Source organism: Phodopus roborovskii, unplaced genomic scaffold, assembly GCF_943737965.1.
Source record: "Phodopus roborovskii unplaced genomic scaffold, PHOROB, whole genome shotgun sequence".
NCBI classification, from domain to species: domain Eukaryota; kingdom Metazoa; phylum Chordata; class Mammalia; order Rodentia; family Cricetidae; genus Phodopus; species Phodopus roborovskii.
The window spans coordinates 12,843,453-12,915,541 of NW_026126567.1; the positions used below are offsets into that span (position 1 = coordinate 12,843,453).

The 72,089-nt window shown below is 41.7% G+C and overlaps 2 protein-coding genes across 2 annotated transcripts in view; both read left to right on the forward strand.

Moving 5' to 3' along the window:
* The first annotated feature begins 495 nt into the window (after positions 1-495).
* Atad2 (ATPase family AAA domain containing 2) lies at positions 496-41,357 on the forward strand. The gene is made up of 28 exons (XM_051202563.1): positions 496-785; positions 6,352-6,500; positions 8,961-9,010; positions 10,242-10,407; positions 10,808-10,910; positions 11,148-11,235; positions 12,733-12,897; positions 14,250-14,370; positions 18,740-18,844; positions 20,619-20,727; positions 21,081-21,196; positions 21,719-21,893; positions 23,301-23,389; positions 25,942-26,101; positions 27,091-27,181; positions 28,470-28,784; positions 28,870-29,002; positions 29,933-30,119; positions 30,789-30,974; positions 32,687-32,822; positions 33,940-34,136; positions 34,809-34,968; positions 36,662-36,784; positions 36,895-37,038; positions 37,929-38,321; positions 39,025-39,158; positions 39,727-39,855; positions 40,789-41,357. Exons 1-28 carry the CDS (start codon positions 615-617, stop codon positions 40,831-40,833), a joined length of 4,140 nt encoding a protein of 1,379 aa, XP_051058520.1. The 5' UTR covers positions 496-614; the 3' UTR covers positions 40,834-41,357.
* A 23,144-nt stretch (positions 41,358-64,501) lies between these two features.
* Positions 64,502-72,089, forward strand: part of Zhx1 (zinc fingers and homeoboxes 1) — a 29,705-nt gene continuing 22,117 nt past the window's right edge. The window contains 1 exon segment of the mRNA XM_051202564.1: positions 64,502-64,844. The gene's annotated coding sequence lies outside the window, so the exon portion shown is untranslated.

Below are 72,089 nucleotides of genomic sequence, written 5' to 3' on the forward strand. Positions count from 1 at the left end.
TCTATTTAAGGACCATTAGGTTTCCTTTATTTCCGGTAGTTAATTTATTTTCGTTCGTTCGTTCCATCAACAAAAACCTCTTCCCTCCCTCTCAAAGGCAAAGTGCTTGCAGCGGTTTTAAGGACTTTTTTTTTTTTTTTGCCTAGATGGCGGGAAAGAACCGGCAGGTGGCCAAAGGGGGCCTTCGGCTAACGCGCGCCAAAATTCCAAACCAGACGCTGCACCGCTCGCTCCGTCTCCCTCCACTGAAGGCGGCGAGCCGGAACTATAGGAGGAAGAAAGGACTCGCAAGTTCCTGGTGGGCGGCGCTCCACTGTGTTTGCTGGCGTCCCGGCTCACGTGCGCACAGGCTCCCGCGCTCTGCAGACGGCGAGGAGAGCCTCGGGTTCGTCGGTCTGGGCCGGCGGCGGGGGCGGGGCCGGCGGCGGGGGCGGGGCCGGCGGCGGGGGCGGGGCCGGCGGCGGAGGGATTCGGCGCGCGCGCGCACGCTGAGGCCGCTGGGCGCGCAGTTTGTGGCGCCAGAATTCGGAGCGCGGCAGCGCCTGCGAGGTAAAGCCGCCGAGCACCGGCCTGCTCTCCGTCGCCACGGGTCCCGGCTCCTGCAGCGCGGCACGATGGTGGTCCTCCGCAGCAGCACGGAGCTGCACAGCCGCTCCACCACGTCCTCGGCCGCCGGCTCCCTGGACCTGTCCGGCGAGCTCCTCAGCCTGGAGGACCGCGGCCGGAGGCGGCCCGGCTCGACCCGAGCCGCGGAGAAATCCACCGTCCCCACCGCGGCGGCGGGCGTGAGTACCGGCCAGGGGCGGGGAACCCCTGGGCCCTGCCTGGGTGGAGCCGCGCGCCGCGCGGGGGTGGCGGGGATGGCGCGGACCGGCCGAGTGGACCGAGGTTCCGGAGAGGCAGAGCCGGCGGCGAGCGGGCTCAGCGGCTGTCGCCTCCTCTTTCTACGCAAGGGGACACCCAAGGCCCCGCCGGAGCAGAGGCTGCGTGGCCGAGGTGCTTAGGGCCGCTCCCCGCCCCCTCCCCCTCGTCCGGTGCCTTCCCCGGGTTCGCGTGGGTCGGGGGAGTGCGCCCCGAGGCTGCTGGCTGCTGCCTGCTGCAGCGCGTGCACGGGAGCATTTTAGGGGAGCGAGCACCCACGCTTAACTCCCGGGTGCGTTGACCTCCATTTACGGTCCAGGGAGGTTCCATAACAAGACCTCGGCGAGCTTGCAACAGTGTGAAGGGACCGAGACCAGCCTTCCGTGTACGCTTCCTTTCAGTCTCATGGCGAACCTTCAGGGTCTGTAGTGATTGTATCAGTGCGACAGATAAAGAAGTGGACTCCAGAAAGGTGCACACACGAGTGTAGAAAGTTCTGAAAGCGCAGCTTGGATAGTCCTGCCCCCCCCCGGGGGGGGTCTTTCCTGTTCTGGCACGTCATGCCGCATCAACAGAGAGTGCTTGCAAAGGATAGAGCCCTCGCGACAAATGCTTCTTGCCTGTCTCAAGGACCACGGCGGGTTTTGAGGGACAGAGTCCTGAGGGGAAGACATCTCCCCACTTTGGCAGTGATGGAAGAAGGGTCGGGACGGCGTTCACCCAAGAGGTTGAGGAAACAGCACTGCAGTTACTGACAGGGGTCGTGATGGTCTTGTTGCAGAGAGGGGCGGTATGGGGGCAGGGAACATAGGGCGGGCGAGCTCGGCAGGAGCCTGGAAGGATCGCTGGGGTGGGAGTGACCCCGCAGTGTCCACGTAGTTCAGACAGGCTTAGTCTTTCTTGTGTTATTAGGGTTGCTATATAAAGTGAGTCTGTGATTCCGTGGGGACTGGGGTGAAACTATAGTCTTTTTTGAGCTCTGAAATTGTTGCTACTACGTTGAAAATCCTGACTTCACGATTTGTTTCTCTGGTGCAGGAATGGGCAGAGATCTGGGTAGGGTAAACATTTCTTAGTCAAAATTACAAACCGAAAGAGGGAGCCATTATAGGTTTGAAGAGAAAACTGACTCTAGAGAAATGTCCAGAGATCTACAAGACTGACCCCAACTAACATTTGAACAACAGTGGAAAGGCTACCTTAAATGCCCTGATGAGATTGTTGACTAACCATCATAGAGCCCTCATCTAGTAGCTGATGGAAACAGAAGCAGACACCCACAGCTAAACACGGAGCCAAACTGGAATCCAGATGCAGAGAGGGAGGACAAGACCAGGCTACAGAAACCCACAGAGACAGCTGACCTGAACAAGGAGGAGCTCATGGACCCCAGACTGATAGTTGGGAAACCAGCATTGGACCTACTCAGACCCCCTGAACATGGGTCTCAGTTAGAAGGCCTGGGCAGTCTAAGGGACCTCTGACAGTGAAACCAGGATGTATCCCTGCTGCACAAAAGGACTTTGGGAGCACATTCCCCATGGAGGGATACTCCCTTAACCTAGAAGCAGGAGGGAGGGTCTAGTCCCTACTCCAAATGACTTCAAATGACAGATTTTGTTGATCCCTCCTAGAAAGCATCACCCTCCTTGTGGGGGGAGGTGGAGTGGGAAGGAGGGAGAGGGAACTGGGATCAATATGTAAAATAAGAAAAAAATAAAACTAAGATAAAAAAATAGATTTAAAAAATTACAAACCAGTCCTCTTTACATAATTTTTTTTCTGCCCTCTGTTCTAGGGATTACAACCTTCTAGTGTATCTATAATCTCCCAACTTATTTATATTTCTCCTTAAGTCAAATGTAGCTCTATAAGGGCATATATATATATATATATATATATATATTTCTGTTCGCACTGTATTCTAAAACAGAACATAGCACATATTAGATGAAGTATTTGTTTATTGTTGTCATTATATTTATTTTTGATGCAGAGTTTCACTGTGTAGCTCTAGCTGTCCTGGAATTCATTCTGTAGATCAGGCTGACTTTGAACTCACAGAGATCCACCTGCCTCTGCCTCCCAAGTGCTGGGTCCAAAGGCATGTGCTGACACCGCCCGGCTTGGTTGTTATTATTGACAAAGAAGTTAGGCATAATATATACATACCATATAGATGTTGAGCCCTTGAAGTACATGCAACAGGCTCTTGTAGGGGAAGAGGATTGTCTCTAGGCCAGAGTTTACAGTACACATTTTATCTTTTTTGGGTTTTTTTTTTTTTTTGGAGACAGGGCTTCTCTTTGTAGCTCTGGCTATCTTAGAGCTCACTATGTAAACCAGGCTGGTCTTGAACTCAGATCTGCCTGGGGAGTGCTGGGGTTAAAGGTCTTCCACCTGGTCACATTTTTGAAATAAAGGTATCTGTAGATCTTCTAATTAGAGGTTGGTTAGGAAGTGTCATATTGAACTTAAATGAGTAGTCCTCAAGGATAACAGATTCCTATTATAAAACCTCACCAATGAAATATAGCTTGGTATTTGAAGTTTTTTTTTTTTTTTTTTTTTTTTTTTTTTTTTATGGGAGCTTTATATTCAGCCCCTTCCTTTAAGTCAAATATGTTTCAAAGGCTTAACTCCTTATTACCCTGAAAATTTCCTAGTTCCCATTCTCATTTATCAACCGATGGTAGAGATGGTAATTCAAGTGGTTAAATTTTAATTCATTAACTTGATTTTTTTCTTGGTTTGATATTGGAGATTGACCTTTAAATTCAGAAGGTGCTGAGAGTGACCCATAACTGTATGGTTTTGTTTGGTTTTTTTTTTTTTTTTTTGTCTTGAGGCAGTCCTGACTTTCAGCAGGTTAGTTCTCATCTGCATTGACTGCATTGATCCTTTTAATGTGCTAATCTGTTACTTAAGTTACCAATGTGTAGAGTTTGTTTGGTGAGACCTCACCTTCGATACATTTTTCTGAACTAATGTGGATACAATGTGAAATGTTCCTGTTTTTGAACCTATTATCGGTGTGCGTATCTGGAGTCCCCACCTCCCTTGTGCCAAATTTCCCGATTTCTTTGGGTGCCTGCAGGGCATGTTTCTTGAAGCCTACTCCGTGGTTGTGCTTGTGAAGTTGATGGTGTATTCTTGGGTCACCACCTTGTCCTTCACAGCAGAACTTCTTTGTAGGAGCATTCTGCCCAGTCCAAGATACTTTTGACAGTTTGAATGTTATCTCTGTTAAGATTTGTGTTTTGTTCTTTCTTAGCTTGTATGAGTTCACTGAATAGTATGGTTTAATTGGCTTTTTTAAACCCCTGTTTTCATATGAGTTCATATAACCTTATGGGTTGAATGTCTTTTCTGTTTCCTCTTAAGAGTCAGAATAGCCATTATCTATTTCTGTACTTTGACAAGTCTGTAACTCTTTGCTTTCTGTAAATTTGGGGTTTTTTATTCTGAAGAGTGAGTTAAGGATAGATAGTAGATCATGTATGTGTGTGTGTGGGGGGGTGATTGTATATGAATTTTGAATTGTATTCGTCTACACTTTTGTGGGGTCTTGAGTAAGCTAGGCAGGCACTCCAGCACCAAACTCAATCTCTCAGTCCATGTTTGTTTTTGAGACAGGGTCTCACTATTTTGCCTTGTGTAGCCAGGAGTTCCCTATGTAGAGCAGGCTGGCTTGGAACTCTTAGAGGTTCACCTGCCTCTCCTTCCCAAGTGCTAGGATTAAAGGTATGTGCCATCCACACCCAGCTGCTGTTTTTTTTTTTTTTTTTTTTTTTTTTTTGAGATAGAGGTTTTATTGATACTGCAGTATGGAGAAGTATGTATATGTGCTTTTTAAAAATTTTTGTTTAAACACCTGGAAAAGCACTATATTCAATACTAATTTGTGCAACATACAGAAAATTTGTTTTGAATTCTGACAAGAGCCTAGTATAGTGGTATATACTTGTGCCTAACAGGTAGAGGCCAGCAGATCAGAAGTTCGAATTCATTCTCTGCTCCATATCAAGGCCAGCCTGGGCCACTTGCAACTTTTTTTCCTTTTTTGTAGTAAATAAAAGTAAAAAGTATACGGTTTAATGAGGTGCTAAGAGCCAGAGTAGGGAGATTTTGATGTGGAATGGTGAGTGGAGCTTTGTGAAGTTGGGTAACATAACTCAAGTATTCATGGAGTATGAGCCAGAAAGGGCTCTTAATGTTAGGTTAAGAACTTGCAAGCCGGGCATTGGTGGCACATGTAAGGAGTACAGTTTTTTCCTCCTGATGTGTGTTGAGAGAAGAGAGCATAAGAAGCTGGGAGCCACCATATGGATCTTGGGAATCAATCCAGATCCTCAGAGTGGGCAGTTGCTCTTAATTGTCAAACCATCTCTAAATTTTCATTCTTTTTAAAAGCATGATAATACTCTGTTGCATTTGTTAACAACCTAAAATGTTATGTTATGGGGGGGGGGAGTCAATTTTTGTCTTTTACTATGTAGGCCCTGAGGATTGAACTCATGTAATCAGGTTTCATGGCATGTGCCTTCCTGAGTCATCTTGACAGTCCCACACTACATTTGCCTCTACGCTTCTGCAAATGATGGTTGGGTAGATCCCGTTTCTTGGCTATTGTAATATTTTGCTGTGAATATGAATGTATTGTATCTGAGTCCCTGCTTTCATTTCCTTGAATGTATACCCAGAAGTAGTACCTTCTTTCTTTCTTCCTTCCTTCCTTCCTTTCTTCCTTTTTTGGTTTTTCAAGATAAGGTTTCTCTGTGTGTAACAGCCCTGGCTGTCAGTAACTCGCTCTATAGACCAGACTGGTCTTGAACTCACAGAGACTCTCCTGCTTCTGCCTCCTGAGGACTGGGATTAATAAATAGTGTGTACCACTACTTCCCAGCTCAATAAATTTTGAAAGAAGAAATACTAGTTGTTTGTGTGTGTGTGTGTGTGTGTGTGTGTATGTGTATATACATATGTATATATGTATATACACATACACACACTCTCCCATTCAGTGGGTTGCCTTTTCACCCTGTTGGTAATTCCTTTTGATATTTGCATATTCTTATTTAAATTTTTCATATGTGTGTGGCAGGGGAATCAAGACAGCATCCAAGAGTCTGTTCTTCCACCTTGTGGAGCCTAGGATTTTAATTCAGGTCTTCGGGCTAGGAAGCAAATTCCTTTAACGCTAAACCATCTATAGCTGACCTTATGTATTCTTTGCTATGAGTATCCCAGCTCAGCCTCGCATTCGCCACCCACATGCCTGGTAGTAAATGCTATATTTGCAGTATCATAGCTTTTACTGATTCTTGTAATGAAATATTGTTTATTTTGATTTATTGTTTCTTGGGGAGGTATAAAAAAATCAACCTGCACTCAGAACAACTGTTAATAACTTGTAATCAGAAAAAATTCTTAGGACTTAAAGTTGGCCTTAAGTAAAACTTATAACAGCATTCTTAATTTTTTTTAAAGGATGGATCTTCAGTTAAGGGAGTTGAAATCTACCACCATACACATTCTTTAAGATCTTTGAGGAAAAGAGCGCAGATTTCTTCAGATTCTAGTTTTGATAAAACTATGGAAAGGACAGAGAAACATACTAATGGCAGACATTTCACAAGGTAAGTTTGACCACTAATTCAAAATGACTTTAAAATGGAAAATTTTTTTTCATTTTACTTCTTAATGTATGTATTTACTACTTTACATGTGTTGTGCATGTATTTAGACAGGAGATTGATGTGGGGTCTTCCGTGGTTGTTCTCCATGGAAACTTGGCTGTGTACTTTTCGTGCTGTTGCCTTTTTCAATGTTGATCATGGTGTTCTTTACTAGGTTCCAGAGAGCACACCAATGATCTTCCGGGAGTACATGAGACTTATAAAATAATGTTTTAACTTGTATGTGCAGTTTTCTAGGTTAAAAAAAGATTAATGGCTTTATTCAGATTCATGGGAGTTGAAGTCTAGCCACCTGGTTTTACAAATTTCACTGGCACGCAACTATACACATCCTTATTATCTAAGTCTATTTTCATGCTACAGTGTCCAATAATTTTGACAGGCACAGAATTGGCTCTCTAGCAACTTCACAAAAGTTAGTAAGTCCTGTAAAATTAAAAGCCCATCTGGTTGAGTACAAAAACAACAAAATTACTACTTTTAATTGCTTCATTTGAAGTATTTTCAATGGTTTGATGGGCAAGGCTCCTTGAGAAGACAAATTTATGAACCTAAAAACAAGCTAGCTCTTCAGTGAATTGCTCAGACCTTTTTTCTTTCTTTATGCATATTGATTAGTTGTGTGTACAGGCAGAAGACAACTAACTGCCAGGAATTTTCCCTTCTGCTATGTTGATTCCAGGGATAAAACTGAGGTCAGCAGCCTCAGTGGCAGGTGCTTTTACCCACTGAGCCATCTTGCTGGCCCTGCTTTAAAGTAAAAAGCTTTATTTTCTCTTTGGTTCTTACCTGTGTCCCAAGAAAGGTAAGGAATTAATGCTATTTGCATTTCAAAGGACATATGGGTGAATTAGTCTAGAAAGTTTCCATTAATTGCTTTTAGCTTTTATGTTTGTGTGTATGAGTTCGTGTTTGGGTGTATGCATATATGTATGTGTAGGGGTGTGCATGCATTTTTGTAGGCTAGAGGTGTCTTCTTCCATTGACCTTGTTGTGAGGTAGGAATTCTCAGTGAACCTGGAGCTCATCGCTTCAGCCTGTCTTCAGTAGCCTCTGGAGATATGCCTGTTTCAGCCCACCCCCATGGCATCTCCTCTCTCCACTCCCAGCTTCTAGTTGGGTTCTGGGAGTCCAAATCCAGATCCTCATGCTTGTTCAGTGGGTACTGTGTCAATTTGTAAAAAATTTTTTAGAACTTTTTTTTTCTGATGCTGAAAATAGAACCCAAGACCTTACCCTAGGAAGTTTTTACCACTGAATCCTAGCCCTCGATTCATTTTAAAGAACAATATTTGTGTTTATGGAGAATAGGGTTAATACATTTACATCAATACTATATATAGATTTTGAAAGATGATGAAGTCCTGTTTTTTAGTCTCCGGGTTTTTTGTTTTGTTTTGTTTTTTAATTCAGTAGATTATACCATTTTGGGTCGTGGAGGGGGTGATTAGTTTCAGACAATTCTTTTTGTGAGTGTAGCCTTGGATTCACTATGCATTAAAAACTAACCTAGGACTCATGGTTACCCTTGTGTTTATTCCCTTGTTTGTTTGTTGAGATAAGGTCTCCCTGTAAAGCCCTGGCTGTCCTGCAACTTGTTAATGTAGACCATGCTGACCTTGAACCCAGAGATTTGTGTGTCCTTGGTTTCTTAGTTCGTGAGCACTCCATGGCTATCCTCTTGACCCAGTTTCTCAAGTGCTGGGATTAGCTTCGAGGAGTCAATTGTTCTTAGGAAACAAGTAACAACTCTGTAAGGGCCATTGATTCTCTTTAGAGTTCCAAATGACTCAATTATGAGATAGCTGTATCCTTGTATGAGACATGCTTTTATGCAATATTTGCTTCAACTAGACTTAAATACGTAGTCCAAAAACTTCAACTTGATTTTTCTGTTTGGCTAAGAGTTAATAGCCAGTGTGGTAGTTGACAGCTATATATAATCCATCCCTCAACTGCCCCCCCCCCAACACACACTCACACACACTTAGAACGCTCAGCAGCTGAGAATGCTTCCTGGTCTTCCAGTGAACCCAAATTCAGTTCACAGCAGCAGTGGTCAGCTCCAGAGTATCCAACGTCTTCTGGATTCCACGTGTACAAACACATAGTTAAAATGAAGGATAAGGCAGGAGTCTTGCCATTAGTTCATTATCTAGCCTGGGCTACAATGTGTGATCCTGTCTCAAAAAAAAAAAAAAAACCCAAAAATAAATGGATAGTCATTGAATTCAAAACAGACATTTGTGTAATCATAACATATAGATGTTTTCAATGGATTTTTAAGTGTCTGAGTTTCTTATTTCTATACTTAACTTTCCACCTTAATTTATCATATAGAATGTAGGATTTACACATGTCAATTTTATTTTTAATTTATTTAACCTATTTTTTATTTAGGCAATTGGCTCGACAGCAGGCTGATAAAAAAAAGGAAGAATGCAAAGAAGGTAAATAGTTCTAATAGCATTTCAGCTTTTTAAAACATGATTCATAATGTTGTATAGGTTTATTGAAGCACAATTAATAACCTGTACATAAAGTGTATGTACTGTTAGACTTGACAGTATGTAAAAGAAGCCATCATACACTAATATAGTAAAAATAACTTTTACCCCTAAAACTTTCTGCAAAATACTATGGTGATCTGAATAAGAATGGCCCCATAGACTCACATATTTAAATGCTAAATGGGGGTGGGGGGCTCTGATAGAATTAGAAGGATTAGGAGATGAGGCCTTGTTGAAGGATTTAAGGCCAATCAAGGCCTAGTGTCCTCCTCTCTCCACTTACTGAACAGGGTAATGCTTTTAGCTAAGGCTTCAGCAACTGCCTGATGCAATCATGCTCCAGGTCATAATGATACTGGACTAAGCTGAAGCTGAGCAAGCCCCTAGTTAAGTGCTTTCCTGGGGTGGCTCTCTTCACAGCAATAGGACAGTGACTAAGATACTCTTAAATAATCTATCTTGCCTCTTCCAGTTCCTGCCTTGCCCTTGGCAAATTCCATAGTAATCTAGCCTTTTTGAGGAACCCAAGACAGGGTTTCTCTGAGTAGCCATCCTATCCTGGCACACAATCTGTAGACCAGGCTGCCTCAAACTCACAGAGATCCACCTGCCTCTTCCTCTTAAGTGCTGGGATTAAAGATGTGTCCCTCCGCTGCCTGCTGTGTTTCTGTTGCTGTAGATTAGTTTGCATTAACCAGAGATTTATGTAAACAAAATCATGCAGGATGTTTTATAGCGTTTCTTTCACTTGGCAAGATAAATTTTAAGTATTGTTCATGTTGCTACTGTTGTAGTTGTACAGGATTCTGTGAATATACCATGATTTACTACCCAGGCTTGATCTTTTAAAAACACTCAGGATCTTCCTTGATGGTGGGGACTGCAGCCATGCTCTGTTACACCTGGCTATATCTCATCCTCTTTTAGTAGACTTGAGATGTTTTCAGTTTGGATCTATTATAAACTGTTTAAACTTTGTTATACAAATCTTTATATGACATATCTGAAGTGGGGTAGATTATACCATAGGTATATGTTGTAATTTAAAATTTTTTCCAGGAAAACAAGTTTAATATAAAATTTTGTTACATCAATGTAGCTATGCTGTGTGTTTTCAAGTTGTTTTGCTAATACTTATTTGAAATCTGTTTTTCTGTACATATCTGCGAAGACAAAGCTATTCCAATTACTCACTCGTTGAGGAATAGAAACATTGCTCAAAGTACAGAACACTTGCATGAACAGAATGGAGATGTTGAAGTTCGGAGAAGTTGTAGGATTAGAAGTCGTTACAGTACTGTGAACCAGTCTGTGCTATTTGACAAGCTTATAACAAAGTAAGTAGAAAGGATTATGATCAAAACTATATATCTGGAACAAACATTATTAGAGAGGGATTGGAAATTTTTACTATAACCCCCTATACAAACATACAAACTATGTAGCTGGCTGTCCTTGAACTCAGAGATCTGCCTCATAAGTACTAGGAATAAAGGTGTCTCCTCCCCTTTCCCTCTCTAGACTTTAGAGATTGAATATCTATTTTGTATATATGACAGCTATACCCAACCCTATCCTGAACATTGTAATCTATTTGGTTTATGTGAAGCATACAGGAGAACAGCTATTGGTAACCTTTATTCTATATATTGTTGGAGTTAATGGAAAGAAGTATTTGAATATTTACCAAGTAAGTCAGTGCTTCTTGCTGAAATATTTTTACTAATATTCCTAAAGCACCGCTGAAGCTGTGCTTCAAAAGATGGATGACATGAAAAAGATGCGTAGACAGCGAATGAAAAAACTTGAAGATTTGAGAGTGTTTAATGAATCAGGAGAGGTAAATATATTTATTTATTTATTTCATTGAGTGTGGTAACTTAATCTCCCATTTAATATGTAATCTATTCATGGGTAGTGATTAATCATTTTGTTCAGCCTTTGTTAGATTATTTACAAATTACTGCTAGAATTACAGTCTGATAGTTGTGCCTTCATTTTAAGACTAATTAGAGGGTTTTAATTTTCCTGTGAACATAACACCAAATGTTAATAGATTTTATTTAAACATTTGTAGAGCAACCTTAATATGTACACAAGAGGGAAACGAAAGGCTGTGCAACAAGCTGATGAAGAGACAACTGACAACCAAGATGGCAGTGTGGGTTAGTTTTGGTTTTGGTTTTTGTTTTTTTAATCTTGTTTTCTGGCTTCAAATTTAATTATTTTTAGTAAGAGATATCTTTCTTGTTCAGGCTCTGTGACATTTATTGTAGTATGCACTAGTTATAATTTAAAAGAAGTATAGACAAGGGAGCTCAAAACAGGGTAGTATGTTTTGTTGGAGACAGTAACTGAAATCAACAGTTTTAAGGTGATAATTGGTTTGCTTGTGTAATAAAACTACAGATAGCTTATCCATATATCTGTATTTTTCCTAAGTGATTGAAGGTATTAATATATATATATATTTTTTTCTCTCCTTTTAGCTTTTCAAGACAGGGTTTCCTCTGTGTATCCCTGGCTGCTCTGGAACTTACCCTATAGAGCAGGCCTTGAACACACAGAGATTTACTTGCCTCTGCCTCCCAATTGATGGAATTAAACTCACGCACCACCACCATCCAGCAGTTAAAGTTAATTTTGCTACCACATTTGAGATTTAACAACATACTCTTTTTTTTTTTTTTTTTTTTTTTTTTGAGTGAAAATAGTTTTTTGAAATATATTTTAAATATTGGAGGAGGCTGTCTTACCATTATCATAAATGTCTTTGTTAGACTTAATAATTCTCATAGCCAGAGAACAAGGTAGAATTAAATTTTAAAGGGCAAACTTTTGTTTCTTGGGTTATTAAAACCTGTTAGTATGCTACATAAACTTGAAAGTTTTAGGTAAGATTGGTTTATGTTGAAATTTCTAAGAGCATTGTAAACTTTTTATGTGGTATTTACTAGTGATAAAATTTTTCAAACTTTTTGGCTTCCTTTGTTTTCCCTTTTGTTTTTGAGAGAGTGTCTCTCTGTGAGCTTTGGCTGGCCTGGTACTTGCTATGTAGACAGGCTGGAGTACCTTAGACTTGTAGAGAAGTGCTTGCCTCTGCCTCCTGGGGACTGCAGTTAAAGGTGTATGCTTCTACCCTGGGCTTTTAAGGTTTTGTATGATTGGTTAGTTTTTGGTTTTTCAAGACAGTTTCTCTGTAGCTTTGGAGCCTGTCCTGGAACTCACATTGTACACCAAGCTGGTCTTGAACTTAAAGAGACCCGCCTGCCTTTGACTCCCAAGTGCTGGGATTAAAGGCGTGCGCTGTGTGCACCACCACCGCCAGGCTGCTTTGTAAGGTTTAATTCTATAATTTCTACTTCAATTTTGAAAAATTCTTAATGTTGCAAATTCTATAAATGATGGAAAAATGGGTAAAGTTTTAAAAGATTCCTTTCCCTGCTCCCTATGTTAAAATTTGGTAACCTTTTGGTGATCGTATTGGATGTGCTTGTTTTGTGTGGGGGTGGTGAGTTTATGTGGAGGTCAGAGGACAATTTTCAGGACTTGGTTCTCTTCCTTTGTGGGTCCTGGGCATGGAAATCAGTTTATCGGTTTGGCAGCAGCTACCCTTCCCTGCTGAGACATCTCATGGACCTTCTGTATATTTTGAATTGTAGAATCATCTGAAGAGGGTGAAGAGCAAGATGATGATGATGGTGAAGATGAAGAAGATGATGAAGATGAAGATGATGGAGATGATGAAGATGGAGAAGAGGATAATCAAAAGCGATACTACCTTAGGCAGAGAAAAGCAACTGTTTACTACCAAGCACCACTGGAAAGTAAGTACTGTGCATGATCTTCCAGGAGAAGACAGATTTGTAGTGCCTTATCTTTACTGTCCTTTGAACTCATGGGGATCCGTCTGCCTCTTCATCCTGAGTCCTGGGATTAAAGGTGTGTGCCTGGCTTCTATGGCTTGTGGCTGACTTTGCTTTCTGAATCATCAGGCAAGCTTTAATAAGTCATGAACATTATTATCACTACAATTCCAAGGCCACCTAATCTACACAAGAGTGAATCAGTCTAAAAGAGAATTATAGCTCACACCTTTAATCCCAACATTAGGGAAGTATATAAGACAGGAGCAAGGTCTCAGAGAGACATTCATTCTCCAGCCACACTGGGGAGAGGCAGCAGTCTGAGGCTCGGTGGAGCCCATGCAGACAGAAACAGCCCCTTCAGCCTGAGGTAGAGGTGAGAGCTGAAGGCCAGCTGCTTTGCTTTTGTGATAATTTAGCTTGAAGTTTGAATCCCAATATTTGTAACTGGGTCTTTTATTTGTCCTGTTACAGTCCTTCTGCTTTTCCTTTTTTAAACATTTTTTATCACACTCAGATACTGTGTGGTGTGTGCACATGCCATGGTGCACACAGGGTTGCAATCAGTTATCTTCTACTGTGGGTCTTGGTGAGCATACTCCATCATCAGGCAGTCTTTGTAGCAAGTGCCTCCTACTGATCTATCTCACCACCCGTGTGTTTGTTTGCTGTTGTTACTCTGTTTTAAATTAGATGTGAAAGGCTAGTTATCCCATTGTCATTTCTTGTAAAGAGAATTAAATGTTCCCTTGAGCAAAACAAGTAACTGAGGTATTTTGAGTTTATGTCTTTTGTCTTTATTTTTTTAGTCTTATGTTCATAAAAAAGATGCTTTTGATTTCTGTTAATATCATACCTAAATAGCTTGTGAGCTTTTACGTGCAGGGGAGATAAGACGCTAGCTGTTATACATGTATAATCACAATGATTGTGTGTGGCTAGTGTGTATTTTAGTTGGTTGTCCTATACATACATGTACTTGTATATGTCATTATGCATCTATGTGCAGCACCTGCACGCAGCTGCTCATGCAGGCCAAAAAAGGGAGTTGGCCCCTCTGTAACTGGAGTTACAGGAGGTTGTACTCAGTATGGGTCCTGGCAATGGACCCATGCTCTTTACTGCTCTTTACTGCTGAGCTGTCTGTCTCTCCGGCTCCCTACTATATATTTTTAATATCAACCTCATAGATAAATGACATTAATAAATATTCTGTAGCTACTTAACTAGCACTTTATGGAAGGCAGTACCTTTGTAACTATTTAAAGGCGATATATATATTATATTATATATGCTCATATTTCTTTTTCTAGAACCTCGTCACCAGAGAAAGCCCAACATATTTTATAGTGGTGGCCCAGCTTCTCCTGCAAGACCAAGATACCGAATATCTTCTGCAGGACCAAGAAGTCCCTATTGTAAACGAATGAACAGGTTAGGCCCTGAAATAGTGATTGATCTGTGATAGCATAATTGGCTGTGTTTTGGCAAGATTCTAGAGTCTTTGGGTTGAGTGTATTAGGACAGAATTCTAGAATTTCGTATGTGGGAGAGTTCTGCTCTGCACTTAGTGTGTGCTAATTCCCATTGCCAGTGACTGTTTTTGCTTTTGCTTTCATTATACAAAGTATTAGTAACTACTTGGTAAGATAGCTTATTCCATTGTACCACATTGAATAGTAGACCTACTTTGACTTAGTGTATATTGTAGTTTAGGCTCTTTGTTAAGTATTTACAAGGATGATTTCATTTAAATTTCACATTTAAACTGTAGCCTTTCTTTATATACTGCCACAAGCATAATCTCCCACCATGTTAAATACTGTAAGTTAGATAGCTTCTAGACTTGATCATGACACTGGCCACCTCTCTCTGGATTTGTTTTATGGCTTCTCTTATGTTTGGAGGGGGGGGGAGTTAACTTTTTTCACTAGAGGATTTCTTTTTCTTCTATATCCCAACAGTTTTTTGTTTTTTTGTTTTTTTTTTCCCCCCCCTTTCAGATTTAAGTTTACAGAGGTAACATACTTATTTCCCATCCTGAGTAGTATAAGGTTTTGTGATAAGTTAGCATAACCAAGGTTTGGGTAGCATTAACAAGACAAGAATGATGCTGGTATGAAATAATTTTAAAGTACTAATTTTCAGAAGTAAGACTGAAATCATAGTTTTCAGCTATTTAAACAATTCTCAGAATCATAAAGGATCTGGTCAGGCATTGGTCATGGAAAGCAGAAACTTTGTGTTGAAGAATCATTTCTTAGGAAAAATATGTATAATTATGTCCTTAGGCCTTCTAATTTTGTCAGAATCACAAGTAGACATTCTGAGGTTTTTTGTTTGGTTTGGTTTGGTTTGTTGTTGTTGTTGTTTTTATTTTGGGGTTTTGGGTTTTTTGTGTGTTTTGTTTTGAGACAGGGTTTCCCTATGTAGCTCTAGAGCCAGTCCTGGAACTCATTCTATAGACCAGTCTGGCCTCAAACTCAAAGAGAGCTAGGATTAAAGGCATGCACCACCACCACCACCCATTGAAATGAATGAAGTTTGTTTTGTTTTGTTTGTCAACTCTTTTCACTCAACCCTGAAGGATGGAGGATCAGGAAAGCAAATTGCACTTGTCGGCTTCTCAAGATCAATTATACTCAAAAGGATTCTGCACTTTGAGTTTTCTCATTAATGCTTTTAGAGTGCTGTTAAAAGCTAGGCCTGGTGGTTTGTGCTCTAATCCCAGCTGGATACTGAGGCCTGCCTGAGCTACAGAGCAAGTTCAAGGCTAGCTTAGCAAGACCATGCTTCAAAATAAATACATCCTTCAAAGACACATCCCCTGTGACCTATTTCTTCAGTCGAGGCTCTACCTTCTAATGAACTCAAATGGAGTAATTAGTTGATGAGGGCAGCTTTCTTATGGTTTCATTACCTCTCAGTAGTGCCACCATCTGGTGACAAACTTTTGTTTTAAAAGACCTGGTTTCTCTGTGTGTAGCCTTGGCTGTCCTGGAACTCACTTTGTAGACCAGATTGACCTCAAACTCAGAGCCTCTCAGAGTGCTGGGATTAAAGGTGTGGACCATCATTGCGTGCGTGTGTGTGTGTGTGTGTGTGTGTGTGTGTGTGACAAACTTTTAATAGGTAAATAGTAAGTAAGCCTTTGGGGTCAGAGTGTTTTTTTTTTTTTTATTTACAAAATATAATACCTTATGTTGGCTCACAAGGTTTTGTTGTTTGCTCATAACTTTTATTGGTTTGTGAAATAAATGAGAAACCACAGTACAGTGGTATTTGGTTTTTTGGAATAGATGTAGGTTTGAATTCAAACAACATCATTGACTTATTCCGATAGTTTTAGCCAGTTGAACCTCACTGACCCTGACTGTAAAATGAGCCTACTAATAATGCATGTTGTCCAGAAGACTAAATAAGAAGACTGGTTGGTATATCTCAGTGGTAGAGCATTTGCTTAACATGCAGGGCCCTGGGTTCAGTACTCACTGGTTGGGGCAGTAGGTAGTGGGAAATAAATAATATGCCAAATGGGTATACTGAGAATAGTCAGTAAATGTGTCATAATTCTTCAAATTATGAAATGTGTCTTGATTGTGTGAATACATAGTAAGTTTACATATAGTGAGAATATTTTAGAGTGTTGATGATAATGTTAAATATTCAGGTTTGTACAAGATAATTTGTCTACAGGATGATCACAGAAATGTTCTTGGGTATATAGATCAGTAGAGAGTTATTTTCTCGTTTATTCTGGCTTTACAAACCCTTACTCAAAACCCTAGAGACCATTTGTGTTAGAAGTTTCAGATGTTTATTTTAAATGTTTGCAAGGGTTATCATGTAAACAGTAATAGATAACATCATCTCCAAATACCTGAGCCAATACTGCATAGTCAGAAATGTTAGCATTTCTGTTATGAAATCTATGAACAATCACAGTGAGTGGTGAGAGATCGTAAATTGCTTTGTGCTATTTCAGGTCATGTTTTCTTTGCTGAGAAATTATAACTGGTTCATAGGGGTTTGTTTATTTATTTTATGTTTATGGGTGTTTTGCCTATATACCATTTGTGCAATGCCTGTGGAGTTACACAGTTGTGAGCCACTGTGTTAGTACTGAGAATTGAACCCAGGTCCTCTGGAAGAGCAACAAGTGTTGTTAAGCTCGAAGGCTTTTCTCCAGGCAAGTTTGTTTTTGTTTTTTGAGACAGGGTTTCTCTGGAGCAGTCCTTGCTGTCCTGGAACTCAATGTGTAGATCAGGCTGTCTCAAACTCTCAGAGATCTCCCTGCCTCTGGGAGTGCTGGGATTAAAGGTGTGCGCTACTTACTACTGTCTGTCCAACCCAAGGTTTTTTTTGTTTTTTTTTTTTTTTTTTAACTTGTCGATCCCAGTTCCCTCTCCCTCCCTCCCCAGCCCAAGTTTTTAAAGGTAGATTCTAGACCTGGAATGTATAGCTACTTATAAAAAAAGAGTGTGAACTTTTTGTTTCTTTGAACATACTTGCTAATTGATTATATTCTAACTCAGAAAATTGTAACTCCTAAGCCAATAGAATGAAAGTTTTCTCAGCCAGATTTTCTTTGTTATTTTTCTTTCTGTGACTCTTTGCAATTGTCCAAAGGCATTTTCCTGTGTGTTTGTAGTACTTGGCATGTTATTTATTACTAACTAATCTAAGAACTTAGTGACATTATTATTTTGTAGGAAAATTCACCAATTGTGGTGGCACATGTGGGTAGGATGTGCTGAAAGAGGCAGAGGCAGGAGGATCACAAATTAGAAGCCAGCCTGGGCTACACATTTTTAGCTAGGGGCTGTGCCTTTAATCCCAGCACCTGGGAGGCAAAAAGCAGGTGCATCTCTGTGAGTTCAAGGACAGCCACCAAAGCTATAGTAGAGAAAAGGAAGGAAGGAAAAAAAAAAAAGGTCAGCTTAATTCTTTTTGCTTTGTGTTTTAAAGACAGAGTCTCAGTGTGTGGCTCTGGCTATCTTGGAACTCACTATGTAGAACAGGCTGGACTTAAACTCACAGAGAGCACTCTCTCTCTCCCCCAAGTGCTAAGATTAAAGGCATGTTCCACTGTGACTAGCATCATTTTATGCTTTACTGTTTCCCAGGGATTCATGTGAGAAAAGTAAACATTGTGCAACTAAGGTATACTCTTAGACCTCACAGCATTTTAAAAATATTTAGTACATTTACCTAGTGTGTCGGTGTATGTTTATGCACATATGAAGGCCAGGACAATTGGAGGGAATTAGTGGTCTCATTTTATGGGCCCCAGGAATTAAAACTCAGGTAGTCAGCCTTGGTTGACTCAGCTTACCCTTCTTGATAGTTTTTTTTCTTTCACTAAAAATTATGTAAAAAAAAATTACTTGTCATTTCAAAAATACTTAATTTTTAATGTGAAACTTGATATAATATTGAATATGTGTGTTCAGCCAGGTGTGATGTCACATGCCTTTACTCCCAGCACTTGGGCAGCATGGGCAGGTTGATCTCTGAGTTTAAGGCCCACCTGGTCTACATGGTGAATTTCATTTCAGTCAGGACTACACAGGGACCCTGTGTCAAGACTAAGAAGTCATTTCCTACATTATCTTTAATCTTGATGAACATTTAATGATCTTGTTTTTCTTCCTTTTCTCTTGGCTGTGCCTTTTACCCTCATTGTTTTAGAGACTATGATAAGTTACTTATATAAGTCTTTTTAGATCATTAGATATTTCTGATAATTAGTGCTCTCTCCTTTTCCTGTTTCCCTCATCATGATTTCAATTTCCCTGTTTAGGCGAAGGCATGCAATCCACAGTAGTGACTCTACTTCCTCTTCCTCTTCTGAAGATGAGCACTTTGAGAGGAGAAGAAAAAGGAACCGAAATAGAACTGTTAACAGGTGAGCTCTGACCCTGGTTTGGTGGTTTGCACCTTTAATTAGAAGCTTTAAGAGCTTAAGAGTTTTAGGGCTAGCCTGGGCTATGTGATAAGCCTGATTTCAACAAAAACAAACAAAAAATCGGAGGTGGAATGCATGAGTTTTTAAACTACCAAATATATTTTAAAAGTAATTTTCCTTACAAGTATCTATTTATCATGAAGCAGGACATGTGTATGCCATTATGTACCTGTAGAGGTCAGAGGACTTATTTAGTTGGTTTCTCCTTCCACTTGTATGGATTCCAGAAATTAAACTCAAGTTGTCAGGCTTAACATTACTCCTGAGCCATGTGGCTGGTCCTCAGATACCTTTTTATGGGTGATAAGAATGTAGAATAATTTAGAAATAAGTGTATTTATCGGGTGGTGGTGCATGCCTTTAACCCCAGCATTCAAGAGGTAGAGGCAGGCAGATCTCTGAGTTTGAGGCCAGCCTGGTCTACAGAGAAAGTTCCAGGACACCTCCAAAGTTACACAATGAAACCCTGTCTAAAAAACAACAGGGGGAGAGAAAAGAGATGTATAATTTAGCTGATTAAAAGATTGCACCAGAGGTTAAAACAAAGCAAACTTCTACCTTACTAGAAATATCTATAGTTAAAACAAATGGTAGGATAGAACGTATGGTTAGTTTTTTTTCTGGACCAGTATATTAGTTAGTTTTCTGTTTGTTTTGTTTCCCCAAAAGCACAAATCCACATTCATATACTTTTCATTAGTTTAATATGTGAAGGTGCAACATCACACAGATGTTGTGTCCACTGGCTTTTACAAGAAGGCTGCTTCATAATTTTGGCAGAAATCATGCCACTGTGCTTATATAAGCCCAAGTTATCTTACCCAAGATTTTTGTTCATTTTGATTACAGCAGTCACTATATTGCTTTTTGGTTCATACACATTAGCACATATGTTCCCTAAGTAGGATTCAGTTTCATCTCAGACATAAACACCTTCAGTTTTTAAAAGAAACCATGTGTTCTTTTTGGTTCTGGAGCCCTTGCTTATTGCTGACAAAAATGCCTTTTAGAAGTCCTCTTCCCAGCAGGCCTCTACAGACACCAAGATGGTAAAAGGGTTTTACATATTTTAATAAAGTTTTCAGAGCAGAAACTAATGTTTAAAACAGGGTTGGGTTGGTTTTGATTGGTTGGTTGGTTGGTCGGTCGGTCGGTCGGTCACTGTTCTTGAGACAAGGTCTGAGATATAACCTAGTATTTGCTTTATGTAGTTTAGGATCTTGAACTCCTGATTTTCCAAGTGCCAGGATTGCAGGCACCTATCAACATGCCTTGTAGCAACCACATAATGGCTCATAAATGGTCTCCAACTCAAGTTCCATGTGTTCGTGTAGAATCAAAGGTTGATACTGGTTGTGTTCCATAGTAACTCTCCACTTTGCATTTTGAAGCAGGGTCTCTCACTGTATTGGAACTCGGTCTTGGGGCTAGTGTGGCTAATAAACTTGCTCTGGGGATTCCTTATCTCTGCTTCTGGGCCCCTGTGATTATGTTGGACCAGCCACCCAGATTTTAATATATTTGGGAGATTGCTAAACTTCTGTCCTCCATTTTGGCAGCAAGCACTTTACCCACTGAGCCATGTTCTGCAACCCCAAACATTTTTTAATAAGAAAAATAATGTTATAATGTGGAATTTAGGGAGGAGGGTGATTTGATGTGATTTTTATATGTGTGTGTGTGTGTGTGTGTATGTGTGTGTGTGTTTTAATAGGTGCCTTCCACTAAATTTTCGGAAAGATGAAATAAGAGGGATTTATAAAGATCGGATGAAAATTGGAGCAAACCTTGCTGATGTTGACCCAATGCAACTAGATTCTTCAGTGAGTATTTTAAAATTTGTGCTTGACTTCAAGTGTAATTTTATTCACTTTTGTTTTAATTTAAGAAAACTGGTTGTATTTTTCCTTATCAGGAACTTAAATTTTTATATACATTTTAAAAACAAAAATCTTTGGGGAGTTGGAGAGATGGCTCAGCCTTTAGAGCATTTATTGCTCTTGCAGAGGACTTGAGTTTGATTCCCAGCATCCATATGGTGATTCATATAAAGTAAACATTTCAAATAAATCTTGTAATACTACTGTTAATCAGTTGATGTGGGATGGATGACGACATGAAGATATAGGGCAGTGTATTTAATTTTAACCCCGATCTATGTCTTGTCTCATTCTAGGTACGATTTGATAGTGTTGGTGGCCTGTCCAGTCATATTGCAGCACTAAAAGAGATGGTAGTATTTCCCTTACTTTACCCAGAAGTCTTTGAAAAGTTTAAAATTCAGCCCCCGAGGTAACTTAAATATGTTTTTGCTTGTAGCCATAATATGTGCTATGCTACTGTTGCTTCTCTGACATAGTTTTTACTTAAATTTTGTATATGTGAGAGATTGATGTGAGCGAGTGTATGTGTGTGTGGGGGGTGCTAATAATTTTTACACCAGTACACCTAAATTTCTGTGTATTTATCCTTGAAATACTATTCCCCCTCCACATAAAAATCAAGAGAAAATAATGATTGTGCTATATGACTATATATGCAAGGTAATATATGTATGATGTGCATGATCCAGTTGTAAAGGCAATGTTTCAAATAAAGGGATTTAGTATTTTATTAATTATTTATTAATACTGTATTAATTTTATTGTATTGGTATTAACTCCCAGAGTTTTAGCCTATACTTTTGTATAATGAAACCATTTCAGTTGTTATAGTTTTAATTAGTTAAAGTGGTTATAAGATTGGTTCTTAATTTTTGTTTCAGGAGTCTCTACCTTTGAGTTTAATACTAAAAGTGTTTAATGTGTTTTACAGAGGTTGTTTGTTTTATGGTCCACCTGGAACTGGGAAAACACTGGTTGCTAGAGCACTTGCCAATGAGTGCAGTCAAGGGGATAAAAGAGTGGCCTTTTTCATGAGGAAAGGGGCTGATTGTCTGAGTAAATGGGTCGGAGAATCGGAAAGACAACTACGATTGCTTTTTGATCAGGTATGATAGTAGAATCTGCCTATATAGATTTTAGTCTGCAGACTCGAGTGTATACGGATTGGTTTCATTTTACGGAAGGAGGTTTATTGGGCGTACCATCCCAGCGGGGTGAGAGTCCATTATGGTGAGCAGACACAGCAGCAAGTGCAGGCAGGAAGAGGATGTGGGAGCTCACACCTAGATTCTCTCTGGACTGGTCCCTCTCCTCGTGTGCAGCTCCCCTTGTCAGATGTCACAGCTCTTGTCATCTCTTACCATCTTGAGGTGTCTATTGCAACCCAGGCTCTTGCCCTCCAAGGGCCTTCATGCAGGAACTCCCCTGCCTCGGCAGCTCTCTGGCACTGAGGAAGACTCCATGGCCTCTCCCTCTAGTCTTGCACCCTTGCCACTAAACCTAGCACCGCATGGACAAAACTGCCAGGTTTGGCTACCAGTGTGGGGTGGGCCTAGCCACCTGGAGTCATATTCACAGCAATGCTTTTTTCCTTTTAATGCTAACCTAGAGTAAATAAGAATAATCGAAGGAGTTCTTAGAAATATTAGCGCTAATACCTAGTAAAGGAGGTGGAGTTGTCACCTCCTGAGCAGTTTAGTAGCAGTAAATTATTTTACAATATGGAAATTGAATGTAATTCTTCCCTAAAATAGCTTTCAGATTCGTATGCCAGATTGTATTAACAGTACATTGTGAAATAACACCTTCTACTCTACCAGGACATGCTGCTGAAGGCTTTTTTTCTTTGTTTTACGTCTTTATTTTATTTCACTAAAACTGTGTGTGTGTTTGGTTTGGTTTGGTTTGGTTTGGTTTGGTTTTCCAAGACACGGTTTCTCTGTTGCTTTGGAGCCTGTCCTGGAACTTGCTCTGTAGACCAGGCTGGCCTGGAAGTCACAGAGGTTCTCCAGCCCTGCCTCCTGAGTGCTGGCACTAATCGTACACCAGTGATTTTTGTTTTGTTTTGTTTTTAACTTTGGCATTTTGTTGAATAATGGTTTTTCTATCTAACATGGAGGGAGAGTGCCACAGTCCTTCATTTATTTGTTTTCATAGTCAGTAATGAAATTTTTCTGTGTGTCCAGTAACTATAACTGTATGAAATCCAAGATACATAACGACTGGAATCTTTTGGATGTTTCCAATTGAAAATACAAAAAAAAAAAAAAAAAAAAAAATTAATATAATATATAAAGTTCTAAAAACCGTTTTTGGAATTTATATTAGTCTTATAGTTATAAATGACAAATTCTGGTAAGCAAAATTGAATGAAAATAGATTGAAAGAATATGTATTCCAGCATATAAATTGTATAGTCATAATAAACTTGAATGAAAATAGATTAGAAGGCTTTGTATTAAGTCTATTTGAGGCTTTTTATGATAATACAGGACTGTTGAACCCTCTTGTAGGCCTATCAGATGCGCCCAGCAATTATTTTCTTTGATGAAATTGATGGTCTGGCTCCAGTGCGATCTAGCAGGCAAGATCAGATTCACAGGTAAGACTTGGTTGAGTTGTGTTGGTGCTATATGAAAGATAAGTCTTAAATGGTGAAAGAAACCCAGATACGTCCATAGGTTCCTGTGAGCCTGAGGCCAGCCTCAGGTACAAAGCAAGATGCGCCTCAACCTTTTAATCTGAGCACCCCCACTTTTAACTTGAATTTCTTTTACTAAGGAAAAAGAAAAACTGTATACCAAGATGTCTTGAGAGCAGCTGCCACATCATTGCAAGTTAGAGCAGATTGTAGCATTGAGAGAAAACTGGGGATCCAGGCTTGTAGGGATTCCAGTAAGTTAAGTTGATCACCTCCAGAGTTGCCTCTCCATCGATTGCTACCCTGAAAATTGAATCAAACCTTTCTTGTCTTATACATACAACAATTTAGGGTAATTCAATAGTTGAGACAATATTAGCTAATAAATTTAAAGGGAGCCAGAGATAGTGGCACAGCCCTGTAATCCCAGTGCTTGGGAGACAGAAGCAGGAGGAAGGTCAGTTTAAACCCAGACTTGGCTAGATCAAGCACTTAGTCTGTCAGTACCACTTGCCATGCTCCTATCCAGAGTATAAAAACCAGGGAAATAGATGTTGTGTGGGACAGTGTCATAAAGCTGTTCTTATATTTTTGGTTGTGAGCCTAGCCTTTAATGGCTAAGCCATCTCTCCAGCCCATAAAGCTGGTCTTAAATGAGAAACTAATAGCATGCACCTCCAACAGTGGTTGAGTATAAACCACAGCATATGAGACATTTAACCCACATCAAATATGCTTCTGGGGTCTCGGTATTGGTTTACAAGAGAATATGAAAGGTAGAAGAGGAAGTTGATATGATCTCCTCAGCAAGCAGTCAGCCCAATCCAGAAGCAAATTTTAGGTCACAAATGACCTCGTTTTTCAACAAATAAATGGTGTGGGGGAGAATGTGCAAATTGGGAACTGTTACAGATTTGAGGTACAAATAACCACACACAATATGTGGATCTTAGAGATCTTTAGACTGATTTCAAGCATGAAAGATGTTTTTGTGGGTTTGGGGTATAGCTCAGTTTACAAGGCAAGAGGCTTGGTCCTCTTTACTTCACAAGATGGGAGAACTGAAAAAGTTGGGTATGAGATGGTACCAGAGTATTGTCACTCACTTTGGGGTACAGTCGAAGTTACTTTCATCACGTATTTACATGGAACGATGTCAGAGGCTACACTTACTCTCGTGGTGCCTGTGCTTATTACTTCTTTTCTAGAACCACGCCATTATCTGTATTAGCAACACTTTAAACTGTCTTGAATATGGGATTCTCAGGGTTTGGTGGGGGTGGGGGAGTTGAGAAGGAGTTTCCCTGTGTAACAGCCCTGGCTGTCCTGGAACTAGCTCTGTTACCAACCATGCCTTGAGCTCACTGAGATCCACATATGTGTGTATGTATATATATATTCTACTTTGTTTGCCATTGTACACATGAGTATGCTTTATAATTTTTAGGTAATTTGTCCTATGTGAAAGTACTAATACTTTTTCACATTGTAGTCTTTGATTTAGAACTTACAAATTCCCCTGTGGAATATGCTGTATAAAATTACATCTAGGATCTACTTGTGGCTCTAAAGATTATTTACATTGTCAGTTGATTTCTGTCTTTTTTCTCCCCCCCCCCCCCCCCCCGTCCTGGGGATTGAACACGTAGCCTTGCATATATTAGGTAAACACCGTACCCCTGAACAACATGCATCCCATCCCTTAATTTCAGTGTATTTGTTTTTTACTTTAAGAATTGGTGTTTTTGGGCACATGGGGTGCGTCTGTATTTTCATGTTGAGTATTTCTCTTTTACTTTCCCCTTCACATTTTTCATATTTTGTTTTTCTATTGTGTGTGCATGTGAGCACATGCTCATGAGTGCATGTGCATGTCTATCGACAAGCCCTTTGGGGATGCATGTGGAGTTTGAAGTTAATGTTGCAAGTCATCTAAAATGTTCTTCCTTCCCCCTTATTTATTGAAGCAGGGTCTCTCATTTTACCCTGGAGCTCACCAGTTTGGCAAGTTACTAGCCAACTTGGAGAACTCATGTCCTAACCTTACGAGACAGAATCACAGGCAGGTTTGCCACATTTAACCTGGCAGATAAGTGTGTTCTGGGGATCTAAACTCCAATCCTTTTCTTGCAAAGCGGGCACCTTGTCTGCTGAGCCGTCTTCTCATCCCACTTGAGACAGGTTCTCTCGCTGGACCTGAAGCTCACTGCTAAGCTAGGCTGACTGGTGAGCCAGTGAGCTTTGGGGATTCACTTGTCTTTTGCTTCACAATGCTTGGGTGATAAACATACTCAGTGGTTCTTGGTTGTTATACGGTTGCTAGGGAATTTATATTCAGGTCTTTCTCAGGAAGGGTTCTTACACCCCTTGAGTCATCTCTCTAGTCCCAAAGTAGCTAGGTTTCATAAGAATTCATTTGCATGTTTGTACATTAAACCTTATCAAAGGAGCTATTATTGAATGATAGACTCTTTGTTCATAGCACTAATTTATTTTCTTATTTTTTTGTTTAGTTCTATTGTTTCAACGCTGTTAGCTCTTATGGATGGTTTGGACAGCAGGGGAGAAATTGTGGTCATTGGAGCTACCAACAGACTAGATTCCATAGACCCAGCTTTACGAAGACCTGGTCGATTTGATAGAGAATTCCTTTTTAGTCTACCTGATAAAGATGTAAGAAAAATTTAAATTCTGTTTATTTTTTAGCAATTTTGTACAATTATATCTCTTTATGTGGCAGGGGTGGGGAAATAGGCAGGGAGTGTTTGTGCCATAGTTCAGGTGTAGAGGTCAGGAAACAGCTTGGAGTTAGTTTTCTACCTATGCTATGTGGGTTCGGTGGGTAGAACTCAGCTCATCATCACTAGTGCCTTAATCCAATGAGCTGTTTTCCTCCCCAGTAACAAGTTCTGATGCGATAAAAAGTTGAAGACTTTAGTTTTGTATCGTGATGGTTCAAAAGACGTCAATAGATAATTGATTATGGGTTGTCTGTTTGTGTGTGTGTGTGTGTGTGTGTGTGTTTGTGTGTGTTTCGAGACAGGGTTTCTCTGAATTGCTTTGGAGCCTGTCCTGGAACTAGCTCTGTAGACCAGGCTGGCTTCAAATTCACAGAGATTTCGCCTGTCTCTGCCTCCCGGCTAAAATTAAAAATATATATATATTCTTAACAAAGAAACAATGAGTCGAGCTGTCTGTACTCTTAATTCTTAATGTAGTCCAGAATGAGCAATATTTAATTTTTAAAGATTATTTATTACATATATAATATTCTGCTTGAATATACACTTTCAGGCCAGAAGAGGGACCAGATCTCATTATAGGTGGTTGTGAGACACCATGTGGTTGCTGGAAATTGAACTTGGGACCTCTGGAAGAGCAGCCAATGGTCTTAACCTGACCCATCTCTCCAGCCCCAACTTTAATTTTTATGTTTATGTAAATGATGAATATAACTTCAGCACATTAAATGGAAATCTGCTTAATTTTGTTAAATGCTTACAGGTGCTTTTCCCCTCACATTTTCATGGTCTATAGTAAGTTTTGATTACTTTAAAATTTAGATAATCAAAAGTAGCTTAAAGCATTTCTAATTGTAGTAACTTGATTTATAGATATAAAAGGTTAAAACTGAAGTTTGTCATCCTCTTCCCCCCAAACAGGCTCGAAAAGAGATTCTGAAGATTCATACAAGAGATTGGAATCCAAAACCACTGGACGTGTTCCTAGAAGAACTAGCAGAAAACTGTGTTGGTAAATACTGTTTTGAGCCCATGTGAAAAATGTGTTGAAGGATGGATCAAGTTTGGGTCTTGGCCTTAAAGTTTAAAATTAAAAGGCTGGTGAGATGGCTTAGTAGAAAAACGTTGATTGCAGTTCAATTCCTGGAACACGCAGAAGGTGGGGTGAAATAACGCGACTCTACACAGTTACCCTCTGACCTCTACGTACCCATATTCACACACAACAAAGCAGCCCGTGCAACGGCACACATAATGCAGTGCCAGTAGTGGGAATGAGACACACTGTACATTTATGGCCGTCCTTGACTGTACAGGAAGGAAGAGCTGATATGAAAGGGAGCACAGCACATTTGTTTTCGTCTTCTCTGTGGCAAGTGTTAACCTTCAAGATCCCAGATTGTTACAAGTGCATACTGCTCTTTCAGATGTCTAGTTCTGTTCCCAAAACTAAGTCAAGTGGCTCACAGCTCTCTGTAGCTCCAGCTCTCAGGAATCTAACACCTTTTTCTGTCCTCTGTGAGCATCTGCACTCATGCACATACCTTCACATAAACAAACATATAATTAAAATGAGTCCTTTTAAAAGTGGGCAAATTGATCATTGAAGGAATCCTGAGATCGGGTTAGACATGAAAATAGTGACAGCCCAGGGGCTGGAGAGAGGGCTCAGTGGTTAAGAGCACTAGCTGGTCTTCCAGAGGTCCTGAGTTCAATCCCCAGAAGCCACATGGTAGCTCACAACCATCTGTGATAGATCTGGTGCCCTCTTCTGGCCTGCAGTGATACATGCAGACAGAACACTGTATACATAATAAATAAATCTTTTTTTAAAAAATCAGAAAGAAAATAGTGATATCTGTGTGAATTAGACAATATCATCATTTGACAGATAAAGGATCCTCTGCAGACTGTTAGTGAGTCATGAAAGATCACACAGTAGTAAATGACAAACTAGAGCTTAAGTTTCATTTTATTTTTTGAGCAGATATTGTCACACACGCCTTTAATGCTAAAACTCTGGAGACAGGGGCAGGTGGATCTCTGAATTTGAGGCCAACTTGGTTTACACAGAGAGTTCCAAGGACAGTCTGTCTCAAAAACAAACAGCACAACAGTTTTTGCTCTTAATCTTCCCCCTGTACTTAGTGCTCACATGTTTCGTTCACCAGTTACGGATGTGTTGAAGCCATCTGAGTGTACTCTATAGAAATTTTAGTTTTGTTACTTGAAGTATTTTACTAATGTAAGATATACATTTTCTTGCGTTTTGCTTTTTCCCCCTTGGTTGACTGGAATAGGGTACTGTGGTGCAGATATTAAGTCAGTTTGTGCCGAAGCTGCCTTATGTGCCCTGCGTCGCCGGTACCCACAGATCTACACCACCAGTGAGAAGCTACAGCTGGATCTCTCTTCAATTAATATCTCAGCTAGGGATTTTGAGACTGCTATGCAGAAGATAATACCAGCTTCCCAGAGAGCTGTGATATCACCTGGACAGGCACTGTCTGCCATTGTGAAACCACTCCTGCAGAATACTGTCCAAATGATCTTAGAAGCCTTACAGAAAGTATTTCCACATGTGGACGTCGGAACAAGCAAAACTTTAAATACAGGTATAAAACTTGATTGCCTGTTGAAAGAAAGAAAAAGCGTGGCAAAGAGAACTCACTGATGGGCTTTTTTCTTTTTTTTTTGTAGATGTTTCTTGCCCTTTGCTAGAAAGTGATTTGGCATACAGTGATGATGATGTACCGTCAGTGTATGAAAATGGACTTTCTCAAAAACCCATTAATCAAGCAAAAGAAAATTTAAATTTCCTTCATTTAAATAGGTTTGTTTTCCCTGAAAATGAATGTTTTGTTGTGTAAATTCCATAAAAAAAAAATTAAGTGAAATTTGTTTGACTAGGTAAAAGATGCTAGTTGTCAAGAGGGCTCAATTGGTTAAATGTTTGCATTGCAAACATGAAAACCTAATGTTGAGAATAGTGGTGTATACTTGCTATTCCCGGGAAGCCAGGAACCCTGGGGGCTCATGAGCCACCCAGGCTAACCTATTTGATGAGCTCCAGACCAGTGAGACCCAGTCTCAGTGGAGGTAGTTAGTATTCCCGGGGGCAACACCTGAGGGTGTCCTCTAGCCTGTGCTACACACATGCACACACATTAAAGAATATCAAAGTTTGGGTATGAAGAGATGGCTCAATGGTTAAGAGTACTGACTACTCTTCCAGAGGACCTGGGTTCAATTCCCAGCGCCACATGGCAGCTCATAACTGTCTGTAACTCTGGTTCCATAGAACCCAACATCTAACCTCCGTGGGCGCTGTATGCAGCTGATGCAACCATGAATTCAACACTCAAGCACATGCATTTTTTTTTTTTTTTAAATAACAAGTTTTGGCCAACTGTGATGGCACACTCCTGCAATCCCATGCTTGGGAGACAGGGACAGGTGGATCTCTTATGAGTTTGAGGCCAGCCTACTCTGCATTATGGAGTTCCAGGACAGCCAGAGCTGTCTTAAAACCCTGTCTTAAAAAGATGAAAAAAAATTCAAAATGTGTTGTTGCAGCTGTCATTATGATGTAAAAGTTTTCTTAAATATGGGACAATCATTGTGAGATACTCTGCCATGTTATAATTGGCTAGTCAAATGGGCAAGGTCTTTTCTGAAGATTTGTAATTGGCAATTTAAGGGAAACCTTTGAATTTTCCCCCAAAATACAGCTTATTAATTTCTTTTTTTTTTTTTTCCCCAGAAATGCTTGTTACCAACCTATGTCTTTTCGACCAAGACTACTAATAGTGGGAGAACCAGGATTTGGACAGAGCTCTCACTTGGCACCAGCTGTCATCCATGCTTTGGAAAAGTTTACTGTATATACATTAGATATTCCTGTTCTCTTTGGCATCAGTACTACATCTCCTGAAGAGACGTGTTCCCAGGTAAGTTGTTGCCAGTCGTTCAAAGATCAGTTTAGAGTTGATTTGTTATTAAATAGTATACATTTTATTTCTCACATCTACCACTTAACAGCTATATGGCCTTGGGCGAGTTATTAGATCTCTCTACTTCATTTTTTCCTGTTTGCAAGGTATGAGATAATGAATTTGGCTGTTGTGAGAATTGAAGATTATTTTTCTTTTTTGGTTTTTTGAGACATGGTTTCTCTGTATTGTTTTGGAGTCTGTCCTGGAACTATGTCTGTAGACTAGGCTGTCCTCAAACTCAGAGATTCGCCCGCCTCTGCCTCCCGGGTGCTGGGATTAAAGGCGTGCACCAACGCCCAGCTGAGAATTGAAGTTCTTAAGACTAACTGTAACTTAGTTTACAAATATTCTGTAGTTTCTATTATGTTTAGATTTAATTGGTGAATATAATATACTGCAGAGTAGTCTTGTAGTTTTCTTGGCCTGTTTCCTAGTTACTTGAGTAAGTTGTCTTTGCCCAAGTGAAACTTTTATTAAATACTTTAAATGAGTTGTGAGGGTTTTTTTTGAAAGAAGCATTTAAGAAATTTGAAGGTTTATGTGAAAAATACCGGAAGTTATGGCGCTAATACTACTAATGTGCTGACTTTAAAACCAAATATATAATTTAATTTTTTTTATTAGATGATTCGTGAAGCTAAGAGAACAGCACCCAGCATAGTCTACGTCGCACATATCCACTTGTGGTGGGAAATAGTTGGACCAACACTCAAAGCCACGTTTATGACGTTACTACAGAGCATACCTTCATTTGCTCCAGTTTTACTGCTTGCAACTTCTGACAAACCATATTCAGCTTTGCCTGAGGAGGTAATTTGTGGGGGGAGTTACTAGTCTTTAAGTTTCTTATGCCGAAGTAAAAGCCATGAAGTAAACAAAACAATAGGAATAGTCTTTTATCAGATACACCAGTGTTAGCTGTTTGTATTCTCACTGTTTACAGTGGTCATATCTGCTAAGGGGATGCATATTTTTTCTGTTGCAGAAATAGTGTTGCATGACAAACTGGTCTGCTATATTTACCTTTCAGTGTGTCTTTGTTTTTGTTTGTTTTGTTTTTGTTTTTCAAGATGGTTTCTATGCATAGTCCTGTCTGGCCTGGAACTTGCTCTGTAGAGTGAGATACCCCTGCCTCTACCTTCCAAGTATTGGAATTAATGCCTTTAATCTCCCAACTACTGGCCATCTGTGTGTCTTCTGGAATTAATCAATATTTAATATCTATGTCTTCTCCCTTTATGACTTGCGTGTTCTTTTCATTATCTTGTAACAAGTTGTAACCTTTAAGTCTGAATCCCTGTGATAAGTATTTTGATTATTTCCTTCTTTTTTTGAGACAGTCTCCCTTTGTAGTCCTGGCTGTCCTGGAACTCACTATGTAGACCAAGCTGGTCTTGAAGTCAGAATCTGCCTGTTTGTACTGCTTCTTGGTGAGACGCATTAATGATAATGAGATTATGCCAGGCATTGGTGGAGCACACCTTTAATTTTAGCGCTTCAGAGGCAGAGGCAAGTGTATCTCTGAGTTCAAGGCCTGCCTAGTCTACAAAGCAGCCAGGACTATTATATAGAGGAAACTTATGTTGGGAAACCAAATTTTAAAAACAAATAAGATATGAGATTACACTTTTGGCAATAAGTATGAATTTTGGGGGATTCTGGGAGTTGTATGCCAGGCATCAAATAGATTGCTTAGTATATGTTAACCATATACTCTACCACTGAGCTATATAGTTCCAGCAAAAAAGATTTTATTATTATTATTATTTGAAAGTTCATATATTTATACAAAGTATATTAATCATATCATCTACTATTACCACCTACCTCATCTATCTCTCAATTTCATGACTTGTTAATAGCCCACTGAGTCTAATTACTGCTTTTCATGTATATGTGGGTGTTTGACCATCCACTAAGGCATGAGAAGCCTATCAGTGGCCATTGACGTTTCCCTTTAGAAGGGCCATGCTGCAATTTTTTTTGGTTTTGGTTTTGGCTTTTAGTTTTTCAAGACAGGGTTTCTCTATGTAAAGCCCTAGCTGTCTTGTAACTCGCTCTGTAATCCAGACTGGCCTCAAACTCAGATCCGCCTGCCTCCGCCTCCCAAGCGCTGGGATGAAAGGTGTGCACCACCACAACCCTGCAGATTCTTAATTCTAAAGATGATGTGATGTTATTAATCTAGCACATGTGTATCCATGCTTAATTCTATATGTGTGGGTACTCTGCCCGCTCATGTCTGTGTGCCACATATGTGCAATGCCCGTAGAGGCCCGGAAGAGGGCTGTGAGCTGCCATGGGGGTGCTGGGATCAGACATGGGTCCTCAGGAAGAGCTGCAAGTGCTCCTAACCACTCCAACGTCTCCTAGGTCTCTGTCTACTTGAAAGTTTCATTTAATTTTTTTTTAATTAAAAATAAGTGTTTAGCATACTGTTCGATTGAGTGCAGAACTATATATATATATAATGTTTGCATATATATTCTATATATGTTACTTTATTTATTTATTTATTTTAGGTACAAGAATTGTTTACCCATGATTATGGAGAGATTTTTAATGTGCAGTTACCAAGTAAAGAAGAACGGACCAAATTTTTTGAAGACTTAATTTTAAAACAAGCTGCAAAGCCTCCCGTGTCAAAAAAGAAAGCAGGTTAGTTATCTCAGTTAATAGAGACTAACTTTAAGAAGATGGAACTAAATAATAGCTAATGTAATTGATATCTCCTGATAGCACAAACTCAAACCCTCAGTTATAAGGTGACATGTTTACCGTGTTAAAACTTCTGCTTCCTACAATGTTGTGAAGCCCGAACCTGTCCTTCCAGGCTCATTTTTAGAAATATGTTATCTCTTTTCAAGATCTATTTTTAATAGTGTGGAGGTATATACACGTGAGAGCTGGTGCCAGTGAAGGCCAAAATGGGGTGATTGAATCCCTTGGAGCTGCCTGGTTTGAGTTAAGTTCACACAGCATTATGTTTCACTGTGGTTCTTGTAAAGCTTCTGTCTTTATCGTCTTTGCTGCTTAAAGAGCTACCTGCCATGAGACTAGAGTTAGGGATATCAGTGCTAGGAATGAGCCCAGGTCCTCTGCAGGATCAACAGGTGCTGTGAGCTGCTAAGGTCTCTTGAGAAATGCTCCACTCCTTCTCTCTTTTTTGGTTTTTCGAGAGAGGATTTGTCTGTGCATCCCTGGCTGTTCTAGAACTTGCTCTGTAGACCAGGTGGGCCTCAAACTCACAGATCTGCCTGCCTTTGCCTTTGCCTCTGCCTCCCTAGTGCTGGGATTAAAGGTGTGTGCCACCATGACTCGGCTTAAGTAATTTTTATCTGTTTATTGGTGTGTGCATGCATAGGCCAGAAACAGCTTTCAGAAGTCACTCCTGGAACTCACCTCATAGGGTGTGATGACAGGCACCTTTGCCCACTAAGCTACCTCCAGTCCCCTTTCTCGTTTCTTTTTATCCGGGTATTCTCTCCCTTCTTTCCTTAAAATTTGATATATTTGGAGCATCACTTTTTTTTTTTCATTAGCCCACAAAATAAAGACTTTTCATAGTTAAAATATTCTTGTTTTAAGAATATTGTGTTTTCAAAGCTTGCTAAGTACAGTTATTTCTGGAATGTATGTAGGGATAAAGATGGCAGTATTTTCCTAAATTCTTGGTTTCCTTTCAGTTGTAAAGAAAATAAGCCCTCAAGCCTTATTCTGTTTGCATTGAGTCATTTGTGGAGGGCATTAACTAAAACCCTCCGTCCACATGAAGTTTTGCAGGCCTTGGAGGTTCTCCCGGTAGCACCACCACCTGAGCCAAGACCACTGACAGCAGAAGAAGTCAAACAGCTGGAAGAACAAGAAGAAGATACATTTAGGGAACTCAGGATTTTCTTAAGAAATGTCACACACAGGCTTGCTATTGATAAGCGGTTCCGAGTCTTTACCAAGCCTGTTGACCCTGATGAGGTATTACTAATCTCCTCTTTGAATGAAATATCTTTAAACCATAATGATAGAAAAGTGGGGAGTTTGAATAGTTCATGTGGGTGTCCTGCTGTACTCTGAACTTGGTTTTTCTATATGGACAAATGAACTTAGTGCCCTAAACATGTATAGACTTCAAGAGCTACCTGATATTCTTTGTTGCAGAGAATAAGCAGCTTTTCTTCCCATCTAAACAAAAGGAATTTGAGAATGCTTTAATTCCACATACTACTATTATTTATGGAATCTAAATTGCAGGTTTCTGGTTTTTGAAACAGTGCCTGTATAGCGCAGGTTGGCCTGGAACTTAACCATGTAGTCTAGGCTACAAGGAACTCAAGGTCCTCCTGTCTTAATGTCCTAAATGTTGGGATTTCAGGCTTGTGTCACCATATTTGCAGTCCTTCTAAAGTCAGCATTGAAGGATGGGTGGCAGGCATCCACAAGGAAAGAAATAGTGGGTATTACTGGAGAATATAACTGACCAAGAGCAGGAGTAAATAGAAAGCAGAAATAGCTTAAAATAGAATGAAAGTACTTATATATAGATGTAGTATCCATATACTGTTTCCTCTATATTGCCTTTGCAGAAAAACTTAATTATTTCTATGTATATAATTTATTAAGTGATTTGGTCATTTGCTTGAATTTTAGGTTCCTGATTACGTTACTGTAATAAAGCAACCAATGGACCTTTCATCTGTAATCAGTAAAATTGATTTACATAAGTATCTGACTGTGAAAGACTATCTAAGGGATATTGATCTAATCTGTAGCAATGCTTTAGAATACAATCCAGACAGAGATCCTGGAGGTAAGCAATACTGAATTCCTGTTCATGGGGTGGTGTGGGTAAGAGTTGATGGTTGATTTTTAATATCAGGTGTTACATTAAAATACCATGTAATTCTCACAATAGCTTTCATCCTCTAGCTGAGAAAGGAATAGTTTAGGAAGATTTAAACTTTGCTCAGGGTCACAGTGCCAGGAAAGGACAAGGACAGGATTTGAATGCTTTTCTTTTCACTCAAATCCCTAAATATTAATCACATAATATATCCTTTAATGCAGTATCTTTGCCAACCTTTTAAACAGTTCCTCATCTCGTGACCTCTGAACCATAAGATTATTTCATGCTTCTTCATAACTAATTGTAATGTAAATATTTGATATGCAGGATATCTGATATGCAACCCCGGTGGGGTCATGACCTACTTACTCTAATGAGACATAATAGCTTGTTTATACTCTCTGAAAGTGGAAAGGTAAACACTAATAGAATGAATTTTAAAGTATTCCCCCTTTTAAAGTTTTGAAAAAATGATTTATTTTTATTTTATGTGCATTGGTGTTTTGCCTGCATGTACACCTGTCTCAGAGTGTCCGATCCCCCAGGACTGGAGTTGCAGATAGTTGCCGGCTGCCATGTAGGTTCTGAGTATTGAACCTGGGGCTTCTAGACGAGCAGCCAGTGCTCTTGAGCACCTCAAAGTATTTTTTTAGTTAAAACACTTTTTTTTTTTTTTTTTTTTTTTTTTTTTTGGTGTTTTGAGACAGCCCTAACTGGCCTCAAATGCTGGCATTACAGGCATGTGCTGTTATTCCTGGACACATTTTTATTACATAAGTAATAGAGTATAATACTTGCCTAGTATTAAGAGTAATATAAAAAGTGTGCCCAAAGGTGTGTGAGTGTATGTGTCTCTGTCTCTATGTATAGTTAATTGGGCTATCATTAGACCGCTAAGAAGTAGTACTTGTAAATTAAAATGATTTATGTAAGAAACCATTAAAAGTTCCTTTTGCTGTTCTTTTGGAATTTGTTTGTTTGTGACAGGGTCTCATGGTATAGCCCTTGCTGCCCCATAACTCAGAAATTTGCCTCCCTCTGCTTCCCCGGTATTGGGAATTAAGAATGCCAGCCCCCTGTTACTATGGAATAGCTCAGGTGGTCCTTGACCTGACTGTGCCTGACTGTAGTTAAGAGCGACCATGAGCTCCTTCTTCCCCCTTCAGTCTCCTAGGCTGGCCTTAACATTCATTGGAAGGGTTCCTTAACAATTGATAGCACACTGAGCCATATCCCTCTGCCTTTTCTGATATCTTTTTGTTTTGTTTTGTTTTTGTTTTTCAAGACAAGGTTTTCTCTATTGCTTTTGAGCCTGTCCTGGAACTCACTCTATAGACCAGGCTCACCTCAAACTTTACAGAGATCCTCTGCCTCCCAAGTGCTGGGATTATTAAATTAAAGGCTTACGCTACCAACGCCCAGCCCTTTTCTGATATCTTATGGGGATCTCACTAGAGCACTGCAATAAAACACTTTGGGTGTGGTCTGCTATATTGAATCAAATAACAAATCATTGGGTTATTACCCCAACCAGAAGATAAAGTTCTAGTAAATTTACTCTTTGTGTATGAAGTTAGAGAATTGTGATGATTACTGTCTTTACCTAGACTAAGTTTGCTTTTGGAAAGATTAGGAATTATGTTTCCTTATTTCTCAGATCGTCTTATCAGGCATAGAGCCTGTGCTTTAAGGGACACTGCCTATGCAATAATTAAAGAAGAGCTTGATGAAGACTTTGAGCAGCTTTGTGAAGAAATTCAGGAATCTAGGAAGAAAAGAGGTAGGGACATGCCCAGGCATCTGAGGATGATGCTTTAGATAAATCTTTCATTCTTTGCATGATTTTGAGTTCTGTAAATAATTTTCAAATCATGTCTGTCTATTTATAAGGTTGTAGCTCCTCCAAATATGCACCATCTTATTACCATGTCATGCCAAAGCAAAATTCTACTCCTGCTGGTGATAAAAGGTCAGCTCAAGAGCCCAATGAAAAGCTAAAGGCACCTTGTACTCCTGTGGCTTGCAGTACCCCTGGTAAGTACTCTGGAGTAATTTTCATTTGTGAAGTTCTTCTGTCCTCTCCCCATGTCCTATATCTTGCACACCTTGCTTTATTAATACAGTAAAATACACGTGTTTCACTAATATTCAAGCAACAAATTGTTAAATAACCAGGTCCTTCTCTTTTCGGCATAGTATATATTTTGGTGAATACAGTTAGTTGAGTGGCAAAACCTTGGCATTGTGCTGAATTTCTTCCTCTTTTTACCACCCAAACACTTGGCTGTCTTTTAAGTTTTGTTAAATCTATTTCCATAATAGTCTGTGTTCTCCCATTATAATTTCTGCATGGTTTTCCTATATCTACCTTAGGCAGAATATTCTAGTTTTCGTTGCTTTAGTTTCTTACACGGTAAAGTAAAGGTGCCAGTGGGTAACAAACCTCATCAGTTTAAAAGCGAAATTCCAATGGAATAGTACACATATCGTGCTTAAAAATATGGGCAGTATATCTTACCAACGTGAGTGTAGGTTATTTTTTAGCTCCGCCTTTCAGTTACTCAGTTTCTATCACATTGCTGCTCAGCTGTTTGTATAGTTGTGGTTTTTTGTTTCTGTTTTTGTTTTTTTTTTGTTGTTGTTTTTTTTTTTAAGACAGGGTTTCTCTGTGTATCCCTGACTGTTCTGGAACTTGCTTTGTAGACCAGGCTGGCCTCAAACTTGCACTGCCTCTTCTGGGATTCAAGGCATGTGCCCCCGCCACCTGGCCACTTCTCCATCTTGTTGCAGTGCTTTACGGTTTCTCTAACCATGTGAAAGTACTGTGGTTTCTTGACTTTTACCTTTTCATCTTTTTTCCTCTTTTTAAACTCTTCCTTAAAATTTAGAAAATTGTTAGATATTCTTTATCTTTTTTCTTAAAGCTCAGTTGAAGAGAAAAATTCATAATAAGTCAAAGTGGCGTGTAGGTAACAAAATGAAGCGAAGGAAACTTTCACAAGCAAAAGACAATAGCCAAACTGCTATGAACAATCAAGTCAGGAGCAGTGATACAGAGGAGAGTCAGCATACAAGTGCAGATCACACTGAGCTCGGAAATACAGGAGAGTCTTCAGTAGAAGAAAATGAGAAGCAGACCGCCTCTGAAAGCAACACGGACCTGAAAAATACCTCGAGCACCTCCAATATTGAGAATGAACTTGGAGAATCTAGTCCAGCTACAGAGTGTACAGACTTGAGAAAAGAGAAACTCGATTGCAGTGGAGATGCTTCTAGCTCCCAGGTCATAGACATTCCTGATGAAAATGAATCAAAAGGTAAGTCTCACTTAAATTCCTAAACAAGTCATTAAATACCAATTAATTGTTTTTGCTCTTTGAGAACACAAATGGTCACTAAGTAGAAAAATAACATCTTTACTTACCCTTTCAGCTAGTACGCCAAAACGTGTGTGTGTTAAAAATAAAATCTCAGAAACTTTTATTGAGTGCAACCATTCAATAGAGCAATAGAGTACTAGAGCAAAGTACCGCACACAAAAGAGAATGGGAGCGAACCACTACCCCTCGAGCAAGGGAGGGCATGAGGGAAGAGGGGCAAAGGTGCACACATTTCCTTCCCAGCCATGTGCTACAAAAAGAGTACAAAATGAGTCAAGTAAAGGCTCGGTCCCGAAAAGACATTGTTCAAATAAGAGATACCACCAGCACCAGCTTAACTAAGTGGCTTCAACTGGTCTAGAACTCATTATGTAACCAGGGTGGTTTTGAAGATCTGACTGCCTCTGCTTCCTGAGTACTTGGTATTAAAGCAGACATTACCATGCCCAGCTAAATATTTCTTACATGTATGGCATTTTTTAATGTAAATGCCATGTCATAATCTTATAACCAAAAGATTAACCCAGAATAGTGTTTGTGTTCTAAGTACTTATTCTGTTATTAGTCTAGTTATTATTTGCTTTAGGCATTGTGTTTGTGAATAATAATAATAGCTTGATTTTTTTTTTTTTCACTTTAGAAATGTGTATTCTTCGGATGACTCGAGCTAGACGTTCCCAGGTAGAGCAGCAGCAGCTCATCAGTGTGGAGAAGGCTCTGGCAATTCTCTCTCAGCCTACACCCTCACTTGTTGTGGACCATAATCGCTTAAAAGTATGTCAGACTGAAATCACAATGCTTTCACTGGGCATTTCCTCTTCCTCACACACAGATTGCAGACCAACAGTAGATTAGCTATATACAGACTCCTGTTAGCTTCCTTGTCCTTGGACTGGAGAGCTGGGTCAGAGGTTAAGAGCTCTGGCTGCTCTAAGGACTTAGGTTTGATTCCCAGAACCCATATGGCCCTTAACAAATGCCTTTAACTTGAGTCCAGTGGGACCCTGTGCCCTCTTGTGGCTTCTGGGCAGCAGGTATACACTTAGCACACCTTCAATATTTAAGTAAATAGATTTTTTAAAAAAAATGTCTGGAGGAGTGTCTGTATACAGTTGAAATTAGCAACTTATGCTGTCATTTGGGGGATAATAAAAGTTAACGTAGGGCCAAGGCTGGTTTCAAAGAATGAAGGAAATCTAAAAGAATCGTTGCTAGAAGCTGCCATATCTCAGCAGTAGCTTAGTCTGCCTACATGCTGCTGCCTTCAACCAAGCATTCAGAATTTTTAAAATCTTGTTGCATGGAATTAATGTAGCACATATAAATACTTGTTTTCTTTTAGAATCTTTTGAGGACTGTTGTTAAAAAAAGTCAGGAATATAACATATTCCAACTGGAAAACCTATATGCAGTAATCAGCCAATGCATTTATGAGCATCGCAGGGACTATGACAAAACAGCTCTTGTTCAGGTAAAGTTGTGACTTAAAACTGTTTTGTTGTTCATTTTGGGACTGGGTCTGTCTACATAACACTGGTTGTCTGGAACTCACTTTGTAGACCAAACTCACAGATATCCACCTGCCACTGTCTCCCCAGTGCTGGGATTAAAGGTGTATGGCACCGTGTCTGGCTAACTTTAAGCATTTTACTCACCTTTTGCCATACAATATCGCCAGATGACTGGCGCCTTGAACTTCTAAAAATTTAAAGACCAAAGTGCAGTGGCACACCTTTGTAATCCCAGTGTCTGGGGTATTAGGCAGAAGGATCAGAGTTCAGGGTAACCTTCTGCTATATGGCATGTTCAAGGCCAACTTGGCTACAAAAAACCAAAGACCATTCTTATATGAAGATTATGGGTTCACAAGCTCGGTGTAGCATAAGTCATTATAATAAGCATGATTGCATAGTATCAATAAACCTGAAAAATAGTTTGTATATTTTAATGTAGATACATGACAACTTTTACAATTGCTTTTTCCTTTTCCCTAAGATAATGTTTAAGGTGTGGGTATGGTGGTGTACGTCTGTAATCCCAGATTTGGGCACCTGAAGCACCAGAATCATAAGTTTAATCCAATCTGGTGACATAGTGAGGCCCTTTCTCAGAAATAATAAAGAAAGCCTACTTGTCTTTACTTGATCTTTATAGAAGGGTTAGGAATATTAATTTTTAAAAATACATGCTAGAGGTTACTTACGTTACCAGTCAGCGGTGGGTGACTAGGATATGGACATGCAATGTGCAGAATGCTATTGTTTGCAATATCTAAGAATGTACCAATAACTTACCAGATATTTACATGAATAATTAATATCCTTAGGGTATTTATTTAAAAATGCAATTGTTTTTAGCCTTTTTAAATATTGAAACCTGTTTTTCTTTCCTGTCTTTTACATAGAAAATGGAGCAAACAGTAGAAAGCTTCAGTTGTTCCAGATCATGATGTCATTGCACCAAGTATTTTTATATTCATTTCCTATTTAATTGTCTTCAGCCATGTCCACATAACTGATGCAAGATAAAGTGAAGTCTTGCATCTTGAGGAGAAATTAAAGTAGTGAAAGTACTTTAATCCCTGGTACTTACGCACATGTGGTGAGATAACTCATAAGTCTTGGATGTTTGTTTGAGCAGACACTGTAACAGTAGTAATTGTTCAAGTTTGGCTAGATCTTAACATTTTGGTAATAATAATTTATTAATTATTGGAGTTTTGTTGTTGTTAGCTTAAGCACTTTTAATTTAACACTTCCTAGTAGGTTATTGTATCAGACTAGAATTGTCTGTTGTATTTTTTGCCATCTTTTTGTGTTTTCCTTTAATGCCTTTCTTCTAACTGCCATAATTCAAGTTGTGACTTGCAAGGGGGCCTCAAACACAATTCTGTACTTAATATAAAAAAAATTAATGTTTTTAGATAAACATTTTTATAATTCTAATTTGGGTTAATAAAGGTTTAAAAATTTATCGTTTACTTTGTAATTATATATACATGACAAATGAATTAGTGACTAGTTTTGTATTTGACAACTGTTCATCTTTCTACCATTGTATCTAGGTTATATTCTATAAATACTTTTTATATGCATATATGACTATAAATACAAATTTTGTATTATTGATACCAAAAATACATTTCTTTCATAAAGTTGGAACCATTTGTTATACACTATTCAGTGGGACATTAGAGCCTTCATTTGCAGAAAAGCATCTGTTGGAAAGCTTGTTTGAGAGGAATAGAAGAAAATGGTAGCTAGCTGGGCAGTGGTTGCGCATGCCTTTAATCCTGCACTTGGGAGGCAGAGGCAGGCAGAGCTCTGTGAATTCAAGGCCAGTGTGATCTGCAGAGTTCCAGGACAGCCAAAGCTACACAGAGAAACCCTAAAGGGGGGTGGGGGGGAAACACCACAGAGAGAAAGAAAAGAAAATGCTGACTAGAGTGAGAGGCTGTAGTTTGTTGGTGATGTCATGATGAGGGTAGAACCCCAGGACTAGTGTATGCTGAGCACATGCCTAGCTCAAGAGTTCAGATTTTAGTATAGTTTTATTATGTGGATATTTAAAAGATTTCTAAGATTCGATAATATGGATACCTTAATTAGTAGATGCTGCCTTATATACCTATTAAAAGTGCCAAATACCAATAACATTTGAACATGTGCATATTGCTAAAGATAACACTGTGCAAGTTGAGTGTGATTATGTACCTCTGTGATCTCAGCCCTGGAGGCAGAGACAGCAAGATCAGGAGTGTAGGGTCATTCATAGCTACATATAAGTTGGAGGCCAGCCTGGCTACTTGAGTCTATCTCAGAAAAACCAAAATAAAAAACAAAAAAAGGTTATGTTTAATAGTTTTTATTGAAGTTTATTATAACTTATTTCAGATGTATCCTTTCATTGTGCATTTTGTATAATAAATTTTGAAAGTTGAAACCTTAATTTGTTTTTAGTTTTACTTTAGAAAAACATTGGTGTAGTGTGTAACGAGAATGGGTTTTTCCGCCCACTGCCTGGTCTTGTCCCGTCGCCGCCAGCCCCAATTAACACACCGAGACTCTGTATTTGATATTATGCTGTTGGCCAGTTACTAGTTTCTTATTGGCTAGCTCTGTCTTAATTATTAACCCATTTCTATGTATTTCCACGTGGTCTTACCAGCGAGAGGCGGCTAGCGGTCTATTCTTTCCAGATTCTCCATCTTGACTCCTACTTCCTATTTCCTCCTTGTCTCCTAGTCCCTCCTATCTTCCTTTCCTATTGGCCAACAGTGCTTTATTCATTAACCAGTATGAGAAACATACAGAATGACATCTCCCATCATAAGTGTGTGTTCATTGTAACACACATGTGGAGTCTTCCTTCCCTTCCACCTTTCCATGGGTTCTAGCAATCACACTAGGTTATTGGGTGTATCTACTGGGTTATCTTATTGTAGAGGAAGGAGAGCGAAGTACCGTGGTTCTTACATAATCCCAGCCCGTACAGGCTAAAGGCCTCAGTATTTTGGGACAACAAAGGCAACACAGGCATCAAGTGGATGGGCGGGTGGACGGATAACTGGGTGTAAAACAAATATAGGTGTTCTCTCATATACTAGTGTATACATTAAAATGCTGTGGTCTTGCCAAATGTGGTGGCAAGTGGCTGTGGGCTTGAGTACTCAGGAGGCTGAGGCAGGAGGGTCAGTTAAACTGTACTTTAAGACCAGCCTAATTACCATTGACATTCGAATGTTTGTGTGGTCACATTCATTTAGAGGCTAGAATACACTTTCTATGACATTAAATTTTGAAAGTGGCAATTCTACATTCCTACATACACTTCAAAAACCTGTTAAAAATCCCAGGTAGATTGTTAACTACTCTTTCTTGCTAAAAAGGTACCAGCTATATTTAGAGCAATTACGGAAAAGAAAGTTAAGTCATTCAAATTTGAAAGGAAGAAAAAAATACCCAGTTAACAATGTACATAATCTCATTTAGGAAACCATAAGAAATTCAAAAGAAACTGGGTAGAGCCATTGAGTGAATTAATCACGGTAAGAAAAGGTAAAAATCATCTGTTTGTATACATTAGTAGTGGATAATCCATAAAGGCAGGCAGCTAGGAAGAAATTCGGTTTGACCATTTTCCAGGACAAAATAGTTGAGAAAGAAGGGAAAGGTTTACTCCAGCCCACCATTGTAAAGGCTGTAAGCAATGCTTAGTGGGTGCTATTGCTTTAAGGCTCACCCTACTCAGTCATGAAGCGAAGCAAAAGAAGCTCAGAGAGTGGTGTCCGGTTTGGAGAACCTCAGAGCTACACCGAAAGAAAGCACTGTACTGAGGAAGGTGCCTGAGAAAGGACACGCAGATCTGTGGGACAGGAATGACCATGGCAGAAAGGCTGCTGGTTTCAGGTCTCACCTGAATACCCCGGACATCTGTACTTCTCCATTAACAGGGGTGGCATCGGTGAGTAGTCTCATGGCTCTCAGTCACCTCAAAGTGGCCCTCCCCCACCTCAGTCCTAACTCCTGTTACAGTCTCTGTCGGGAAGGATGCCCTTATGACCCGGACACCAGGGAAGCCCGGCCACCACTGGGTCCCTGGGGAGTGTTCTTGCCTTTGCCACGCTGCCTGCCATTGGACCTTTGCAAAACCTAGTCTGGGTCTGTTTCTGCACTCTTAGATTCTGTTCTGCTTGACGGCTGTATCACTGTATCGGTTGATAGTTTTATAACTGAAAGCTACAACATTAGTTCTACTGGTGAAATGTGTGTGTGTGATAATTTGGTCATTCTGCAGCCTTTACATTTCTATAAGAATTTTAAGCTCAGCACCTCAATTTTTTTCCCCCTCAAAAAGGCCTGCTAAGAATATAGAGGGCTAGACTGATAACTCAATACATAAAAGTGCTTGACAGGAAAGCAAGAATGAAGACCTGGGTTTGATCTAATGTCAGCTAATTTTTATCATAGTGTTTTGTCATAGCCATAGAAATGAAACTAGGGCAACCCCTTTCTGGCACCAGCCCCTGGCTACTATAGTATTTATATGAGTTTTAACTGCTGTACCCACTATAATTTGAAGGTGCTGGCCTATCTTAGAGTGATGTCCTAAGGGCTGATTCGTATTATAGCCTGTCAGAATTTCCTCCTTTGAGAGAAATATTCCGCTATGGAGCACATTTGCAAGATCCTTTCATTATGATTTAGATATACCCTGTCCCCCAAGGGTTCACGTGCTGGAAGCTTGGCTCCTAATGACAGGGATGGTATTGAGAGGTGTTAGGCCTTTCAGGAGTGGAGTGCGTACTTGAAAATAATTAGGTCTCGGGGGCCTCTGTTTCAAGAGTGGGTTAAGTCTTGCCGGACTAAGGAGTTAGGAGAAGCACAGGTTGTCATTGAAGCCCCTCCAAGTGCTGCCGTCTGCCGTGCCGTCACAGCTGCCTGAAGCTGTGAGCGAAAATAAATGTCTTCGCTACGGAATATCAGTTTCAGATACTTTGCCACTGTATGTGTATGGTGATCAGGGGACAACTTAAAAGGGCGGTGGTGGCACATGCCTTTAATCCTAGCACTCAGGCAGAAGCAGGTGGATCTCTTGAATTCATGGCTAACCTGGCTTACAGAGCCAGTTCCAAGATAGCTAGCCATGGCTATACAGAGAAACCCCGTCTTGAAGAAGAAAGGGGAAAAAAAAAAAGTGCTATTCTTCCATGTGAGTCCGGTGGATTGAATTCAGACTGTCGGGTTTGCCAGCAAGTGGCTTTATCCTCTAAGCCGCCTCATTGGCCCAAGGGTCAGTTTTGTTAAAGCAACACAGAGCTAAAACTCATCCATAAATACCCGGGTTACCTCTACGTTTTTGTGTAAGTTATCTAAATGAACAGGTGAATAAGTATCTCTAAGATCTGGCTTTCAGTTTTGCCGTATACCTAGACGGCCACATCATAGTACTCTCGTCTGAGGGACCACTGTATGCCTAGACGGCCACATCATGTAGTACTCTCGTCTGAGGGACCACCATGCTGTTCTCATAGCTGTCATATCATTGATGCACATGACTCCAAAACACAAATAGCCCACTTGTGGTTTCTATCTTTAGTTTTGTTTTAACCTGGGTTTATAGATGTTAACTGTAATAGTGTACTGCCGTGGAACAGTACCAGTGGTGAGCATTTAGAAAAGTGTGGGAGTTGCTAGCTGCTACCCCTAATCTCAGAAGAGCAAGAACAGTCATTGCTGAAAGCGCAAAAGCAGCCGCGGTGACCCGGCTACCCTCACAGAGTCGGTAGCCATCAGATCAGGGACAGCACAAGGGAATGAGAATGAACACCCTATCTGCGCTCTCTCTCTGCCCTCCTGGCACTTCCCAGGAGCTCACCCAGAAGAAAACAATTCCATCTGTAATCATAGACAAAATGCACAGCTCCTCCACAGTGAGGACTTGTCAGACTTTTAGCAGCCCATGGAAAGGTGTGAAAGTCTCACTGTGGGCTGCATTTCTAGTGGTTCCATCATTAGTAGTTTATGAGACATAGTTTCTATCTGTTTTCTAGCTGTGCCTCATCCCTTATCACAGAGCACTGTGGCAGTTTCCTCAAATTATACACTCCTCGAAGACTATGAACAAAAGTGTACAATAAGTATTTGTGGGTTAACTGAATTAATACTGACATCATACTAGCGGAATATTGGAGGAGTTTTGATTGGAAATAATGTGGTAAAAGGAACTCTTGATTTGTAGACCAAGCTGGCCTCGAGTTCCCAGAGATCTTCCTACCTCTGCCTCCCAATTGCTGGGATTAAAGATGTGTGCCTTTACTGCCCATCTTAAAGCGATTCTCAAGATTCGAATTATATCTTAAAACTGTAAGATGTGCCTGCCGGTGGTGCACACCTTTAGTCCAAGCACTCAGGAAGCAGAGGCAGGCGGATCTCTGTGAGTTCGAGGCCAGCTTGATCTACAGAGTACCAGTAAAGGCTCCAAAGGTACACAGAGAAACTCTGTCTCAAAAAACAAAAACAAAAAACTTGAGAAAGGAGGTGAAATGGGGTTTTCATTAGTTTCTCTGAAGGAGTATTGCCCACTTTGGGATAGGAATGCTACAATTTTCAAGAAAAATGAGTTAAAAGTTTGTTTTAGTGCATGTGTGTGTGAGAGAGAGGTCCTTAGAGACCCTAGGAGCTGGAGGTGTTGGTGAGCTACCCAATGTGGGTGCTGGGATTCAAACACCCATCCTCATTGCCTGCTCTGAGCTGCTGAGCTATCACCAGCCCCAAGAGGATGGTTTGGATCTTGATGTTGCTGTTGTTGACTTTTAGGAAGAAAGCATCGTGATCAGAATGGGCAGGGCAGGTTTCAAAGTCCCAGGCTGCTACTGCTCTTTTTCTTCTTTTTCTCTTCCTCCTCCTTTTTCTCCTGTACTCCTCCTTTGATTCGTTATTTTTATTTTATGTATGTAGGTGTTTTGTCTGCATGTATATCTGTCTGTACAGCAAGTGCACACCATGCCCTTGGATGCCACAAGAGGTGGTGGCATCTGCTGTACCTAGGTGGACAGACAGTTGTAACTTCTGCTGTACTAGGTGGACAGACAGTTGTAACTTCTGCTGTACCTAGGTGGACAGACAGTTGTAACTTCTGCTGTACCTAGGTGGACAGACAGTTGTAACTTCTGCTGTACCTAGGTGGACAGACAGTTGTAAGCGTCCATATGTGTATTGGCAACTGAACCTGGGTCCTCTACAAGAGCAGCAAGTACTCTTCACCACTGAGCCGTCTCTCCACTCCTCAACCCTCCATGCCTCTTGGCTTTCTACCTTGTCATTTAGCTTCTCTGCACACCACCCAGCCCATGGATTTCTTAGAAAACATTTTCTCCCTCGCACCCATTGGCACTATATTTATTACAATTTACTGCAATCTTGTCTCTGCCTCTCAAATGCCGAGGCTAAAGGCATATGGAGCCACTAGCTGGCTCAGGTCATAGGTCCTTTAAGGTCGTCAGCCTAGTTTGTTTTGGTTTTGGATTATAGATCCAACATCTACCACAATAGGTCCTTAGTTGACACTAAGAAGCGTCAGATAAGGAGAGGGTTACAAATGAGGAACAGGAAGGTAAGAGATGAAAGCTCATGGTGGGGGCTGGCTCTGGTGAGGGAGCTCAGACCTCAGAGAAGTAGAGCTGGGTGGTGTGATCACTGGCAATCCAGACAAGGTTTTCATTCAAAGCAGATCAGCCTGGGGCCCAGTACGATGGTTCAGTAGGTTAGGGAACTTGCCTTCAGGCCAAGTGAGCTCAGCCTGAGGACCTGAGTTCAAGCCCCTGAACCCACAGAGTGGAAGGAGAGAACCAATTGTGACTCCTGAGAGTTATCTTCTGACCTCCCCATGCACACCTTTGTTAGGAGTAGGTTTTCTGCCAGCCTGGTCACACTGCCGCGCCTGCCCCAATAACACACAGAGACTCTGTATTTGATACAATGCTGTTGGCCAGGCACTAATTTCTTTCAGCTAGCTCTGTCTTAATGATTAACCCATTTCGATTAATCTAAGTATTTCCACGTGGTCTCATCTTACCGGAGAGTAGGCCCGGACCTCTGTTCTCTCTGGTCTCTACATGCTGACTCCTCCCTACTACTTCCTCTTTCCTCCTCGTCTCTTAGTCCCTCCTGTTGTCCTTTCCTATTGGCAACAGTGCTTTATTCATTAACCAGTGTGAGAAACATATTTACAGAATGACATCTCCCATCAAACCTTAGCATGCCTGTGTGCAAACACAGACACATGCACACAGCACGCACACACAAACATACACTCCACACATGCCACACATATACACACAAACACATACACATACACACCACACACACATACCACACACACAAATATATAAACACACCCACACATACATACCACAGACACACATATGCACACACACACATATATACACACAAATATGGAAAAAATTAGAAAGCAGAGAAGGAGGGCCTGACAGGATGGTTCAGCAGTTAAGAGTTCAGTTCCCAGCAACCACATGGTGGCTCACAACCATCTGTAATGAGATCTAGTGCCCTCTTCTGGCCTGCAGGGAAACATGTAGACAGAACACTGTATACATAATAAATAAACATTATACATAATAAACATTTATTATGTATATAGGTTCTATCTGCATGGATGCCTGCAGGTCAGAAGAGGGCACCAGATCTCATTGTAGATGGCTGTGAGCCACCATGTGGTTGCTGGGAACTGAGCTCTGGACCTCTGGAAGAGCAGGCAGTGCTCTTAAACACTGAGCCATCTCTCCAGCCCCAGATAAATAAATCTTTAAAAAAAAATAACATAAAATAAAATAGCCATGAGTATGACTCAACAAAGCCCAGTCGAAAGGCCCAGGTGCCTCAGGGCTCAGCTGGTAAGGGTGCGAGCTTAGTGTGAATGGATCTCTGGGTTCAGTCCCCAGCTGCGTGTGAACCTGGCCAGTGCACACCTGTAATTCCAGCATTTGGGAGGTAGGAACAGGATTAGGATTGCAAGGCCATCCTCTGAGGACTGAAGTCAGCTGGGATACATGAGATGCTGTCTCAATCAATCAAGAGCTCCCCCACCCCGTCCCACCCCAAAATACACGTTCGCTTCTCTGTGGGGAGCTCAGATTATAGGTGTGAGCCCAAAAGTCAGCCCAGGCTTTCTGTCACAGATAACAAAGCTACAGGTCACCAGCACAATGTCCTGTGTGCATTTGTGTCAGTTCTGTAACCCACATAGCAAAGTCTTACTCATCTGTGGTCTACACCCTTCTACTATTGATCCTCACAAAGGGTCCCGCCCCCCCCCCCCCCCCCCCGAGCACTAGCAGGTAAATTCTAGCATCACCTTACAAATAGGAAACAGGCTAAGCGTAAGTCATTTAGGCTTTGTTCTACAAAAGAGGAAGAGAAAAGACTCAAACCTATGCCCAAATTTTTCCTCTCCTCCTCCTTCCTTTTTCTGTTAAAAATTGTTTTGTGCCGGGTGGTCATGTGCCAGCTCTCGGGAGGCAGAGGCAGGAGGATCTCTGAGTTTGAGGCCAGCCTGGTCTACAGAGCAAGTTCCAGGACAGCTTCCAAAGCCACACAGAGAAACCCTGTCTAGGAAAACCACAAGAGAGAAAAAGGAAAAAACAGAAACAAACAAACAAACAAAAAAAAAAAAAAAGGGAGGGGAAGGAAGAAGAAAGACAGGGAAAGAAAAGACTTGTGTGATGGGAGTTTTGCCTGCACATGTATCTGTATACCACATGGGTACAGTGCACCCCCAGAGGCCAGAAGACGGTGTCACATACCCTGGAACTGGAGTTACAGACGGCTGAAAGCCACGCTGTGGGTGCTAGGGGTGGAACCCAGGTCCTCTGAAAGAGCAGCCAGTGCTTTTAACAGCTGAGTCATCGCTTCAGCCTTTAAATAAAAATAAAAGAAAGAAAGAAAGAAAGAAAAAAAAAAGGAAGGAGAAAAAGAAAATTTTGCTTTGTTGCCTAGCTGGGGTTTGAACATCCTAAGTAGGCGTGCTACCGCCAAGCACATCATCCCCAGCAAACCCACCTTCCTGATCATGTCTCTTAAGTAGATGTCATGGATTGCTACCCCCAACACGCACATGCCTTTGCCCTATCCAGCATCTCAGGATGGGTCAGCAGCAACCTCAAGCATTGGGAACCTGCTACCCGAGGTAGGCTGAGGTAAGCTCCACTGCAAATACACTCCAGAGAGAAAGAGAAGCCTTCCCTCCTGCTTTGGGTAGGTCTGAGGTGTCTTCTTCACCTGTGTGTCTCCAAGTTCAAACCCCGCTGGAAGCTGTTCCCTTGGTTGAGCCCCTCTTCCTTTCCCTGGGCCACCTCTGTCTTTAGAAGGACTGCGTGGTGTCCCGTGCCAAAGAAACTGCTAGCTTTTACAATTCTTTGCTCAGGGCTGTTTTAGGAAGAGCCTGACCTAGACCACTCCATTTGTAAAAGTTAAAAGATACTAGATATCCAATAAGAGCTACAATTTTTTGTTTATATACTTTAGTTCTTGATGTGTTCTCTAATTTTGTGTCTCTATGACCAAAATACCTCACAGAAACAACTTAGGGAAGATTTATGTTGACTTCATTTCAAAGGACTCAGTGCATGCATGCTTGCAGAGTCCTGTGCTTTTGAGCGGACGGTCAGAGTGGGGAGGGTGGCTATTCATATCATGGCAAAGTGCAAGTAGAAACAGATGGATGCAGATGCAGAAATCCACAACTAACCACAGAGCCAAGTTCCTGGAGTACAATTGAAGTGAGGGAGGAGTGATAATATGAACAAAGGAGTCAAGGCCATGATGGAGAAACCCACAGAATCAGCTGACCTGAGCTAGTGAGAGACCACTACTCAGGTCTGACAAATGGGAACTGATAAATGGAAAATCTGCATACTAGATTCCCTTAATATAGGTGACATTGGTGCGGCTGGGACAGTATATGAGGCCACTGGCAGTGGGTCCAAGATCTAACACTAATGCACAGACTGACTTAGTGGAGCCCCTTCTATATGGAGAGATACCTTGCCCCGCCTAGACACAGAGGGGTGTGGGGGTGGAGAGATGCCTTAGTCCTGCCTCAACTAGATGATGGGATAGACTTAGTAGACTTCCTAGGGGAGGGCTTACTCTTTCTGAGGAGCAGATGGGAGTTGAGGGGAGCCAGAGGGGGGAGAGGGAAGAGAGGAGGGAGGAAGAAATGGGATTGGAATTAAAAAAAAAAAAAAAGTGAGCACACAGAAGGATCCAGGTAGTGGCCAGGGACAACATGTCTCAAGAACTTACTTCTAGTGACTGCCTCAAGCTAGATCCCATCTCCCAAAGCCACAGAACGCCCAGATTCAAACCATAGCCCTTAGCTGTTGATCTTCACAAACCAGCATTGATTTCCTCCGTATTTCATTGTGGTGGCATAACAGTTTTATTGTCAAATTTCTTCCCATTGTAAAGACTGCTTTATTTTATAATCATACAGTGTTTGCAGCCTGCTTAAAAAAAAAAAAAAAGAAACACGTGTTTAAGATATGTAATTATAGCAGGCAAAGGTTGGAAATAAAAGTGCTTGCATCTGAGTACCCAGCTTTGCCAACGTCAGAGCTCTGGGCTAGGAATCAGAACAACACTTAGCATGCCGGGAGAGGGTCCTTGGAAGGCGTCTGTCTTCAGAGCTCAAACCGAATAGAATGATTTAGAAGAGATGGGATGGAAAAGCCTCATGGATCAAAGTGAGCCGGATATGGGTGCCCTCCCTGGACATGTGGACACTGAGAACTACACGCACGGGCTTGTTAAAAAGCCCATTGTAGGACTAGGGGGAGAAAAAAAGGGGCCCGTCTCGATAGATAATGTATTCATGAAATAATTTGGAAACTGATTACGTGTGATGAATCCTAATTATCGCTGTTTACTGGGGTGAATATTTAGGAAAATCAGAGTCTTGAAAAAAAGAGACAGGCTTTTGCTTTAATTATTTAGGAAGAAAAATAAGTTACCCTTAATCTTCTGTTCTGTAATTAATTTTTCCCACCCAGTTTAATATGCTTTATATTTAGGAACACACAGCATGTGTGTTTTTTCGTTTCTTCCTTAAAATCTTCCAGCCTCTCCACCTCACTAGGGAGGATGTAAATCAGCTCTCTCGTATGAGTCCTTGGGTTTCGTGTGAACCTTCACCTCACAGCTGTGGTATGAAATATAATCACTAGAGTGCCATTCTATCCAAAGAGACACTTCACCAGCTTAGCCCAGACAGCCTCGAAGAAACCTAGTGCTTTCTTTCATTTAAAAGTAGCCAATCTGGAAACATAAAGAAACACTAGTTGTTTCAGAGAGAGGGAAAACATAAACGGATCCTCTGCTCTGTTTTCTTCTCATTAATTCATTTCTATTTCATGTGCATTCATTTGCCTGCATGTACGTGAGTGTGAAGGTGTTGGATCCCCTGAAACTGGGGTTACTGAGCCGCCATGTGGGTGCTGGGAGTTGAACCCAGGCCCTCTGGAAGACAGTCAGTGTTCTTAACTGCTGAGCCAGCTCTCTAGCCCATGTTCTGTGTTTTAAAGCAGTTTCTGTGATGATTAGCTGCTTTTCTTAATAAAAATGTAAATTTTGAGTTACTTTTAGTAATATTATCAGTTATAAAGTTTGAAATATCTAATGCTTGGCAAAAATTTGAAAAACAATCCTTGTATATCCAAACTGAAAAATTATGTATTTTATCCTCTTCCTCAACTATCTTTGGGTAGGAACTTTTCAAGGAAGTATTAAAGCCTGCTGTGGTAGCTAGCGCATGTTAGTAATTCCAAGGTGCAGGGAGCTAGGGCTGGAAGGTCTTGAGTTCAAGATCAACCTAAGATACTTAGGGAGACCTTGTCTCAACAAAACCAAAAGAAGTCTAATCAAATGCTTAAATATGTGTGTGTGTGTGTGTGTGTGTGTGTGAGCACGCATGTGCACGTGTGTCCATACGTATGCACTTGGGTGGACTTGATCTGGAAGACAACTTGTGGGAGTTGGTTTTTTCCTTCCACCATGTCATGGGTCCCAGACATGATTGAGTTCATGTCAACAGGTCACATCTCCACACCATCTTTTCTCTGTATTGGCAAAAAGAAGCACAGCATGGATGCCTGAGTTATGCTTGGAAGGGAGCTGAACTTGAGTCCCTTGCTGCACTAAGAATCTCTGACAGATAAGAAATAGATGATATGCTAAGGCTGGCGTATTCGGGGCTTGTTACAGAAGCAGTGTGCATGGTCCTAACAAAGGAGTTAGTATATTTCTATATTCATATCATTTTCATTGACCTTAAGACAGAGAAATTCATATATAAAAATTATAGGCATATATAATATTTGTTTCTAAAAGTAGTCAAGACATCACCATCCCTGACTTTAAACTCTACTATAGAGCTATAATAATAAAAACAGCTTGGTATTGGCATAAAAACAGACAGGTGGACCAATGGAATCGAATCAAAGACCCTGATATTAATCCACACACCTATAACACCTGATTTTTGACAAACATGCCAAAATTGTACAATGAAAAAAAGAAAGCATCTTCAACAAATGGTGCTGGTATAACTGGATGTGGACATGTAGAAGACTGCAGATAGATCCTTATCTATCCTCATGCACAAAACAAGCCCAAGTAGATCAAAGACCTCAACATAAATCCAGGTACACTGAACCTGATAGCAGAGAAAGCTGGAAGTAGCCAGGAGACGACTTCCTAAATATAACACCAGTAGCACAGACACTGAGAGCAACAATTAATAAATGGGACCTCCTGAATCTGAGAAGCTTCTGTAAGGCAAAGAACACCATCAATAAGATAAAATGGCAGCCTACATGATGGGTAAAAATAAATCTTTACCAACCCCACATCTGACAGAGGGCTGGTCTCCAAAATATACAAAATATATAAAGAGCTCAAGAAACTAGACATCAAAATACCAAATAATCCAACTAAAAAATGGGTATAGAGCTAACCAATTCTCAACAAAAGAAACTCAAATGGCTAAAGGACATTTAAGAAATTGCTCAATATCAGGCAACCCAAAAAGTCTCTTAGATATCATCTCTTTTTTGTTTGTTTTTCAAGACAGGATTTCTCTGTGTAGGCTGTCCTGTAGATCAGACTGGCTTCAATCTCACAGAGATTTGCCTGCCTCTGCCTCCCAAGTGCTAGGATTAAAGTGCCTGGCTCCTGAGATACCATTTTACACTGATCAGAATGGCTAAGATCAAAAACACTGATGACATCTTACTCTGGAGAGGATGTGGATTAATAGGAATATTCCTCCACTGCTGGTGGGAGTGCAAACTTCTACAGCCACTTTGGAAATCAGTATGGAGGTTTCTTAGAAAGTTGGAAATCAGTCTACCTCAAGATCCAGAAACATAGGTCTTGGGCATATGCCCACAGGATGCACAATCATACAACAAGCACAGTTGCTCAACTATGTTCATAGCAGCATTATTTGTAATAGCCAGAATGTGGAATCAACCTAGATGCCCCTTAACTGAAGAATGGATAAGGGAAATATAGTACATTTACACAATGGAGTACTACTCAATGGTAAAAAAGCAATGACACCTTGAAACTTGCAGGCAAATGGATGGAACTAGAAAAACCATCTAGAGTAAGTTAACCCAGACCCAGAAAGACAAACATGGTATGTATTCACTCATAAGTGTATATTAGATGTAAAGCAAAGGATAACCAGGCTATAACCTACAACTCCAGAGAAGCTAGGCAAAAAGGGGGGAGATCCTAAGAGGGACACACATGGAGCGCCCCAGGATATGAAAACAGTTGAGATCTGGGTAAACGGGATGGGGGATAGGAACATGAGGGATAAAGAAGACCGAGTTGGGAGAGGGACAGAGGTGGAGAGCAATGAGATATCTTGATAGAGGGGGCTGTTAATGGGGTTAGGGAGAAACCTGGTACTAGGAAAATCCCCAGGAATCCACAAGGGTGACCCCAGATAAGACTCCTAACAATAGTGGAGAGGGTGCCTGAATGGGTCTCCCCACATAATCAGATTAGTGACTCCCCTAATTGTCATCATAGAACCTACATCCAGTAAGTGATGGAAGCAGATGCAGCGCCCCACAGCCAGCACTGGGCTGAGCTCCTGGAGTTCAGTTAGAGAGGGAGGAGGGATTATACGAGCAAGGTGGTGTGGGGGGGGGTCAAGACCATGATTGGGAAAAACCACAGAGACAGCTGACTGGAGGTAGTGGGAGCTCATGGACTATGGACTGACAGCTGGGGAACCTGCATGGGACCAAACTAGGACCTCCGAATGTGGGTGACAGTTATGTGACTTGACCTGTTGGGGAGGTCCAGGCACTGGCATATCCTGGGGCACTCCATGTGTGTCCCTCTTAGGATCTCCCCCCCCCCTTTTTGCCTAGCTTCTCTGGAGTTGTAGACTATAGCCTGGTCATCCCAGAGGCATGAACTGGCGTTTTGGAGCCCATTCCCTGTGGTGAGATGCCTTGCTCAGCCTTGATACAGCAGGGAGGGGCTTGTTCCTGCCTCAACTTGGTGTGCTAGTCTTTGTTGACTCCCCAAGGAAGGCCTTACCCCCTACGAGGACTGGGGGTGGGGTGGGGAGGAAAGTGGGGAGGTGGAGGGCTTGGAGAAGGGGAAATTGGGATTAGTATGTAAAATGAAAAATAACTATTTTTTTTTTTTTTTTTGGTTTTTCGAGACAGGGTTTCTTTGTGTAGCTTTGGAGGCTGTCCTGGAACTCTCTCTGTAGATCAGGCTGGCCTCAAACTCACAGAGATCCGCCTGCTTCTGCCTCCTGAGTTCTGGGATTAAAGGCGCGTGCCACCAATGCCTGGCTGAAAAATGAATAAATTAATTAAGTTGTCAAAAGCTGGTTGTGGTGGCACACACCAGGAGCATTTGCTAAAGGAGACAAAAGCAGGAAGATCACAAGAGACCAGTCTGGGCTACACATTTTTGTAGCAGGTGTGTGGCGCACACCCTTAATTCCAGCACTGAAGAGGCAGGGGCAGGTGGATCTCTGTGGGTTTGAGGCCAGCCTGGTCTACAGAGCAAGTTCTAGGACAGCCAGGGCTACATAGTGAGACTCTGTCTCATAAAAACAAGACAGAAAAACCACTGATGTGGTCTTTTATGGTGTCACAAACAACAGAAATGTCCCAACAGACCCCTGGTCTCACAGAGGCTCTTGCTCCCCAAGATTTGAACTTTTGACTCTATAATTTATACATCTTCATGATTCTCAGTTTCCTCATCTGAAACAGCAGAGCATGTAGTCTGCTACCCATGGGATTATTTGGGGGGAACCTCCACATCTCTGTAGCTAAGCCTGGCTCCAGAGCCTATGATGTCAGGTTGGTCCTTAAGGGTAAGTTGCTTTCTCCTTTGTCTTAGACCAGTGGTTAATTACTAACTGCATTTTAAAATCACTTTTGGAAACTTCAGAACAAAAATGCAGCATCTGTATTGCTCTTTACACCAAATAAGTCAGAATAATTAGTTGGAAGATGGGATGGTGTACAGATTTTTGTTTTTAAGCATCAGGTGTTCTTATTGGGATTGAAAGACACTGTCATAAGCAATAAGATGCAGTTTGATTTTACATAATTTAAAACAAAGGCGTGATGGTGGTGCATGCCTATAATCCCAGCATTTGATAGGCAGAAGCAGAAGGAGGAGGATTGGGAGTTCAAGGCCAGCCTAGACTAAATACAAGGAGACCTTGTCTCAAAATGGGGAGGGTGGTTGCTTTTTAATGTAAAAAGTCTTGGGAAGTATCCAGTGTCACTACCTAGTCATTGACTTGAGGTGCTTAAAAGGGGGCTCATTTTAAATAGCCGACACAGGAAGTCAACAAATAGTTATGGGACACTTGTCGGGAACCAAGCGAGACCTGTGTCCTACTTTACACAGAACTGGAGATAAACCCCTCGATGTTGAAATGCCAGGAGCAGGCATACTGCCTCCTTCTACCTTGTGTGATGGTGACTGTTTTCCTGTTGTTACCAGCTGAATTCTGCCTCCTCCAAAACACACACGTTAACCCTAAGCCCCGGTGACCCAGTGTGCACTTATGTTTAGGCTCTTTTGCAGGGATGTTGTTAAGACAAATCCTAATCCTCTGTGAGCTGTGTTCTTAGAAAAAGATAAAACAGCTGGGCAGCCTTTAATCCCAGCACTTGGGAGGCAGAGACAGGCATATCTCTGAGTTCGAGGCCAGCCTGGTCTACAGGGCAAGTTTCAGGACAGCTGTTACACAGAGAAACCTGTCTTGAAAAACTGAAAAAGAAAAAACCGATGTATCCAGAAGGACGGTGACAGGGAGACACAGAAGAGGGAGAGAACCCTGTTACAGACCTTCCTTCAGCCCTGTAAGCCAGCCAACCCTGCTAGCACCTCCATCTGGACTTTTAACCTGGTAGGAAAATGGTTGTTGTTGAAGCCCCTGAGCCTGTGGCACTTTTTAAAAGGACAGCCCTGGCATAACACACCTGTGGGAGAGCTGAGCGTGAGGTGGGCGGCGCTTGGTGAAAGGATTAGACACCGTCTCACTTTATGAAGAAACCCACATGGAAAGGGGACATAAGATCTTCAAGCTGAGGGGAGAGAGACTGGGAGGGGAGGGCAGAGTGCAGGGTGGGGGAGGCTGTGACCAGGATGTAAAATAGATACAAGAAAAGTAATTATTAAAGCTCTTGTGTTTGTTTGTTTGTTTTTACTATTTGGCAGTAAGGTAATTTCCCATATGAGAGGAGCAGGCTGTGTATATCCAGGAGTTGTGAGCTGTTGTTAGCTGGCTTAGCAGCCGTCCTTCCAAAGGAGTGCTCTTGCTTTCCTTCATGCAGCCGCTGATGCCCATACAAATCTGCCTTTTTCTCCCCAGGATTGCCCATTCCTCTTACTGTGGCTGATTGAGCTAACTTTTTTTTTTTTTTTCAGTGCTAGGAAATTAGGGTTTCATTCATGCTAAGCAAGCATCCTACTACTGAGTTAGATCCCTAGACTACACTCTTCATAAAATTCTTAGGAAATGAAATAGGGGGAACTCTAGATACTGTTTTTGGGTTTGTTTGTTTGTTTTTTGAGAAAGGGTTTCTCTGTGGCTTTTATGGTTCAGTCCCACAGGCTGTTAGTCACTTTTTTTTTTCCTGCTTTAACAAAATACCTGAGATAATTTAAAAGAAGAAGAGTTACTAGTCCATGCTCTGCTGGCTCTGTGACAAGGCTTCATATAATGAATGTATTACAGTGTGAGGAATAAAGCGTCTGTAGCAGAGCAAACTGTTCACTCACGACATCTAGGAAGCCCAGGAGAAACAGCAGCAAGGCATGTCCTCTGACGACAGAGGACTCCTCCTTCTGCTAGTCCATCCAGCTATGAACTCATCAATAGATTAATCCATTGGTGAATTTCATGCTTTCCTGATCCACTTGCCACTCAATAGCGCCACCAAGTGGGGACCAAGCTTTTTAGGGAAAAGGAAACTTGTAAGCAAGCCACAACGCCCAGCCATGTTCTGAAGGGTTTTTGTTTTGTCTAGTGCACACACATGCATGTGGAGGTCAGAAGTCAACAGTGAGTGTACTCTATTGCACTCCACCTTGTTTTGTGAGACAGTCCCTCATTGAGTCCAGAGCTGTCTAATTTGGCTAGATGTGCTAGCCAGCGAGCCAGTCTCTCCTGTCCTCCAAGTCCTCCAGTTACGGATGTGTGTGACACCACCCAGGGCTTTTATTTGAGTATTATGATCTGAACTCAGGTCCTCATGCTTGCTCAGCAAGTACTTTACTGACTGAACTATATTCCAAGCCATCTAGAGGAGTCTTTGTTTGTAGTGTTTGTTTGTTGAGACAGGGTTTCTCTGGGTAGCCCTGGCAGTACTGGAACTTGCTTTGTAGACCAGGCTGGTCTCCAACTCAATGATCACTGGTCTCTGCCTCCTGAATACTAGCATTAAAGATGTGTGACACCATGCCAGGCTTGTAGAGGAGTCTTGAAAGGGATCAGGAGAACTGAGTTTAGAGTGGGCATTGTGGGGGGGGGTTGGCCCCTGAATTGAGGGAATGAGAGAATGTTCTATCTAGTCTATAGAAGAAAGGAAACCAAGAGCAAGGGAATCAGAGTTAGCATCCTTCCCCATGATCTACATACCTCCTTTTCTTGCTCTTGCAAACCCTCAAGACCGTCTGGCTTGAGAGGACTTAGAGGGTGTTAGCGTCACCATGGCTAATGTTTTCTGAGATGTTAGGATAAACCAGGACTTTAGCACAAGCCATCAACCCTTCAAGGCAGAATTGATACATCACTTGTATCATTAACTTTACACATGCATAAAAACAAAAAGACAAGAAGTCTGATTTGATCTCAGAGTGTGATAGGTCTGATGACAAAAATTCTTGCAATGTAGTTATGTAGCTGTTCTCACTAAGAGGTGGAATCTGGGCTGGCCTATGACTGGAGATGATGGCCAGTAGAAGCTGGCATAAGTGATGTTCAAGAGACTCTGAACCCTGCTTCTTGCTTATTTGGACTCCTATAGCTGCATGGGAATAAGTCTAGGCAGCGCTTCTAAAAGAGGAGATATGTAGCTATTCATACCTATGACCACTACTAGTGGTCTAGAATGAGGCCATTCTAGATGTACTTCCAAGTCACATGAATGCAGTTTTCTCAGACCAGACAGCCCTTCAGACAACCTACCTGTTAACTACAGAGACAGGAGCAAGCCCAGCAGAGGTCACTCAAACCCGGTCCCAGTAAGCAGAAACACTCAGCTGCCCCACGGTCTAGTGAGTTAAAGAAGTTTTTGGTATTCTCTGTGCGGCCTTGTGCACAGGGTCTTGTGCATTCTAGATAAGCATTCAACCCCTAAGCTGTCTCCCACCCCCCATGTTTGGTTTTTCCAGCAGCTTGATTTGATGAGTTTGCTCTGCAAGAACAGTTGCATATAGTTAGCGAGTAGCGGAGGATTCGGGGACTTGTGCAGTAACCATTTTTACTTTAGCGTCCGTGAAGTTCTTTAGCTCCTGTGCATGCTGGACTGGAATGATGCAACCATTGCTTTCCTAAGAGCTGTGCATACATTAGGTGATAGGGCAGGATGGCTTCAGATTCCAGCTTAGTTAGCTTGGGCATGTTAACTTCTCAAATGTCAGCGTCTTCATATGCTGGCTGCAAAAAGCAACATCTACCTTACAGATAGCGGGAGCTTAAAGTGAGATAACACATCAAAACATGTAGAGTTTATGCAGCTGTGAGACTGCGTGGTAACAAGCAGTTTCCTTTCCAAGGTTGACACCCACATCACTGACATTTTCAGGAATGGGTTTTTCTTCTACTCAAAGACAGTGACTTTTTGTGTCTTGTATTCTTCAGATGGTTCTGCAAGAACACAGAAACTTCTGTTAATCATGAACATTTAGACGAATATTTGTTTTATTATTATTATTTTATGTGTATGAATGTTTTGCATGCATGTATATCTGCATACCATGTGTATGCCTGGTGCCTGTGGAGGCCAGAAGAAGGTATCAGATCCCCTTAATCTGGAGTCACAATGGTTTTGAGCCTCCATATGGGTGCTCTTAATGACTGAGTTATCTCTCTAGCACCTAGACCGATACTTACTAATATGACACCTTAGTTCACTTATACAGAGGTTACCACAGCTGCATGTTAAAAGCAACTTCGAAACCTCATCTGAAACCTACTAAATTTGCATTTTGTACCAGGAGTGGGGTGGGTATGATCTCCTATTTCTAAGTAAAGTGTCCTAGTCCTATTTATGCGTACTAAAACTTAAGGACTGCTACTTGGTATCTTCTGCTAAGACTTTGAAACAGTGAATCATTGTGTTTCCTAGCTCACTGTGGTACTTCCTAATTCTATTGTTTCCCTAAGGTTATCTGTGTCTTAAGCTTTTAAAATTTTGTTTCTTCTTAAGACAGGGTCCAGGCTGACCTGGGAGCTTTTATGCTGTAGACCAGGCTGGAATCACAGGCATGAGCTACCATGCCCAGTTCTAAGATGTTAGACAAAAACAAAAACCAAACAAACAAAACAAAAACCACTGTAGGAAGACAGGAAGAAATCTTAAGCTTAACTCCTGACCTTTAATTATCAGTGGGCCAAGGAAAGAGATTTAACACTATATTAAATGATATGAAGTATATTTTGTTTTTTCGCTAGTCATACATATTTACACAGACTTTTTATTTTAAAGTTACTGTTTTTCAAACCAGTGTGTAGCACACACCTTTAATCTCAGCACTCAGGAGAGACAGACGCAGGCAGATCTCTGTGGGTTCCAAGCCATCCTGATCTACATAGTGAGTTCCAGGACAGCTGAGCTACATAATGAAACCCCGTCTCAAAAAACAAAACAAAACACACTGCAGTTTTGTTTTCCAGGCCTGCTTAGCGTTGACACATGCACTACATTTTTTTTTTTTGAAATACATTTACATCCTAATAAGGGAACCAACCCACGTGGCACCACAATTAAATTATACAGTCTAATACTGTGTTGCTCTTTGACTCAATCTTGGGAAGTCAGAGCTTCTTGTCCTGTGTTCCTAGCTATGCTTCCATTGCAAGGGAAAGGAACAGAAGGATGAAGTGGTGAGGGTTTTTGTTTCGTTTTGTTTTGTTTTCACCAGTTCAGAAGCATAGTGCTTGTTTCTACTGCTATTACCATAGGCGTAACATCCTTCTCCTCATCATCGATTTATTGGTTTTTCAAGACAGAGTTTCTCAGTGTAACAGTCCTGCCTGCCCTGTCACTCACTCTGTAGACCAGGCTGGCCTCAAACTCACTGAGATCTGCCTGCCTCTGCCTCTTACGTGCTGGGATTAAAGATGTATGTATGCCACCACCACCCAGCAAATATACGCTTATTATTTACCTGGAACATGCAGTTAGAGGAACAGGAGAGGACTTGGCCAAAACTGACTTGAAAGTGTGTTTGGGGGGAACAGCATTTATCAATTTTGTTCACCTTCTGAACTGGCTAGCCATCAGAGAATTGTAGGACCTCCTTGAGAGGGCAAAATTCTCAAGTTCCCTTAACTACAGTCCAATGTTTAAAATGTCTTAGTTTGATGTCTTTTTGGTCTGTTTCTTGGTATTGTGTTTGAAAAACGACTTTTGCACGAAGGGTAGAATGAAGGAAAATGGACAGCAGAAGGAAGCCTCTGCAAACAGAGCTGCTGGAAGCCTGCTCTTCAGGACCAGCCTGGGACTTGCCAGTTTTTATTCAAAGTGCTTTATTTCCTACAAACACTTTTCCCACTGTTCCAAAGGTGGCAGAGGCTCTGAAGATTAAAAGTGCTGTGCTTTTTAAAACCTACTGAATGACTTCTCATCTCTAATCGTACTGAAGTTTTGTCATGCCAGTCTGTGTATGTCAAGCCGCCAGGCGTATGCATAAAAACTCTAGACTTTTCACTGTGCCAATCCATGGGTAAAACTTACTTCTGGAGCTGCGCAGCTATTAAAATCAGTCATATTTACAATTTTTATAAATGAGTTTATTTTAATAAAAACAAGTTGCTCTGTAAGCATGGTCTCTAGACAGATTTATGTGGGCTGGCACAATCTGCTATGGAAACATATATGCATATTGCTTAAGTCTGAAACCTTTTTTTTTTTTTTTTTTTTTTTTTAAGTGCTGCTAACAGTCTTGCTTTGTGCAAGGATGCCAGCTAATTGGCAGCACTTCAGCCAGGGATACTGTTCCCAGCACTGGGCCATTGAAATTGTTTCCCTGGACAGAAATGCCCTGTGGCAGGGACCTCAAATTGGGAAGCTTCTGGGCTGTTGGTTTTAGGGAGTGAAGCAGGCTGACTGCTTTGGAGAGAGAAAGACCAAGACTAGACTATAAGCTGATGGTAAAAAGGAGGAATGAGAAGAGGAAGAACCAGAGGGAGGGGTGCGGAAGAGAGGTGAAGGCCGTGCGCCTCTGCCGGTTCTGCTTCGCCCTCTTCCGCATTTCACTTTGGCGTGTTTTATGAGCATGTTTTTGCTTAGCATCTAGTCTGTAAGCTCCTGGAAACCAGAACACAGCCTTCCGGATCCATGGTTTCCATATCTACGATTCAACCAACTGTGGATCCAAAATGTTCTGGAAAAAAAAAGAAAAAAACAAAACCAAACCGCTGCGTGTTGTCCTTGTCTCTGTTGCCTGGAATCTGCGCCATGCTGGTGGAGGCGATGTAACTACATGGGGGCACGTGCTAGTGAAGATTACAAGCAAATACCACTGCAATTTGTTTGAGCGACTTGAACAACCCCCCAGTTTTGGTATTCTGGAAGGTTCCAGAACAGTTCCTTCTAGATACCAGGGGACAACTGGATGGCCTAACTCAGCTCTACATCTCCTGCAGTGCCTGGCGCTTGTGGTTGAATGTGTGAACAAAAGAATGAATTTCTGTATTTGAAATATTTCTTTTCTCAGAGTTAAATCCTAAGCTGGGATTTTCAGTGAACCTGGAGTTGTCTCTGGGCGAGCATAAACTGTGTGTCACTTTTTGTCTTATATTTTTCTTATGACGGAAAATAGCACTTCAATACATTATGGAGTGTATTGTTTTATTATTTTTCAGTAGCATCAGTTGTTAGTACAGCATTATCAACTACTTAAAATTACATTGATTTCTTAAATCACTTGTATAAGCAGTTTACATTCTGAATGTGATTTCAAGAAGCTAAAATGTTGTCAGTTTTTTGATTTAAGAAGCGGGTGAGAGTCTGCTGGTGAGCCTTGGCGTACACGCGTTTTGGAATCTTAGGATACAATTAAATACTGTGCACGTCGATTTCAGCAGCCAGGCCTTCCCTTCAAGCAACTGCAGGTTGCAGATTTTAGGACTGGTGTGTGGCTTGGTGGAACCGTGCTATCAAAGCACAAGGGGTCCATGATTGGGATGGGAGTGAGGACGAAACATCCAGGCACCAAAGACTTCTCTTGTGTCCGGGGCCGTGAATACACTCTGAGTGAGTTGTTTCTTCTCGCCTTCGTCCTGTATATTCATTTTAACAATGAAGAGAGGGCGGAAGGGAGGAGGAGGTGGGGAAGATGGTGAGGACCGAGAGGTTAGCATCCGCGCGTGGCTCGCCGGGGGGGGGGCGTGGGGCCGCGGCGGGAGCAGAGGCGGGAGGCTGGGCGCGCGGCCACGCTCAACTTTTCCTGTCCGGAGCTGGAGCTGGAGCTGGAGCTGCGGCTCCGGCAGGACTCGCGGCTGGAAGAGGCGGAGCCGCGGCTGACAGGCGCGCGGGACTGTTGACAGCCGGAGGGGGCGTGGCTGGACCCAGGGGGCACGCCCAGGGCGGGGCTGGCAGGGCGGGGGGCGGGGGGCGGGGCCTTAGGAGTCGGGGTGCGGGGAAGGCTTCGGGCGGCGGCGGGCGGAGCAACTGCCTGGGAGGGGCGGGGCCGCGCGAGGCCGGGAGGCGGGGCCTCCCCGAGCGGGCGTGGCTTCTGCGGGCGGGCAGAGGCGTGGCCCCTCGTGACAGGGGGCGTGGCTGCTCCTGACAGAGGGCGGGGCGGCGCACACCTCCCGCGGCGCCGGGATCTGGGGGAGCGGCCTGGGTCGCATCCCGGAGGGACGGCGAGTCCTCGCGTGGGGCGCCGGCTCGCCCCGCCTTGGCTGGCTCCTCCTCGCGGCCCCGGAAGGCTCGGGGACGAGAGCAGCCCTCGCGCCCTCGCGCCCCGGCGCTCGAGCGTCCTGCTCCTGGCGGGCCGCGCGCGGGGCTCCGTGGGGGGCCCCCCGCGTGAGGGCCCTCCGAGTGGTTCCGGGGTTAGGGTTCACGGGTCAGAGTTGACTCCCTGAAAAGTGCAGTCGCTCTGAAATGCAAGATGGCGGCGGCGAGGCGCTGAGGCGCGGCGGCCCCTGCAGGTAGCTGCGCGAGCCGGCTGGGCGCTGGGGCCGCGGGCGCGGGGCTGCGGGTGGAAGCCGAGCTGCGGGGAGCCCGCGGCGGCGGCGGCGGGGGGGTGGAGGCGAGAGGCGCGGGCGCGGCAGGGCGGCCCCGGGGCAGACGCCTCCCCCCGGGGACCCAGCCCACGGCGTGGGTGCGAGCGGCAGCGGCGGACCGGGGGGGGGCGGGCCTGCCCCGCGGCGAGCGGCGCCCCCGGGAGCCGTCGGGGATGGCTTGGGAGAGCGCTGAGTAGCCGGGGGTGCCGAGCCCGTCTCCGCGCTTGCAGCCTTCGGGGACGGCGGACGCTGAGCTCCCGCCCGGGTCCTGAGGGGGCGGCGAGCGTCGGCCTCCTGAGGCGTGGGGCCACCTCGTGGGGACGCAGCGCAGCCCCTCGGAAGGGGCGGCCAAGGGTGTCCCCGGGGACTGGCGTGCGCCGCCGGCCGAGGGGACCGAGCCACCGGGAAGCTGCCTCGGCCGAAGGCGAAGAGTTGCATCCCCAAGTACAGTGCGGTTGGCTGTGAGGAAGACCGGGGTGTTAGGGGAGAAGTTAATGAAAGGCGGAGGAAACTGGAAACGTACTGCCTCTTTCTGTGGAGGTCCAGGGGGTGCATGAACTGGGGGAGAGCGGCTGATGGCCCCGGGGATCTCCAAACCCCGGGGCGTAGAGGGAACGACCTACTGATTGCTTGAGGGGGGTTAATGGCTCGGAGGAGGACATGAAAAGAATTGGGGTCTGATGGCAGGAAAGCCGAGCCCTGACAGAAGCCCTTCCCGGAGTATTGGCACCGAAGTTCCAAGTGAAGGGACTTGAAATTCTTTGTTTCGGTACTCCAGGGGTACCAGTAAGGAACGAGCAAAACCAACGAAGAAGACTGTTTTCTATCCTTAGTTTCCGGATCAAGCCTCTGGGAAAAGCAACTGGGAAACTGAATGTAGGGTCGACGCATGGCTAGAGTAGAATGCCAGGCACTTTTCTGTCACCAGCCCTTCTTTAAAAGACAAAACCAAACTGAGGAAGAAGGGTTAGGAGAAAACTGTAAGAAAGGCTGATTGAAATTTTGTGACGATTAGGGTGGGAGTCCTCGGGGTTAATGGGGAAGCAAATGAACCCCTCCCTCTTCCCCCACGAAGAGTGAGTGGTGTGTGTGTTTCGGGGTGATACAAGTGTACCTTTTTTGGTTGAGGTGTTGGTCATTGTATCACAGTCTTTGTCCAAAAGCTTTGATTTGTGTGCAGTAGTAATTCATACCCTGAAAAAGTCATTATTTTAAACTAAACCAGTAATGGCAATTACTAAAGTTTGCTCCAATAGAGCTATTGGCACACAGATGACTTCAGTTTCTAAAGAAGAGATTCTGATTCCAGATTTAGTGAAGGAGAGGTTAAGTGCTGCCAATGACGCAAGTTTGGTAACAGGGCATATAAGGAAAAGGACATCGTGAAATTTTTTCTCTTGGTTTCTGCTCCCCTTCCCTCAAGCATCTTAAGGATATACAGATTAATTAGGCAACGGTCCTAGATTTTGCACTACTTTTCAAAACTGCCCGGCTGGCCTTGGAGTCGGGCAGTCCTCTTGCCCTGCCTCCTCTGTGCTGGGTTGCAAGTGTGTACCACCATGCCAGCTAATCCTAGATACGAACTTCTTACCTGTGTTACTTGTTGTCTGAGTTATGTGCTGCAGCTGCATGTGGGGGTCAGAGGACAACTTTTGGGAGTCCCTTCTCCACCCTCTCTGTAGGTGCTGAGGGCTAGACTCAGGTTGTCAAGCTCAATGGCAAATACTTTTACCTCTTGAGCTACCTCGCTGGTCCTGAGATGATACACACACACACACACACACACACACACACACACACACACACACACACGTAATTTATCAATGATTTTTTGGTAGAAGTAATGATACACATTTCATTTGACTGCTTAGATTAAAATAAGAAAAAGAAAGAAAATCAACCCTAGTGACTTGGGTAGTAACTTATGACACTTATGATTCATACAGATGTTCCAAGCTGTAGTTGCATTCTTAAAAGGGCTTACTGTTTTTGGTGGAAATGTCTTAAAGACACAGGTCAAGTATAATTATCTGTGGCTCAGCACTTGGAACGCCTGTCTAAGTATGTGCTGTTCCTTGGTTTCCCCACAATGCACACAGCCCTGGTGTTATACCCAGTTCTGAACAGATTAGTCTGGCAAAGCAGAGAGGCACAGATGCCAGATGGTTTGAAAATATGCTAAGGCTGAAAACACAAATGTGTCTGCGTGGAAGATGCTCATCAGTGGTTTCTTCTCCCTCACAGCCAAGCTTGCTTTTCACTGGGTTGGAGGGTAAGACATGCAAGATGCCACAGTGGTTTCATGAGTCTTGTTTTTGCTTAAAAACAGCAGAGCTTCGCTTTTTACTAAAATAGTTCATTGCAAAGGTGCAGAGGCTTGAAGTTTTTGTTTTGTTTAATTCACATTCAGATGGAAAGCTGATGTGATGATGTATTTTCTTTTTTATTGTCATGCACTCTTAAAAAATTATTGTATTTGTGTTTGGGTGTTCTGCCTACATGTTTGCACCATGGTGTGCAGTGCCCTCAGAGGTCAGAAGAGTGAGTTGCATCCCCTGGAACTGGGTTACAGACAGATGTGAACCACCATGTGGGTCCTTGAGATCCTTTGGAAAAGTAGCCACTGCTCCTAAACTGCTGAGCCCATGCTCCACCCCAAGCATTCTTTTTAACTTTGCTTCCTAGTAAAAAAATGTGCTTAGTCCCTTCATTGTATTATTTTACATTGAACAAAAGATGTAATAGTTGAGACTTAGTTTACTGTAACTTATGGTTTCATACTTAAATGAAAATGCTATTAAAATAATTAAATTAGCTTGTGGTGGTGGTGGCGGCAGTAGCGGCAGCACACACCTTTAATCCCAGCACTTGGGAGGCTGGGACAGGAGCATCTCAGTAAGCTCGAGGCCAACCTGGTCTACTACAAAGTGAGTTCCAGTACAGCCGGGACTGTTACACAGAGAAACACTGTCTCAAAAACACAAAAAAAAAAAAAAAAAAAAAAAAAAAATTTGATCATAAATATAGTTGTGGAAATAGCCTTTTTATTTCTGTTTTGCCATTGTGGATTTAGGTTCAAAAGACCCTGTTTATTTGAATTTTAAATGTGTTGGAAGGTCAGTACTAAGCTAATTTTATTTAAGCATTGTAGTCAATGCAATTATTCAGGAGGGGGCTTGGATTGTTGTATTGTTTAGGATAATATCCAATATTACCCGTTTTTGTTTTGTGTGTGTGTGCACACATGTGTGTGCAGGTGCATGTGTGTGTGTGTGTGTGTGTGCAGGTGCATGTGTGTGTGTATGTGTGTGCAGGTGTATGTGTGTGCAGGTGCATGTGGGAGCCACAGGTCAACATTGGATGCCTTTCTCAGTCACTCTGTCCCGTATTTGTTGAGATAGAGTATTTCATTGAACCTGGAGCTTGAGTTGACTAGGCTGTCTGGCCAGCCAACCACAGGGATCCCTTGTTGCCCCTCCAGTGAGGGGACTATGGTGTACCCTGTAGTGGCTGGCTTTTTATGCAGGTCCTGGGGATGGAAGGCAGGTGCTCATGCTTGTGCAGGAAACACTTGCCAATTCAGGCATATTCCCAGCACTATCATACATTTAAAAATCACTATCACTATCATACATTTAAAAATCACTATTACTGTTTGTAGTATGGTAAGCATATTTACATTCAATTTTTTCAGAAATAAAATTCTTTAAAATTATTCTATGCAATCTTAAAGGTAATCTAAACTATTTACTTTTAAATCTTTGATACTGGTTCTTGAATAACTACTGTTTTTGTAATATCACTGTTTTTATACTATTTATTGTATTCTTGTTGCTTTGATGTATATATAGTAATAAAAAACAGATTTGACTGTTTGGTGACTTAGATACTAATCATAGTTACATTTGAGTTTACATTTTGGAAATCTGTATTTTATAAGACTTTTATATAAATATACAAAAATTTTATGTACTTACTGGGTTTTGTTCATTAAATTTTCTTTTACTTTTTGGCTTTTTGAGCAGTCTCATTTTATTAACTCAGGAGGACTTTGAAATTACAGTGTAGGAGCTGGAGAGATGGTTCAGAAATTAAGAGATTAAGAACTCTTCTAGAGGGCCTAGGTTCAATTCCCAGCACCCCCATGGCAGCTTACAACTGCCTGTAACTCCAGTTCCAGGGGACCCAACACCCATGACAAAACACACACACACACACACACACACACACACACACACACATATATATATATAATATAAAAATAAGTAAATTTTAAAAAATTAGAAGTGTCATATGCCTTTAATCCCAGCACTCAGGAGGCAGAGGCCAGCATGGTCTACAAAGTGAGTTCCAGGACAACTGGGGCTATTACACACAGAAACCCTGCCTCAAAAAACTAAACAAACAAACAAAAATATAATGTAAACCAAGCTTATCTTCAACTTTCCTTAATAAGTGCTGGGATTCCAGATGTACACTACCATACCTGGCTCAGGTTTTGTTCTTAAAAAGTACTGAATCTTGGCATTTTACATAAGAAATATTCTTTTTAAAGAATAGCCTATTTAACTTTATTTTATGTGCATTGGTGTGAAGCTGTTAGATCTCTTGGAACTGGAGTTACAGGCAGTCCTGTTTCATCAATATTCTTTAATATATTTAAGAGTCATGAAGATATACACACACACACACTCACACACTCTCACACTTAATTGATACATACCTTTGTCCTAACAACTACAATGATAAATTTTAGAAACCAAATATATATGGGTACTTCAGAATGACATTTGTTCAAGGAATTCAGCTGAATACATGTTTCTGTGTGTTAAGCCATAGCCTTGCTATGTAGCCCAGGCTGGCCTGGAGCTTCCAGTCCTCCTGCCTTCTGAGTGTTGGGATTGCAGACATGTGGCTAAGTTTGAATACCTTTTTTTTTTTTTTTTTTTTTTTTTTTTTTTTTGGAGAGGGCATCATGTAGCCCAGGCTGGCCTCAAGCTCCATATGTAGCCAAGGAGGACATTAAATTGGCCTTCCTGGTTCCACTTTGTAAAAGCTGTAGTGTCAATTGGTCCTATGAGGTCCAGTCTGTTGTGCTGGGGTTGGATCCAGGCTTTGTGAGTGCCATGTGAATGCTCTAATAACTGCTTCCCTGAACAGATTATTTATGTGGGGTCTGAATTATCTGTCATTAAAACTATACTGGCCAGGTGGTGGCACACACCTTTAATCCCAGCACTCGGGAGGCAGAGGCAGGTGAATCTCTGTGAGTTCGAGGACAGCCTGGTCTACACAGAGAAATCCTGACTCGAAAATCAAACAAACAACAACTCTCCCCCCAAAAGAAAACTGGGTGTGGGCTGTATTTGGGAGTGTAAAGATTAGCAAGAATAATTTCTCCTCATTACTGTAAGACTGTATATCAATAGGGAGTTGAGTTATGACATATTTGTCTACTGTTAAAGGCTACTTTTATTAATATATAAAGTTATAAATGGGAAATACAATGTATTGATTGACTGTAACCCAGGTTTTAAACCTATTTTATAGTTTTTTTTTTAGCACTGATCCAATTTGAAACAGACTTTTTTTTATAACGTAACTTGACAGTAATGCCATAACTTAAATCCAAACAAAATCCATTGTTCTTACTAAGTCCCAGAAAATAGTCTGAACACTAAACATTAATTCCTTCTCCAATCCTGATAGCAGCCTGGTTATCAAAGCACTATGATTTGCTCCACCGTACAGATGAGGAGCCTGAGGCACAGTCCACAGGCAGAGTGGTGGCTTGCCTGTGTCTACAGCAGGCAGTGAGTGACAGTGCTGGGATTTAATTCAGCTTGCTCCAGAGCCCAGGCTTTCAGGACTCCATAGCCACTGCCAGAACAGCTTGTTCTTTTTTATTATGTAATATACATGGTTGAGCTCTTTCTTTTCTGAAACACACTCACCCTAAATTTAAAAACATCTCTGAGTTAGAGAGAAGTGTCCTCAAGGAATCTCAGTATGGGAACTGGAATAGCTTCAGACAGATGCAGTTTCCATTCAGAAGAGTCAAACAGCTCATCTGTTGGGCCTCTGTTGCACTGGGCCCTCACGTGTCTTGGCAGCTCATCTCGAGAGACCCGTTCAGTAGAACGTCTTGCCCTTTCAGTGTGATCTAAGAATGAACTGCAGTTGGTTACCAATTTCCTACAGTATTAATAATTCACTTTTGTAAAGAACCTCCGTCTTCAGCAGCTGTTTTCTGTGTTCTAGTTCCCGTCCTGTAGATGGATGCTAAGGAGTGGCTGGAGATGGAGATACTAGAAAACAAAATCGTAGAGTCCTAAACTATAGGGAGAATACAATGCTTCACTGGCTCTGCCTGGAAAATGCTCTTTTACTTTCATGAAAGCAGTGAAATTATTTGGCCTAAGCTTTTACTTAGAAGTTTTACAAGTGGATGTTTGTTGGTTGGTGGTTGTACATGCCTTTAATCCCAGCACTCAGGAGGCAGAGGCAGGTGGATCTATATGAGTTCAAGGCCAACCTGGTCTACAGAGTGAGTCCTAGGGTAGCCAGGGCTACACAGAGAAACCCTGTCAAGAAAAACAAAATCAAAACAAAGAACATAAGTGGATCTTTTAATATATTTGCATTATTTCTTAAGGGGATACTTTATAAGCATGTATGTTAACATTAGCAGGAATAAGAAGATAAGGTATTTGAAAAAATAAAAGGTGATTTTTCTGGCTTTCTGTGTTTTAGAGTGTCTGTACTTTAAAAACAGCAAAAAATATTTTTACCTTCAAAAGTACTGCTGTTATTCTAATAAAAGAAGCAGTTATAGTTTTTAATTATAATTTCCCAAGTGGATTAGGTACTCTTGGGAATACACCAAACATTTTTAGAGATTAGTTTGGATTTTCAGAGAAGGATGAATTAAAATTTTTGTTTGTATATGACAGGGTCTCTCACTATGTAATTCTGAATAGCCTGGAAATTGTTATGTAGACCCAGCTGCCCTTGAACTCATAGAGATCCAACCACCCAAGTGCTGGGGCTAAAGTCATACACTACTATGAGGGGCAGTTTAATTATTTGATTACACAATACACTGAAATGATATTTTGTAGCAACTTTCTAATTAAAAACGCTTATGACCTAAATGTGAAATTTCACAGT

Coding starts and splice junctions, on each gene's coding strand:
- Atad2 (XM_051202563.1), top strand. CDS start 615: ATGGTGGTCCTCCGCAGCAGCACGGAGCTGCACAGCCGCTCCACCACG. Junction 10,911..11,147: donor TGTTTAATGAATCAGGAGAG/GTAAATATATTT, acceptor AAACATTTGTAG/AGCAACCTTAATATGTACAC. Junction 23,390..25,941: donor AGGCAAGATCAGATTCACAG/GTAAGACTTGGT, acceptor TTTTTTGTTTAG/TTCTATTGTTTCAACGCTGT.